General features: G+C 38.3%; 10 protein-coding genes across 10 annotated transcripts; 4 read left to right on the forward strand and 6 right to left on the reverse strand.

Annotated features, from left to right (window-relative positions):
• Positions 1 to 521: 521 nt before the first annotated feature.
• Positions 522 to 1,114, reverse strand: GCK72_009074 (uncharacterized protein; the record flags this gene model as incomplete). The annotated part of the gene is made up of 2 exons (XM_053727198.1): positions 522 to 645; positions 693 to 1,114. The coding sequence occupies 2 exons, from the start codon at positions 1,112 to 1,114 to the stop codon at positions 522 to 524; spliced, it is 546 nt and encodes a 181-aa protein (XP_053586775.1).
• A 7,616-nt stretch (positions 1,115 to 8,730) lies between these two features.
• On the forward strand, positions 8,731 to 9,383 carry GCK72_009075 (uncharacterized protein; the record flags this gene model as incomplete). Its single annotated transcript, XM_053727199.1, has 2 exons — positions 8,731 to 9,215; positions 9,260 to 9,383. The coding sequence occupies 2 exons, from the start codon at positions 8,731 to 8,733 to the stop codon at positions 9,381 to 9,383; spliced, it is 609 nt and encodes a 202-aa protein (XP_053586776.1).
• A 1,877-nt stretch (positions 9,384 to 11,260) lies between these two features.
• On the reverse strand, positions 11,261 to 11,912 carry GCK72_009076 (uncharacterized protein; the record flags this gene model as incomplete). The annotated part of the gene is made up of 2 exons (XM_053727200.1): positions 11,261 to 11,384; positions 11,428 to 11,912. The coding sequence occupies 2 exons, from the start codon at positions 11,910 to 11,912 to the stop codon at positions 11,261 to 11,263; spliced, it is 609 nt and encodes a 202-aa protein (XP_053586777.1).
• A 7,616-nt stretch (positions 11,913 to 19,528) lies between these two features.
• GCK72_009077 (uncharacterized protein) lies at positions 19,529 to 20,121 on the forward strand (the record flags this gene model as incomplete). Its single annotated transcript, XM_053727201.1, has 2 exons — positions 19,529 to 19,950; positions 19,998 to 20,121. The coding sequence occupies 2 exons, from the start codon at positions 19,529 to 19,531 to the stop codon at positions 20,119 to 20,121; spliced, it is 546 nt and encodes a 181-aa protein (XP_053586778.1).
• Positions 20,122 to 21,187: 1,066 nt separating this feature from the next.
• GCK72_009078 (uncharacterized protein) lies at positions 21,188 to 21,568 on the reverse strand (the record flags this gene model as incomplete). Its single annotated transcript, XM_053727202.1, has 1 exon — positions 21,188 to 21,568. One exon carries the CDS (start codon positions 21,566 to 21,568, stop codon positions 21,188 to 21,190), a length of 381 nt encoding a protein of 126 aa, XP_053586779.1.
• A 1,941-nt stretch (positions 21,569 to 23,509) lies between these two features.
• GCK72_009079 (uncharacterized protein) lies at positions 23,510 to 25,279 on the reverse strand (the record flags this gene model as incomplete). The annotated part of the gene is made up of 4 exons (XM_003092847.2): positions 23,510 to 23,773; positions 23,823 to 23,948; positions 24,526 to 24,757; positions 25,209 to 25,279. 4 exons carry the CDS (start codon positions 25,277 to 25,279, stop codon positions 23,510 to 23,512), a joined length of 693 nt encoding a protein of 230 aa, XP_003092895.2.
• Positions 25,280 to 25,815: 536 nt separating this feature from the next.
• On the forward strand, positions 25,816 to 26,394 carry GCK72_009080 (uncharacterized protein; the record flags this gene model as incomplete). The annotated part of the gene is made up of 2 exons (XM_053727203.1): positions 25,816 to 25,932; positions 26,125 to 26,394. 2 exons carry the CDS (start codon positions 25,816 to 25,818, stop codon positions 26,392 to 26,394), a joined length of 387 nt encoding a protein of 128 aa, XP_053586780.1.
• GCK72_009081 (uncharacterized protein) lies at positions 25,840 to 33,436 on the reverse strand (the record flags this gene model as incomplete). The annotated part of the gene is made up of 18 exons (XM_053727204.1): positions 25,840 to 25,930; positions 26,128 to 26,390; positions 26,457 to 26,650; positions 26,697 to 26,775; positions 26,828 to 27,006; positions 27,110 to 27,656; positions 27,816 to 28,099; positions 28,153 to 28,456; positions 28,823 to 29,805; positions 29,894 to 30,484; positions 30,564 to 30,768; positions 31,251 to 31,313; positions 31,363 to 31,476; positions 31,522 to 31,749; positions 32,069 to 32,512; positions 32,679 to 32,978; positions 33,100 to 33,288; positions 33,335 to 33,436. The coding sequence occupies 18 exons, from the start codon at positions 33,434 to 33,436 to the stop codon at positions 25,840 to 25,842; spliced, it is 5,160 nt and encodes a 1,719-aa protein (XP_053586781.1).
• Positions 33,437 to 43,393: 9,957 nt separating this feature from the next.
• GCK72_009082 (uncharacterized protein) lies at positions 43,394 to 46,299 on the reverse strand (the record flags this gene model as incomplete). The annotated part of the gene is made up of 3 exons (XM_003092862.2): positions 43,394 to 43,509; positions 45,923 to 46,046; positions 46,099 to 46,299. 3 exons carry the CDS (start codon positions 46,297 to 46,299, stop codon positions 43,394 to 43,396), a joined length of 441 nt encoding a protein of 146 aa, XP_003092910.2.
• Positions 46,300 to 51,400: 5,101 nt separating this feature from the next.
• On the forward strand, positions 51,401 to 51,836 carry GCK72_009083 (uncharacterized protein; the record flags this gene model as incomplete). Its single annotated transcript, XM_003092850.2, has 3 exons — positions 51,401 to 51,526; positions 51,588 to 51,711; positions 51,760 to 51,836. 3 exons carry the CDS (start codon positions 51,401 to 51,403, stop codon positions 51,834 to 51,836), a joined length of 327 nt encoding a protein of 108 aa, XP_003092898.2.
• Positions 51,837 to 62,954: the final 11,118 nt, after the last annotated feature.

Consider the following 62,954-nt stretch of genomic DNA (forward strand, 5'->3'; position numbering starts at 1 on the left):
AATGTGAGGCCCACAGAGTCCATTTTTTTTGGGAGGTTCTCGCGCGTTCTAGGCACATAGGACAGATCTCCAAATTTACACGTTTTGTCAAGTTCATGGCCAGGCTTTTTTATCAATTTTCACTCAATGTTTGATCTGATGATGATGATTGTAGGAAAGGCACAATCATGTAAAACCTGATGGGTAAAAAAATTTTTGTTTTATCTTCTATGTTGTTAAAATTGTGAGAGACTCCTCACCTCACACAACCAGGCAAGGATTGTGCGAGTCGAGGGCATAAGTAAGTGTTGTTTATTCTCTTACAAGGGGATCTTTTTCATACACCGGTTGAAAATTTTCATTTGACATATGTATGACGCATCCACAGAGAAGACGCTTTCATGTTTGTGAGTCACATTCAAATGCTAGTGATTAAAATTTTATTGTTTTTTCATTAATTCTCAACATTTTACCGTTTTAAAATAATTTACATCAAAAAAAAAAAAATATATATAGACATTGGAGACGAACATAGAATATTATTATTTAGACTTTCCGGGTATCCGCGGCTTCATTCGATCTGGGAAAAGATAGTTTTGGAAAAATAGTCTTGGAAAGATGGTTGTTGTGGAGTGTGGAAAGTTTTTACAGGAGGAGCACGGTGTTCTGAAAGATTTGAAGAAATGTTAACAAATATATCGATGATTACTTACGGAACTTTGGCAATAAACAGTTCAGAAATAGGATAGTATATCCTTTGCTTATCCATCACAACAAATTGTTCATCAGTAATATTCTCCTTGAGCCTGCTGTTGTAAAATTCAAGCAAGTTAACACCGTCTTGGATCGAGGGGACTTCACTTGGACATTTTGTAATCACTTCACAGTATTCAAGAATTCGACCGTCCTTATAGTAGAAAATTGCTTCATCTTTTGCCAATTGGTCAGCAATTCTGTACCGTAAAGTTTCCGAATCCTGCAGGAGTCCACATTCTATGCCCAAACCACCACGATATCTTATTTCACGAAAAGTACGAAACATCTTACATTGACTTGTATATTTTGATCGAATATTACGAAGAGGGTCCATACAGTTACATCGTTTGCCACGGTTACCGGATAGTTTTGGAGGCATTAGAAATTCTGAAAAAAAAAAAAAATTATAGAAAAGACAGAACTCAGAAACAGGTCACCTACCACTATCACGTAATAAATCACGAATGATTTTGCGTGACGGTTAAAACCATAGAACGAGAGAGTATGAAAAGGAGAGACGAAGAAAACAAAATAAAAGTCAGTGATGACGTCATCAACCAAAAAGTAACAGCTGACGTTTGCAGAGAGTGATTTGAGATATTCATAATCTGTGGCTCATTTTCATCTTTTTACCGCATGGTAAATGGTGACCTATTTTAAGCTCTCATTTCTCATTTCTTTTCTCGTTTCGTATCGTCCGTTTATTCATCCTTCTTCATCCTTTCTTTTTCAGTTATGAAACGCAAAACGCTAAACACTCACAATTCACCAGGAGGAGCCCCTCCACCAACTAGTCTTGAACCAAAGACGAAAAAGAAAAAACCAGAAAGTATATTTCTTGGAGAAGAAGTGACCAAAGACCACACAAGAACGGACAAGAAGAGAAAATATCAACCATCAACTAGTTCAGTTCAGAATCAAGGAGGATTTTTAGAAGAAAAGAAAAGACAATCTAAGCCAGCCAGAATAGTTTCGACACAAAGACGTGAGTGATAATGAGAAACATAAAGAATTTCAATTATTCATTTTAGATGGCAAAGGACCGCAGCGAAAAATGCAATTACGAGACTTTGAAAGAAGCGAGACCTTTCCAACACCCGAGGAAGAAGAGTTCTTCACAGAAAATGTTATAACTTCTAATGAACCACATTTTCGAAGACACAACAGCCAGTTTCTGATTGCGGACACTGTCAGAATGAAATTCATCAATCTTGATAAAGTAAAAAACAACAAAATACTCCATCAGCATGTGGCCAAGCTCTTGGACATTTTTATTCGTAGAATGCTCAAAAAATCAGGAGGAAATCTGAAAACATCCAAATATTGGCTTCAGTAAGTTTTATCATAATTTCAAATCATAAGAAGAACGTTTACAGATTGAACCATGATGGGTATACCGATAGAGATGGTTTCTTTGTAACCCACAAAACGTATGCAGTGGCTGATGGAGGAGTGATAATGAATGAAATTGCTAAGCAGATGCAATCTAATAAAGAACTCCGTTTAGATGAGAGTTTTACTGTTGCTATGAACGTTTTCAAGGATAAACAATCACAACTACGAGGCAGGGGAACACATGCCACACGGAAAACTGAGAAAATAGAAAAAATAAGAAGAGTACTATTGGTAAGGCATACTTTCTTTTGTCAAACTATAATTTATTTCATAACAGAAACAACATTTTGGTGTTAGCCTCAGCAGGGTCACAGGGATGAGCCACTGTCTACCAAAAGCACTTGCACTAGGAAAACTGGAAAGTGATATAGAAACTACGGCCAACGGAGACGAAAGGCAGAAAATGGAAAAATTTTATCGAAGCCTCGTAAGACCAGAGGTACTTTTAGACTCTTTGATTGTCCGTAATATGTGCTTTTTACAGATAACCCCAAAATTCAAAAGTGAATCACAAGGAAAGCTTGCCAAGCAGCTTTTGGCCGATGCAGGGATGGATGTGAACAAAGAGGAGCATGGCCGAAAAGATCTTATAGAGCTTGCAAATTATCTTTCAAACTATCAAATAATATTGTGGGCTGCAAACAAACATCAGGTCGTCCCAACTGAAGAAAAGCGATTCAATCCCGATGGCAAAGGGTTTATTGGATTATTTTATTATGAGGGACATTATGAACATGTGAATCACACCAAAGGAAAACATGCATCAAGGTAAGTTACCAATTTATTGTAATCAACTATTTTTATTTTCAGGTTTTGTTATCAATGCTCTACTTTTGACGACAATCAACATTATCGAAAATGTAAAGCCAAATGCAAGAGATGTGGTGCCACAGGATGCAAACAAGAAGATGAGAACATTTATTGCAGCTTTTGTAATATTTACTTTCGAAGTAAAATGTGTTTTGACGCACATCTCACTGCAAAATCAAAGAAGGGATTGCCACATTGCAAGAAATATAGCAGGTAGCTAATCAATTAGACAAACATTAGTAATGTCTTACAGATGCGAAAAGTGCAATTTGATTGATAGATCAGAGAGGATTCGTGGAGAAACACACGTATGTGACGCAAAAGCATACTGTCCTATATGCAGGGAGAAAGCGTTGAAGGGGCATACTTGTGCTCACCACGTCCCTGACGAGAAGGAAAAGTTGAGGAAGCAAGAAAACCAAAAACAATGGGCTATTATCGTGTATGATATGGAATGTATTGTGGCAGAGTCGGGATTATTCGAAGGTAAGGATGTAAACATTCAAAGTATAAACCTTTTTTTCCAGGACATATTGAAAGAGGTCCCAAGCACAAACCTAACCTGATTTGTGTAAGGATGATATGCAGTGATTGCCGAGGAGAGGAAGGATGTCAATTATGTGTCCAACCATGGACCTACAGCTACAAAGATTTTCCACCATTCAAAAATAACAAACACGATTCTCCATTAGCCAGTTTTGCAGATTTCTTGCTACATAACCCACGAGCAGCTGGTGCATATGTGATCGCACACAATGGTGGAAGGTATGTTTCAGTAATAAAACATTTTCAACTTCCAAGATATTTTCAGGTATGACCATGTTATGTTGTTAGCAGAGCTCGATAGACAAGGAGGCACAAAGGCAAAAGAGCCAAAAATTTTATTAAATGGGATGACAATCATAACGGCAGAGTTTGAATATGAGAAAAGAAAGCTGCATTTTCGTGATTCTTTCCAATACTTGCAAATGGGACTAGCCAAAATGCCTGGAGCTTTTGGCCTGGAGGGCGAGGCAAAAGGTTTCTTTCCCCACTTATACAATCATCCGGACAATTACGATAAAGAGTTGAAAACGTTGCCATCGAAGGAGTACTACAGCCCACAGTTCATGGCCCCTTCTACAAAGAAAGAATTTGATGACTGGTATGAAAAGTGTTACCATGATGGTTTCAAGTTACATGATGAGCTGCTAAAGTATTGCCAATCGGATGTTCGCATTCTCACGTTAACATTGATGTCTTTCATTGAGGTGAGTAAATTGTTTCAACCTGTTAGTATTTTTGTTTTTACAGATGTGCGAATCGACTTTCAATGGCTGGAACCCAATTGTCAATGGATGTACTATAGCTTCCTATGTCATGTTCGTATTGAAGCACGAATACATCAAGAAGGGAGATGTAGGATATATTCCCGAGAATGGCTATGGAGGAGGAAATAATTCAATGTTAGCGTTAAAGTATATCCAATGGCTTGAGAAAATAGATCCAACACTACATTTGAAGTACAAATTACGTGGAGGAGAAGTTAAAATTGAAGCTAATGGACATTCTTACTTTGCTGATGCTTTCAATGAGGCCACAAACGATGTTTTTGAGGTATATTTTCATTTTTGATACAAACCCATTCCATTTACACACACACACACACACAGACCCCAAGGAAGACTGACCCTCACAGCAAGTGAGGTGAAGGAAACCTTTATCTCTGTATCAAATAATAATAATTTTATATAACTTTTCAGATTTATGGATGTGTATGGCACGGGTGCCCAAAGTGTTATCCGGATCGGGACAAGAAATGTCCAATGAGACCCGACAAGACAATGGAAGCTTTGTATAAAGAAACAATGAAGAGAGAAGAAGATATTCTAAATGAGGGATTCAATCTAAATTCTGTTTGGGAATGTGAAATATACGAACAGATGGAAAAAGATAGAGAGATGCAACAATTCTTTGAGCTAGTAAGTTTTCAAACAAATAGGCTAAACATAAAGTTTTCTTCAGAACAAGTACGATCAAAGACTCAAACCACGCGAAGCATTATATGGAGGAAGAACACAGGTATTTCGATCAATGGCAGTTGCGATTGAAGACATACTTCTAAATTATTACGATTTCAATAGTTTATACCCATATCTCAATGCAGGAGGTACAGCTTACCCTCGAGGAAACCCAATTGTGGTCGATAAGGACTTTCCCAATACTGATGAACCGTTAAAACTTAAAGGTATGCATATTTTTCCTATTCTTACTAATATATATTTTTAGGAATTGTGTTTTGTGATGTACTACCCACACAAGACGCAGCCATGGGGTATTTACCGCAGAAAATAATGAAGAAGCTCATGTTTGTTCTCTGTAGAACTTGCGCGAATAATCAGAATATTGAAGGAAAATGTACACATACCAAGGTCTCTGAAAGATTTTTGACTGGAGTATGGTGCACAGATGAGCTGAATAAGGCCGTTTCTAAAGGGTACAAGGTGCTCAAGTACCATGAAATCTGGCATTGGCCAGAAGAGGCTTGGGTCAAAGGAGGATTCTTTGCCGATTACATCAAGCCTCTATTGAAATTGAAACATGAAAGTAGTGGATGGCCAAAGGAAAATATGACGGATGAGGAAAAGAAAGCATACATCGCAAGAATATGGGAGATGGATGGAGTCAAACTGGATCCCTTGAAGATCATAAAAAACAAAGCACTGCGAAGCCTGTGCAAAATATTCCTCAATTCCGCCTGGGGTAAGTAGAAATCTATTGTCTTCTAATGTTGTTCCTTTTTCAGGAAAATTTGCACAAAACCCAATGAAAGTTGAGACAAGACTCATCTACAACAGTGATGGACTTGCAATGGCCAATTTTTTCAACGATCCCAACTTTGAACCAACTGGACTGCTTCCTTATGGCGAACACAAGCATTTCATCTCAAGAAGACCCAAGAAAGACTTTCTCAAAACATCACCATTCACAAATCTTGCTATCGCGGCGATCACAACATGTGCGGCCAGGTTAAGACTCACTGAAGCTATAGAGAGAGTTGGAATAGAGAATATGATTTATTGCGGTATGTGAGTAAATGTAACACAAATACAACTATTATTTTTAGACACTGACTCTGTGATTTTCAAACAGAAGAAAGACAGTGATCCTCTTGGGGACCTCAAGGGAGATAATTTAGGCTACTTAACAAACGAAATTCCACCAGGGAATGAGTTGGTTGAAGCCGTAGCAATGGCTCCAAAGGTTTATGCATTGAAGATAAGAGACAAGGACGGCAACTACAGCTATACAGTAAAAGCAAAAGGAATGTGTTTGAACAGTGGCAATACTGGAAGTATCAACTTTGACACTATGAAAGAAAGTGTAGGTATCAGTTCTGTTATGCTTTGGCCAACGTATTCTTTTCAGATGAATGCATTCATTCGAGATGGTGTAGCAACCCCCATGGAAGGCGAGATGTTAACGTTCAAAAGAGGAGATAATGCATTAGATGGCCTTTGGACCTTCAGATTGAAGAAGAGCCTCAATCCTCGAATGGACAAGGGACACTACGTTGATGGTGTTGTAGCACCATTCGGACAAATATCAGGAGATATACAATTAATTAATGATTATCCTTTCTAACATTGTAAATAAATATTGTAGAGACAAAACATTTGTACACATTTCATACACAATCTGCACAATCTTTGCACAAAAAATTTATTGAAAAACAATCTATGCACAATCTCAAAACCAAAATTTTGCAGAGACACAATCTATGCACAATCTCAAAATATACAGAAATCAGTGTGAAATCTTACAAAAATTGAGAAAAAACAACACTTTTATCAGATTTTCAAAGGTTTTTAGTCAGTTTTTCATGTGAGCATGTCTGATTTCACGACATATGTATGCATATATCAACGTTTTTAGTAATTTAACCTGAACATATACCCATTTTAAAGGCATAGCCATACATACAGGTCTATATTTTGATCCATATACATGCACTTTTACAATATTTCGGTGTATATGCACACGTTTTTGATATATTTCGGTGTATACGCACACGTTTTCACAATATTTCAGTGCATATGCAGACATTTTCACAATTGTTTAATGTATATGCGTACATTGCTTGCATTATTTTAGTGTATATACACCCATTTTCACAATATTTTGATACATACGCACAGATTTTTAAAATATTTTGATCCATATGCGTAGATTTTCGCAATACTTTGGTGTATATGCACCCATTTTCACAATATTTTAGTTGTATATACATACATTTCAACATTATTCTGGGGTATACGCACAGATTTTTGCAATATTTCTGTGTATATACACATGTTTTCAAGATATTTTGGTGTAAATGCACACACTATCACAATGTTTTAGGTGTATATGCACACTTTCTACATTATTTTTGGTGTATGCACACACATTTTCACGATATTTTGATGTATATGCGCAGATTTTCACGATATTTTGATACAAATCTAAACATTTTATTTTATTTTCATACGTGGACATACTACTTTTCACGTATGTCTACACATTTTTGCCTACAAGTCTACATTTTTTCGTGCACGTGCACACATTTATTAGTTATTTTTCAATTTTAATGTAAGATTGCCTGATTTCGCGACATTTGTATGCATACATACCAACGTTTTAGTAATTTATTCTGAACATATACCCATTTTTACGGTGTTTCCATACATACACACCCACTTTTTGTGTATATGCCCACACTTTCTCAGTTTTTATCCATTCTGATATAGTCATTTCACGATATTTTGATACAAAGCTAACCATTTTATTCTATTTTCATACGTTGGCACACGTTTTAGGCTATTTTCCGTGAACATACACACATTTTTTCGTGCACGTACATACATTTTACGTGTATATCTACCCTTTTTTCCGTGTATTTCTACATATTTTCGTGCATTTCCACAGATTTTTCGTAAATGCCCACAGATTTTTCGTGTATTCCTACACTTGTTTCGTATATGCACATATATTTTTCGTGCGGATACACACATTTTTATGTATGAATACAACTTTTTGTGTATGTCTTCTAGTTTTTACATATACGCCTACAAATTTTTCGTGTATTCCTATATATTTTCGTACATTTCCACATATTCTTCGGGTATGCCTACATATTCTTCGGGTATGCCTACATATTCTTCGGGTATGCCTACATATTCTTCGGGTATGCCTACAGATTTTTCTCCAAAATGATAGACTTTTCAATGTTTTGTGATGATACTTGATGAAAGTACCATACATTTTGCACAAACACCTTATAGATTCAATAGTTAATGGACTTATTTTACATAAGCATGGGAGTTTTCACCAATTTAATGATAAATCCATCATATTGTCTTTGAAGATGGCGTGTAGCTTTAATAAGAATGATGATACGGACGCGCATTTTTACATCTAGAGATGCATTCCAAGAAAGATTTCTAGATTTTGTTCAGAAATATACCCATTTCATCTACAAATGACTAAGTTCAGACTTATAAGCTTTATATTTGCTACCGTTTTTATCTATATGCATCTTTTCTTTACACTAGGAGGTCACGGTATACTACATTTTTATGGAGATATTTTCAAGGATCAGCATACTACATTCTTCTATTCTATCGACAAAAACACTCTTTTTATGACCTATGCACTTTCTCTGCGTCTCCCACTCTCACATACAGATACTCAATGACTATTTTGTGCCATTCCGTATTTTTAACGTCATTGTGATTGGTGATCTATTTTTTACGCTCTCGGCGTGCCATTATGGATTCCTGTGAAGATTTTGATATGTGTGAGGACTTGGACAGAGCAGATATGTACTTGCCAACAAAGAAAGAGGATAACTCAAAACCATGCAATCATCAAGAGATTGAAGACCGTTTTCGCGAATTCAAGCAATCAACATACAAAGAAATTCACCAGATGTCGTGTGCTTTGAAGAAAGTTGGATATTCTCCTTTGTGTCCGGACGTCAAACGACGAACAGATTTGGATTATATTCGCGAATGTTTGGATCGAATGACTGCTGACCAAGCTGTGTTTTACAGCCGAGCTGGTGAAGTATTGGTAGGGTGCTACGTCACTCCATTACGTCCGACTGAAGTTCAATGTGGCCAAGGAAATCTTAACCTTTGTCAGTATTTTGCTGCTAAATGGTGTTATAACATTGATGACAACCAGTATGTAGTGATCAACGGATGTGGGGCTGCTTATCCTGTGTCAGAGCTGTTCATTGTCAGAGTTCCAAGGTAACTACACTTATTTTAATCAGAAAATATATTGGTTTTTACAGACCTGAAGCTATGCAAAACGATAGAGAGGTTCGTGCTCAGAAGAAACGAGACAGCGGCATGAGATGGTCCATACCTTCATCGGATATTTCTGGTGCTCGAGGAATTCTACGTCCTAACAAGTGATATGATATTGTCAAATTGATGAATAATTGATCTTTATGTATATGTTTTGTGTGCTTACTCTTACTTGTTAATAATGTATCAATTGTACACGAAAAATGCAACAATTTCAGTTATATAACTTTTCTATAATGCCTAAAACTGTGTTGAATAAAGAACTATACATAATGTGAAGTTGAAAGAAACAATTATAAACATGCGGTCTTTACCACAAAGTCATGAAAAATAAAAGAACTGACAGGTGTTTAAATCAAATGGGTTTGAAACATATACATACTTTATCAAAAGACAGTGGAGGTCTTCTAACCCATATGCATTATTCGTCGACATAATTATAACATATAACCCCAATAAATAATCATAGCCAGAATTTGTGTGCACTTTCGGAGATTGTTAAAGACAAAAAAGGGTAATTTTTGAAGAAAGTACAAGGAACAGTAACTCAAATAGGTGCAAAGTCAAATAGCTGCATTGCGATATAATAAGCTCTGGAGAACACACGAAACCTATGTTTCAATATAAATTTAGCAAAATATTAGTATTTAGAAAAAACTTTCATTGAAAAAAGTCATTCAATTTATGAGTTTTTGTCATGAATACTCATTTTTGCAACTCAAAACAGCACGCAAAAAGACATAGACCCCCGATATTCTTCCGCAATTGTAAGGGTGAGGAGAAGGGGTCCTGTTTTTTGGCACTGGGTGAGATAGAGTGTGTAAAGACGATGTGCCCCGGTTTTTTTGACAACGCGAATAGCGGTGAGTAGTATGGAGATATGGATATCGGGGGGGGACACCTCCCAACAGCTGTTCACGGCGCTCCCCCACCCCCCAACCCAGCGGAAGAATATCGGGCCACCCTCCTCTTTTTACACACTCTCTCGTCACCCCAGCGGAAGAATATCGGGCCACCCTCCTCCTCACCCTTACACCAAAAAATCGGACACCAACCAGCGGAAAAATATCGGGCCATTTTCCGAAAAAAGAAGACCCGCTGGGAGTTGTCCGATTTTTTGGTGTAAGGGTGAGGAGGAGGGTGGCCCGGTATGCTTCCGCTTTGGTGGATGAGAGAGTGTGAAAAAAGAGGAGGGCGTCCCCCTTCCATCCATATCTCCATACTACTCACCGCTATTCGCGTTGTCAAAAAAACCGGGGCACATCGTCTTTACACACTCTATCTCACCCAGTGCCAAAAAACAGGACCCCTTCTCCTCACCCTTACAATTGCGGAAGAATATCGGGGGTCTATGTCTTTTTGCGTGCTGTTTTGAGTTGCAAAAATGAGTATTCATGACAAAAACTCATAAATTGAATGACTTTTTTCAATGAAAGTTTTTTCTAAATACTAATATTTTGCTAAATTTATATTGAAACATAGGTTTCGTGTGTTCTCCAGAGCTTATTATATCGCAATGCAGCTATTTGACTTTGCACCTATTTGAGTTACTGTTCCTTGTACTTTCTTCAAAAATTACCCTTTTTTGTCTTTAACAATCTCCGAAAGTGCACACAAATTCTGGCTATGATTATTTATTGGGGTTATATGTTATAATTATGTCGACGAATAATGCATATGGGTTAGAAGACCTCCACTGTCTTTTGATAAAGTATGTATATGTTTCAAACCCATTTGATTTAAACACCTGTCAGTTCTTTTATTTTTCATGACTTTGTGGTAAAGACCGCATGTTTATAGTTGTTTCTTTCAACTTCACATTATGTATAGTTCTTTATTCAACACAGTTTTAGGCATTATAGAGAAGTTGTATAACTGAAATTGTTGCATTTTTCGTGTACAATTGATACATTATTAACAAGTAGGAGTAAGCACACAAAGCATATACATAAAGAACAATTATTCATCAATTTGACAATATCATATCACTTGGTAGGACGTAGAATTCCTCGAGCACCAGAAGTATCCGATGAAGGTATGGACCATCTCATGCCGCTGTCTCGTTTCTTCTGAGCACGAACCTCTCTATCGTTTTGCATAGCTTCAGGTCTGTAAAACTATTATATTTTCTAATTAAAAGAAGTGTAGTTACCTTGGAACTCTGACAATGAACAGTTCTGACACAGGATAAGCAGCCCCACATCCGTTGATCACTACATACTGGTTGTCATCAATGTTATAGCACCATTTAGCAGTAAAATACTGACAAAGGTTAAGATTTCCTTGGCCACATTGAACTTCAGTCGGACGTAATGGAGTGACGTAGCACCCTACCAATACTTCACCAGCTCGGCTGTAAAACACAGCTTGGTCAGCAGTCATTCGATCCAAACATTCGCGAATATAATCCAAATCTGTTCGTCGTTTGACGTCCGGACACAAAGGAGAATATCCAACTTTCTTCAAAGCACACGACATCTGGTGAATTTCTTTGTATGTTGATTGCTTGAATTCGCGAAAACGGTCTTCAATCTCTTGATGATTGCATGGTTTTGAGTTATCCTCTTTCTTTGTTGGCAAGTACATATCTGCTCTGTCCAAGTCCTCACACATATCAAAATCTTCACAGGAATCCATAATGGCACGCCGAGAGCGTAAAAAATAGATCACCAATCACAATGACGTTAAAAATACGGAATGGCACAAAATAGTCATTGAGTATCTGTATGTGAGAGTGGGAGACGCAGAGAAAGTGCATAGGTCATAAAAAGAGTGTTTTTGTCGATAGAATAGAAGAATGTAGTATGCTGATCCTTGAAAATATCTCCATAAAAATGTAGTATACCGTGACCTCCTAGTGTAAAGAAAAGATGCATATAGATAAAAACGGTAGCAAATATAAAGCTTATAAGTCTGAACTTAGTCATTTGTAGATGAAATGGGTATATTTCTGAACAAAATCTAGAAATCTTTCTTGGAATGCATCTCTAGATGTAAAAATGCGCGTCCGTATCATCATTCTTATTAAAGCTACACGCCATCTTCAAAGACAATATGATGGATTTATCATTAAATTGGTGAAAACTCCCATGCTTATGTAAAATAAGTCCATTAACTATTGAATCTATAAGGTGTTTGTGCAAAATGTATGGTACTTTCATCAAGTATCATCACAAAACATTGAAAAGTCTATCATTTTGGAGAAAAATCTGTAGGCATACCCGAAGAATATGTAGGCATACCCGAAGAATATGTAGGCATACCCGAAGAATATGTAGGCATACCCGAAGAATATGTGGAAATGTACGAAAATATATAGGAATACACGAAAAATTTGTAGGCGTATATGTAAAAACTAGAAGACATACACAAAAAGTTGTATTCATACATAAAAATGTGTGTATCCGCACGAAAAATATATGTGCATATACGAAACAAGTGTAGGAATACACGAAAAATCTGTGGGCATTTACGAAAAATCTGTGGAAATGCACGAAAATATGTAGAAATACACGGAAAAAAGGGTAGATATACACGTAAAATGTATGTACGTGCACGAAAAAATGTGTGTATGTTCACGGAAAATAGCCTAAAACGTGTGCCAACGTATGAAAATAGAATAAAATGGTTAGCTTTGTATCAAAATATCGTGAAATGACTATATCAGAATGGATAAAAACTGAGAAAGTGTGGGCATATACACAAAAAGTGGGTGTGTATGTATGGAAACACCGTAAAAATGGGTATATGTTCAGAATAAATTACTAAAACGTTGGTATGTATGCATACAAATGTCGCGAAATCAGGCAATCTTACATTAAAATTGAAAAATAACTAATAAATGTGTGCACGTGCACGAAAAAATGTAGACTTGTAGGCAAAAATGTGTAGACATACGTGAAAAGTAGTATGTCCACGTATGAAAATAAAATAAAATGTTTAGATTTGTATCAAAATATCGTGAAAATCTGCGCATATACATCAAAATATCGTGAAAATGTGTGTGCATACACCAAAAATAATGTAGAAAGTGTGCATATACACCTAAAACATTGTGATAGTGTGTGCATTTACACCAAAATATCTTGAAAACATGTGTATATACACAGAAATATTGCAAAAATCTGTGCGTATACCCCAGAATAATGTTGAAATGTATGTATATACAACTAAAATATTGTGAAAATGGGTGCATATACACCAAAGTATTGCGAAAATCTACGCATATGGATCAAAATATTTTAAAAATCTGTGCGTATGTATCAAAATATTGTGAAAATGGGTGTATATACACTAAAATAATGCAAGCAATGTACGCATATACATTAAACAATTGTGAAAATGTCTGCATATGCACTGAAATATTGTGAAAACGTGTGCGTATACACCGAAATATATCAAAAACGTGTGCATATACACCGAAATATTGTAAAAGTGCATGTATATGGATCAAAATATAGACCTGTATGTATGGCTATGCCTTTAAAATGGGTATATGTTCAGGTTAAATTACTAAAAACGTTGATATATGCATACATATGTCGTGAAATCAGACATGCTCACATGAAAAACTGACTAAAAACCTTTGAAAATCTGATAAAAGTGTTGTTTTTTCTCAATTTTTGTAAGATTTCACACTGATTTCTGTATATTTTGAGATTGTGCATAGATTGTGTCTCTGCAAAATTTTGGTTTTGAGATTGTGCATAGATTGTTTTTCAATAAATTTTTTGTGCAAAGATTGTGCAGATTGTGTATGAAATGTGTACAAATGTTTTGTCTCTACAATATTTATTTACAATGTTAGAAAGGATAATCATTAATTAATTGTATATCTCCTGATATTTGTCCGAATGGTGCTACAACACCATCAACGTAGTGTCCCTTGTCCATTCGAGGATTGAGGCTCTTCTTCAATCTGAAGGTCCAAAGGCCATCTAATGCATTATCTCCTCTTTTGAACGTTAACATCTCGCCTTCCATGGGGGTTGCTACACCATCTCGAATGAATGCATTCATCTGAAAAGAATACGTTGGCCAAAGCATAACAGAACTGATACCTACACTTTCTTTCATAGTGTCAAAGTTGATACTTCCAGTATTGCCACTGTTCAAACACATTCCTTTTGCTTTTACTGTATAGCTGTAGTTGCCGTCCTTGTCTCTTATCTTCAATGCATAAACCTTTGGAGCCATTGCTACGGCTTCAACCAACTCATTCCCTGGTGGAATTTCGTTTGTTAAGTAGCCTAAATTATCTCCCTTGAGGTCCCCAAGAGGATCACTGTCTTTCTTCTGTTTGAAAATCACAGAGTCAGTGTCTAAAAATAATAGTTGTATTTGTGTTACATTTACTCACATACCGCAATAAATCATATTCTCTATTCCAACTCTCTCTATAGCTTCAGTGAGTCTTAACCTGGCCGCACATGTTGTGATCGCCGCGATAGCAAGATTTGTGAATGGTGATGTTTTGAGAAAGTCTTTCTTGGGTCTTCTTGAGATGAAATGCTTGTGTTCGCCATAAGGAAGCAGTCCAGTTGGTTCAAAGTTGGGATCGTTGAAAAAATTGGCCATTGCAAGTCCATCACTGTTGTAGATGAGTCTTGTCTCAACTTTCATTGGGTTTTGTGCAAATTTTCCTGAAAAAGGAACAACATTAGAAGACAATAGATTTCTACTTACCCCAGGCGGAATTGAGGAATATTTTGCACAGGCTTCGCAGTGCTTTGTTTTTTATGATCTTCAAGGGATCCAGTTTGACTCCATCCATCTCCCATATTCTTGCGATGTATGCTTTCTTTTCCTCATCCGTCATATTTTCCTTTGGCCATCCACTACTTTCATGTTTCAATTTCAATAGAGGCTTGATGTAATCGGCAAAGAATCCTCCTTTGACCCAAGCCTCTTCTGGCCAATGCCAGATTTCATGGTACTTGAGCACCTTGTACCCTTTAGAAACGGCCTTATTCAGCTCATCTGTGCACCATACTCCAGTCAAAAATCTTTCAGAGACCTTGGTATGTGTACATTTTCCTTCAATATTCTGATTATTCGCGCAAGTTCTACAGAGAACAAACATGAGCTTCTTCATTATTTTCTGCGGTAAATACCCCATGGCTGCGTCTTGTGTGGGTAGTACATCACAAAACACAATTCCTAAAAATATATATTAGTAAGAATAGGAAAAATATGCATACCTTTAAGTTTTAACGGTTCATCAGTATTGGGAAAGTCCTTATCGACCACAATTGGGTTTCCTCGAGGGTAAGCTGTACCTCCTGCATTGAGATATGGGTATAAACTATTGAAATCGTAATAATTTAGAAGTATGTCTTCAATCGCAACTGCCATTGATCGAAATACCTGTGTTCTTCCTCCATATAATGCTTCGCGTGGTTTGAGTCTTTGATCGTACTTGTTCTGAAGAAAACTTTATGTTTAGCCTATTTGTTTGAAAACTTACTAGCTCAAAGAATTGTTGCATCTCTCTATCTTTTTCCATCTGTTCGTATATTTCACATTCCCAAACAGAATTTAGATTGAATCCCTCATTTAGAATATCTTCTTCTCTCTTCATTGTTTCTTTATACAAAGCTTCCATTGTCTTGTCGGGTCTCATTGGACATTTCTTGTCCCGATCCGGATAACACTTTGGGCACCCGTGCCATACACATCCATAAATCTGAAAAGTTATATAAAATTATTATTATTTGATACAGAGATAAAGGTTTCCTTCACCTCACTTGCTGTGAGGGTCAGTCTTCCTTGGGGTCTGTGTGTGTGTGTGTGTGTAAATGGAATGGGTTTGTATCAAAAATGAAAATATACCTCAAAAACATCGTTTGTGGCCTCATTGAAAGCATCAGCAAAGTAAGAATGTCCATTAGCTTCAATTTTAACTTCTCCTCCACGTAATTTGTACTTCAAATGTAGTGTTGGATCTATTTTCTCAAGCCATTGGATATACTTTAACGCTAACATTGAATTATTTCCTCCTCCATAGCCATTCTCGGGAATATATCCTACATCTCCCTTCTTGATGTATTCGTGCTTCAATACGAACATGACATAGGAAGCTATAGTACATCCATTGACAATTGGGTTCCAGCCATTGAAAGTCGATTCGCACATCTGTAAAAACAAAAATACTAACAGGTTGAAACAATTTACTCACCTCAATGAAAGACATCAATGTTAACGTGAGAATGCGAACATCCGATTGGCAATACTTTAGCAGCTCATCATGTAACTTGAAACCATCATGGTAACACTTTTCATACCAGTCATCAAATTCTTTCTTTGTAGAAGGGGCCATGAACTGTGGGCTGTAGTACTCCTTCGATGGCAACGTTTTCAACTCTTTATCGTAATTGTCCGGATGATTGTATAAGTGGGGAAAGAAACCTTTTGCCTCGCCCTCCAGGCCAAAAGCTCCAGGCATTTTGGCTAGTCCCATTTGCAAGTATTGGAAAGAATCACGAAAATGCAGCTTTCTTTTCTCATATTCAAACTCTGCCGTTATGATTGTCATCCCATTTAATAAAATTTTTGGCTCTTTTGCCTTTGTGCCTCCTTGTCTATCGAGCTCTGCTAACAACATAACATGGTCATACCTGAAAATATCTTGGAAGTTGAAAATGTTTTATTACTGAAACATACCTTCCACCATTGTGTGCGATCACATATGCACCAGCTGCTCGTGGGTTATGTAGCAAGAAATCTGCAAAACTGGCTAATGGAGAATCGTGTTTGTTATTTTTGAATGGTGGAAAATCTTTGTAGCTGTAGGTCCATGGTTGGACACATAATTGACATCCTTCCTCTCCTCGGCAATCACTGCATATCATCCTTACACAAATCAGGTTAGGTTTGTGCTTGGGACCTCTTTCAATATGTCCTGGAAAAAAAGGTTTATACTTTGAATGTTTACATCCTTACCTTCGAATAATCCCGACTCTGCCACAATACATTCCATATCATACACGATAATAGCCCATTGTTTTTGGTTTTCTTGCTTCCTCAACTTTTCCTTCTCGTCAGGGACGTGGTGAGCACAAGTATGCCCCTTCAACGCTTTCTCCCTGCATATAGGACAGTATGCTTTTGCGTCACATACGTGTGTTTCTCCACGAATCCTCTCTGATCTATCAATCAAATTGCACTTTTCGCATCTGTAAGACATTACTAATGTTTGTCTAATTGATTAGCTACCTGCTATATTTCTTGCAATGTGGCAATCCCTTCTTTGATTTTGCAGTGAGATGTGCGTCAAAACACATTTTACTTCGAAAGTAAATATTACAAAAGCTGCAATAAATGTTCTCATCTTCTTGTTTGCATCCTGTGGCACCACATCTCTTGCATTTGGCTTTACATTTTCGATAATGTTGATTGTCGTCAAAAGTAGAGCATTGATAACAAAACCTGAAAATAAAAATAGTTGATTACAATAAATTGGTAACTTACCTTGATGCATGTTTTCCTTTGGTGTGATTCACATGTTCATAATGTCCCTCATAATAAAATAATCCAATAAACCCTTTGCCATCGGGATTGAATCGCTTTTCTTCAGTTGGGACGACCTGATGTTTGTTTGCAGCCCACAATATTATTTGATAGTTTGAAAGATAATTTGCAAGCTCTATAAGATCTTTTCGGCCATGCTCCTCTTTGTTCACATCCATCCCTGCATCGGCCAAAAGCTGCTTGGCAAGCTTTCCTTGTGATTCACTTTTGAATTTTGGGGTTATCTGTAAAAAGCACATATTACGGACAATCAAAGAGTCTAAAAGTACCTCTGGTCTTACGAGGCTTCGATAAAATTTTTCCATTTTCTGCCTTTCGTCTCCGTTGGCCGTAGTTTCTATATCACTTTCCAGTTTTCCTAGTGCAAGTGCTTTTGGTAGACAGTGGCTCATCCCTGTGACCCTGCTGAGGCTAACACCAAAATGTTGTTTCTGTTATGAAATAAATTATAGTTTGACAAAAGAAAGTATGCCTTACCAATAGTACTCTTCTTATTTTTTCTATTTTCTCAGTTTTCCGTGTGGCATGTGTTCCCCTGCCTCGTAGTTGTGATTGTTTATCCTTGAAAACGTTCATAGCAACAGTAAAACTCTCATCTAAACGGAGTTCTTTATTAGATTGCATCTGCTTAGCAATTTCATTCATTATCACTCCTCCATCAGCCACTGCATACGTTTTGTGGGTTACAAAGAAACCATCTCTATCGGTATACCCATCATGGTTCAATCTGTAAACGTTCTTCTTATGATTTGAAATTATGATAAAACTTACTGAAGCCAATATTTGGATGTTTTCAGATTTCCTCCTGATTTTTTGAGCATTCTACGAATAAAAATGTCCAAGAGCTTGGCCACATGCTGATGGAGTATTTTGTTGTTTTTTACTTTATCAAGATTGATGAATTTCATTCTGACAGTGTCCGCAATCAGAAACTGGCTGTTGTGTCTTCGAAAATGTGGTTCATTAGAAGTTATAACATTTTCTGTGAAGAACTCTTCTTCCTCGGGTGTTGGAAAGGTCTCGCTTCTTTCAAAGTCTCGTAATTGCATTTTTCGCTGCGGTCCTTTGCCATCTAAAATGAATAATTGAAATTCTTTATGTTTCTCATTATCACTCACGTCTTTGTGTCGAAACTATTCTGGCTGGCTTAGATTGTCTTTTCTTTTCTTCTAAAAATCCTCCTTGATTCTGAACTGAACTAGTTGATGGTTGATATTTTCTCTTCTTGTCCGTTCTTGTGTGGTCTTTGGTCACTTCTTCTCCAAGAAATATACTTTCTGGTTTTTTCTTTTTCGTCTTTGGTTCAAGACTAGTTGGTGGAGGGGCTCCTCCTGGTGAATTGTGAGTGTTTAGCGTTTTGCGTTTCATAACTGAAAAAGAAAGGATGAAGAAGGATGAATAAACGGACGATACGAAACGAGAAAAGAAATGAGAAATGAGAGCTTAAAATAGGTCACCATTTACCATGCGGTAAAAAGATGAAAATGAGCCACAGATTATGAATATCTCAAATCACTCTCTGCAAACGTCAGCTGTTACTTTTTGGTTGATGACGTCATCACTGACTTTTATTTTGTTTTCTTCGTCTCTCCTTTTCATACTCTCTCGTTCTATGGTTTTAACCGTCACGCAAAATCATTCGTGATTTATTACGTGATAGTGGTAGGTGACCTGTTTCTGAGTTCTGTCTTTTCTATAATTTTTTTTTTTTTTCAGAATTTCTAATGCCTCCAAAACTATCCGGTAACCGTGGCAAACGATGTAACTGTATGGACCCTCTTCGTAATATTCGATCAAAATATACAAGTCAATGTAAGATGTTTCGTACTTTTCGTGAAATAAGATATCGTGGTGGTTTGGGCATAGAATGTGGACTCCTGCAGGATTCGGAAACTTTACGGTACAGAATTGCTGACCAATTGGCAAAAGATGAAGCAATTTTCTACTATAAGGACGGTCGAATTCTTGAATACTGTGAAGTGATTACAAAATGTCCAAGTGAAGTCCCCTCGATCCAAGACGGTGTTAACTTGCTTGAATTTTACAACAGCAGGCTCAAGGAGAATATTACTGATGAACAATTTGTTGTGATGGATAAGCAAAGGATATACTATCCTATTTCTGAACTGTTTATTGCCAAAGTTCCGTAAGTAATCATCGATATATTTGTTAACATTTCTTCAAATCTTTCAGAACACCGTGCTCCTCCTGTAAAAACTTTCCACACTCCACAACAACCATCTTTCCAAGACTATTTTTCCAAAACTATCTTTTCCCAGATCGAATGAAGCCGCGGATACCCGGAAAGTCTAAATAATAATATTCTATGTTCGTCTCCAATGTCTATATATATTTTTTTTTTTTTTGATGTAAATTATTTTAAAACGGTAAAATGTTGAGAATTAATGAAAAAACAATAAAATTTTAATCACTAGCATTTGAATGTGACTCACAAACATGAAAGCGTCTTCTCTGTGGATGCGTCATACATATGTCAAATGAAAATTTTCAACCGGTGTATGAAAAAGATCCCCTTGTAAGAGAATAAACAACACTTACTTATGCCCTCGACTCGCACAATCCTTGCCTGGTTGTGTGAGGTGAGGAGTCTCTCACAATTTTAACAACATAGAAGATAAAACAAAAATTTTTTTACCCATCAGGTTTTACATGATTGTGCCTTTCCTACAATCATCATCATCAGATCAAACATTGAGTGAAAATTGATAAAAAAGCCTGGCCATGAACTTGACAAAACGTGTAAATTTGGAGATCTGTCCTATGTGCCTAGAACGCGCGAGAACCTCCCAAAAAAAATGGACTCTGTGGGCCTCACATTACCCACACTTGATGTTCACATGACGGAAAGTCAGGTCTACGGGTCACGGATCAAAGTTTAATGATAGTGGGTGGTTTCGTTTATCTAAGCAACCTTGAATCTGGCCCCAGATCTCACAGAAGAGAACCCCATGGTGAAATTAACTACATCTGAGGATAGGTTGGGTGGTGTGAATTTAACCATATGACCCAATAGCTAGAGCCAGCTGGCGCACCTTCGACGTCTTTTTGAGCTCCTATTCTGAGCCAGTGAGCGTGTGAGAATCTACTGAGCCTAGTATTTGATTGTAGGTGACTGGTCAACTCACAACATAATATCTCGTGGTAAAATTATCACCATTAGGAGTGTGGTTCAAATGCGGTTAATTTACCCATATGACCCTATAGTTTAGGTCCCCTGGAGCATCTTCGACACATTTTTGAGCTCTTTTTGCTCAAGCTCTGGTCAGCTCTCTGGCCAGTCTTCAATCTTGAGTCATACGCTAATGCCATCAGTCACAAAATCTCATGGTAAATTTGACGACATGGTGGTAAATTTCCCCTACCTATCTACTCTCCATCACTGGTTTCGGAGTCTCAATGAAAAATCCATTCTTATCCAATTTCGGGTAATCTTCAGATGGTCCGAACTCGGTTAGAAGTTGCATTTGGATAGTGTATGGAATCAAGTTGAGCAATGGACACTCGTAGTTTAGAGCGACTTCTTTCGCCTTAAGAGCATTGAATCCCTTCGCAAAAAAGATTGGAAGACGTGGGCGGACTGGATTCTCGTTGTCGTCCTGAACATCAACTTGTTGCTCAAGGAATCGAGATACTTCTTGCTGGAGTAATCTCGCTGATTCGAAGATTTGTTGCTTCTCGGCTGCTTTCTCGTCGAGTGGAGCAGAAGATCCAGAGAATGGAATAGGGAAGGAGAAGAAAGCCATTTTTTGATGAGCAACGGTGAGAGAGAGAGAGAGAGAAAATAAGTAAAGGACTAGTCAAGTGAGAAGTAGACGAGTAGTCAAGTGAGAAGACTGAATGGGTAAATGACTTCTCGTTAGGACAGCACTCGCACTAACTCCGCCCCTTTTTATATTGAGCGTGAGAAGAAAGGAGGTTTAAATTCGATGATTACTTAATTGTGTGAATGTTTTGTTTGACAATACATATTGAGCGTTCTCACGAAAAGAGTCGTAAACGTGATGATTATCTGAGTAAAGGGGTGAGAAAGTGAGAAGAAATGAGTTAATGATCGATCAGAACAAAGTCAAATAGGGGTTTTTGGGAATCTAAGGAAAAGATTGAGGTTGCAATTACAGTACCGGTCAATAGGATTTGAACTTTGCCGGTTTTCAGTTGAAATTGTCCAACTTTGAGAGTATGTCATGGTCATTCTGATTGACCCATCAAGTAGGTTTTTAATGAATAATATCGATTGAAAATAGACCTCTATTTTTGTAATTGGCAACTTTTTTGCTCCGACACTCCCTAGTAAGTTACGTATCCCCTCAAATCGACCTATTTCAGTTTAAAATAGTGCGATTTTTGAGCTGTCGTCTTAAATTGACCATAACTCTTTAGAGAGTGTCCGTACAAAAAAGTTGTCAACTACAAAAATAAAGGTCTACGTTCAATCTATATGATCCATTAAAAATTTTCATGGTGTGACATTCAGAATTTCTATGGCACACTCTCAAAGTTGGTCATTTTCCACTGAAAACAGCCAAAGTTTATATCCTATTGACCTGTACTATTCAAGAAAAGTATAAGATACCGTACTGTGCAAAAAGATACGAATTTTGGCCTTTTTCAGTTGAAGTATCACTGATTGCCTCACAAAGTAATATTTTGATGGCTCATACAGATCAAGAGTAGATCTTCATTCTATTAGTTGACATCTTTTTTGTAGGAGCACTCCCTAGCAAGTTACGTAGCGACAAAGTAGTTATCTACAGTACTGGCCCAAAAAAATGCGACACTTGCAGTTTTTAGTTGAAAATGGTCAACTTTGTGAGTGTGACACGACCTACCTGATAGTCTTATAATGTTGATTGTTTATGGAGTGTATAGATAACAAATAGAGCTTCATTTTTGTAGTTGACGACTTTTTTGTACGAGCAAATCCTAAGAAGTTATCAATCGTCAAACAATTTTCTCGAAAATTTTGTCCTTTTTCAGTTCTAAAAGGAGACATTTTAAGCTGTTTACATTGCTGTAACTTCTCAGGATGTGCCTGTGCAAAAAGTTGTCAACTACAAAAATGAAGCTCTATTTGTGATCTATACACTCCATAAACAATCAATATTGTGAGACTCTCAGGGAGGCCGTGCCAGACTTTCAAAGTTGACCATTTTCAACTGAAAACTGCAAGTGTCGCGTTGTTTATGACCAGTACTGTAAAAAATCGTCCAATTTCAGTGCGAAATAGTGCGATTTTTGAGCTGTGCCCTCAAAATGACCATAACTCTCTAGTGAGTGTCCGTACAAAAAAGTTGTCAACTACAAAAATAAAGGTCTATTACTGATCTATATGATCCAATAAAAAATTTACTTGGTGGGACGAATCAGTGTAACCACGAAACCTTCTCAATGTTGGACATTTTCATCTGAAACCGGCACCTTCCGCTTTCGCCGAAAAGTTTTCATTCCGCCTCCCGCCGTTTCAAAAACCGCATTCCGCTGGACCTCCTCCTCTCTAAAAATAAACCACGCCCTCTTTTCAGCTGTCTCTCAAAGGGGCGTGGCTTATTATCAGATGCGGGATGAAAAGGTTCCAAAAAATTAACTGAAACTGGAAATATCGGACTACCGGCCGCGGGATTCTGAGTCCCAGGGAAAAAATCGGAAACTCCTCCCACCAGTTACTGTAGATTACTGTATCCCACTTACCCCATCTCATCGACCATTTTCACCACAATATCCTCATCATTCCATTTGAATTCGTCATCTCCTTCTGAATACTTGTTCTCCTCCACATCAATATCCGCCATTACAGTACTCCACTCCCAATCCTGTCCGTTTCTCAAGTCTAAACTCGTCTGATACGACGGACGTCTCGCCGGAAAATGCTTCTTCGGCGGCGGAATTCCGTTGTTCGGTGCAACGTGTCGGATGACGAGAAGTTGCGTTTCAGACATTCCACGAAGATTCTGAAAACTTGGGAAATAGGGTTTTTTTTTAAACAAAAAGTTTGATTACCTCAATATTTTTCTTGACTTCCATCAATTGTTGAGCCTGCCAAAACGCGTCAACTGTCACCACGAATTTCGGTTTTTCCGTTAGGACGACAGACTCCAGAATCTCGTTTTTTATGGTGAGTGGGTCCTGGAACAAATACAACAGTAATCCAGAAAGAGTACTATAAATCTACAGTATCCCATTAAAAAGATACAGTAGGTTGAAAGACTACGGCAGTTTATAAACATACAGTAATTCATACGGAAACTACCTGTTTTCCGGTGAAACCTTTAAATTTCAAATCAAATTTTCAGGCTCAAAATATTTTTCATAGCTAGAACGGTCATTTCAAGCTAAAATTTATCAAAATCGGTTCAGAAATCAAAAAGTTTGAGACTTTCGAAAAATGCGAAAATCTGAAAATCATTGAAAACGCTGTAAGTCGAAGGTTTTTGATCCAAATCGATTTCTGACAAGATTTTCGGATTCTACTCGCGAATACCTTTCAAATGAGTATAATCAAGGCTACATTCAAAATTTTGAAAATTTTGGGTCTCGTCACGAAAATCACGGAAACTTACAGTACCTAATTTGAGTCCACAGTAACCTTCCGGTCTACAGTACCACCATCAACCTACAGTAATTCAAGTAGGCTACAGTATTCTAGAAGGACCTCACTCATAAAGCAGCTACAGTAACCTCTCTACAGTACCCTTTCTCTTACCATAACAATAGCCACTAAACCAGCTCGATATGCAGCCAAAATAGTCAACGGAAGCTGCATAAGCCTCGGCATAAAAATCAATACTTTCTGTCCCTCCTCCACATTTTCAGAAGACGTCGGAGCAGTCGGAAGACTCAGAGCTTTCGAAATCTTTCGAACAAGAATCTCGCACGTCTCCCAATCCACGTCACAACAATCATGCACATCCTGGTCGTCCCAGTAGTTGCCTTCCCTACAAGAATACGGAAATGTCTATCTGTGTGTCGGCTGTAGGTGTGTCCGGATGTCCGGATGTCTGTCTGTCTGTGTGTCGGCTGTAGGTGTGTCCGGATGTCCGGATGTCCGGGTCTTGACACGAAAGCACATGTACGAGTAATGTAGTAAAGCAAATTCGCTCCGTCGAAGAGAAATTACAAAATTCAAATTTCTGTCTGTGTGTCTGTTCGTCCAAATTTGAGAAAATGCAAGTTCGCTCTACTGTACAGTTACACATATTTCGGTTTTTGTCTGTCTGTGTGAAGGAAAATCCGGATGTCCAACAAAAATTGAAATTTCATATATTGAATTTGCTCTGTCGCATTCTATACACAAATCAGTATGTCTGTCTGTGTGTCTCGATGTCCAGATGCCTGTCTGTGTGTCTGTCCCCATATCCGGATGTCCCTCCCCCCCCCAGTACTCACCAAATCAAAGCAACATCCAAAGGCTTTCGGAAATTCGGATCCAAACCAACACACTTTTTCAGAAGAGACATGGCAGGAAAAGAGAATAATGTCGAAAATGAGAAATGGGAAAATAGGGAAGAAGAGATGGTGTCGAGATAATTGGCTCATATTTGTAATTTGAGAAACATCCGAGAAGTCAATTCTAGGAATGATTTCGGCCAATTTCCTGTATACTTTCGAGAAACAAAACGTGTAAACAATGGGATACTGTAGATGAATGCGGAAGAAGACATTGGAGGCGTCGTTGTCTGGAAATCTGGAATTCTGAAAACAAAAAAGAATAAAAGTTATACAATAAACTGGCGACCCTACAAATTTATTCAACAGTTTTCATGGGGATGAGATAAGGGAGGCAAGATAATGAGAGTGGGGGCGTGCGGGGGCTTCAACAACGGTATGTATTATTACTAAAAGATTCATAAAACGATTAAAATTGGGGGAGTGAAAGAGAAAGAGAAATAAAACTACAAACTACTTCTATTACTATTTCCTAGATTTCCAAAGGGGGGAACAATTAAATTTTTGACAGAAATAAAACAAAATGAGATGATCAAGAATGATGATTATGAATAGGCGGAGTGTCCTGGTTTCAGATGGGTCCACGGATGACGTCGAGTGTTTGATTGAGTGTGAAGAGCCATTGGGAGAGCATGTCGGACGAGTCGGCGGAGAGGAGCACTCTGTAAATATGAGAGTGATGAAGTGAATATCAGGATTTGGAAAGAGGAATACAGAATTCAGAATCGAAGATTCTGGATTCAGATACGAAATCAAAACATTTGGATTCCATATCCTTCATTCCAATTATGGGAACCAGAACAGAGATCTCCGATTCCGGTTTCAGAATTCAAGACACTGATTTCCCAACTTTCAGTACCTCTTCTTCTCGACAACACTTCCTATAGTTCCATCCTCCGCATCGACAAGAATCTCAATGACGAATGAATCCGGTCTCGGACACAAATCCGCCGAGCATTTCTCAATCGAGTTGTTTGTACACTTTGTCAAATCGATCTGCATCTTCGGCTCACGTCCCATCTGTTCATCATCCGGATATTTCCAGAAGAAGACGACTCCACGACGAAGGACAGCCCAGTATCGTTCCCAGCTCGCCATGTTGCTTATTGTGTGGAACATTGTCTAAAAATATAATATATCAGAGTTCACTTTTAGTTTTGAGGGCATCTCCCCGAGCTTCAAACTCACCAGAAATCCTCTGAAATCAATCTCGAATGATTCCGGGAGACGGCTACATTGAGTTGTGATCATGACAGTCCCTTCGAGTGGATAGGTGACGTCATCCAAATAGAGACAACGCTCTCCAGAAGCGTCACGATCCAAAACCAAACGACCGCGGAACTTGAATGCAGTCTCCACTGGAACAGTAGTTTTCTTCTGTGCTGAAAATTCAATAATTAATTGTGAAAATTAATTGAAATGACTAACGCGGACCCATCAGACTCTTACACTTGTTGGCCAACGATGACCCAATGGAGAGCTCGGCCGGCTTGGCGGATGGAACACGCTGCAACTTTATTGGGATGATTATAGCATAAAACTGTCTAAAATTGCAATACCATCGCATAGATCTCAATGGAAACAACGAAGTCAACGGGAACATCAGAGAACTGAATCTGTTTCACAAAGAAGAGCTTATCGCAGGTCTCTTCTCCAGGGAAAACTCTCAACGGAACGAGTTCGGTGGCCTCGACTTGGTGTCCAAACTTGAAAAGAGCGACGAATGAGTACGAGTTGTCTAGAAAAATAAAATTTGTTTAGGGTATCATGATGGCCTAGGAAACCTAGACTAAAAAGGAATTAGAAGGCCCCTCAAACTGAATATTACTCGCAATACTCACCATCCTTGATAGTCAATCTCGACACGAAAAGTTTGTTCAAATGAACGATGAGATTCTTGAAAATGACAGCTCCTCGAAGTTCCTTCGCAACCGGTGGTGGAGGACGTCTAACCGCCGAGAACGCGTGAAGACGACGAAGTTCTTGTCGTTGAAGACGTAGAGTTTCACGAGAGATCAGAATCGACCGATGAGATGCAATCTCCTGAGAACGACGTCCTCTCTTCACCGCATCCACAAGTGCCGCCTCATTCATGCTCATTTGTTTCTGCGTATTCTCTATCATATACGATAGACGATTGATTTTTCTCATTACATCCGCATGCTTATCGACTGCTGAAACTCCGCTAATCGATGAGACGAATGTTTCATTTGGTCGATGGAGGTGATTGGTGCTATTTGTGTTGTTATTCAATTCCAGATGTGAATAATTCTCTTTGATTGAGTAAGATGATGTTTGATGACGCCCAGAAGGCGATTCGACGGGAGTGGATGTGGCGAGAGCGACCGGTGGAAGTTTGAAGTTGCTCGATGAAGATGGGAATCGAAACTGGAAGAAATTTTTACACTCGTGAAAAAAATGCCCATTTTAAATTAATGGAAACATAGGCGGAGTTTTGCATCTAGCTCCGCCCACTCAAAAGCACAAAATTAAGTGAAAAAGCTCCACCCCATTCGCAATTTCGCCGCACTGCTTCTTCTCACTCACCTTCTCTCCAGCTGTCGGTGTTCCCATCAAATCTTTCGTACGATACGCGTGCATCGACTGCCCAGCATGCGGAGCCGACAGCATTGGCGAGCGGAAGAATTGTGGCTCGTCGGCTGATGGAAGACGTCGACGAAGTTGCTCTCGTTGTATTTCACGATATTGGGACAGCGAGTACTCCAACTCGTTGTCGAAATGCTCTAATTCTGGCACAGTTACCGTATTTCGACGCTCTGGTGACTTCATTTTTGGTGACTCGGTTCGTGCTTTGAGTGCTTGTGGCATTTCTGGAACTTGTGAGGTTAGTAGGCTAATTGATCTGGAATTTCAGAATTCTCACCTGCCGCCTTATTAACTCCTCCCAGCAATTTGGTCGTCGAGTCGCTCCAATTCTGGCGAGGAGTATAAAACTTTTCCTCTCTAAACTTGCTGTTACTCTGATTATGATTAATTCCGTTAGTTCCGATTGTGTCAGTTGACGCGTGTGATTCGTGAGCTTGAAGGGTTTTACGCGAATCATCACTCTCCACAAAATCGAACATTCGATCGATTTTTCCGCGAATACTGCTGTTTTCAGTGGTGGCGAACAAGTCATCGGATTGAAGTGTTTGAGATGTGTGATGAGTGATGCGACTTCCAGCGTCCTGGAATAGTGAAATATGTATATTGAGAGAAGAGGTGGGATTCAGAAGTGGAATTTCGGGCTAAAAAAGAAAAAAAAGCGTTCATTACGCAAGAATTCGGAGTATTTTCGGATGAAAATTCGTCAAGAAAGCGCCAAACATGTTTTTTCATCATTTTCCGAAGAAAATAAAGTAATTTGAGAAATATGTGAATCTAAAAAGGCTCTGAATGCTAAAATGTCATTTTTCATCTTAAAGTATTCAACACTTTTTTGAAATTTGGAAAATTTCTATAATTTTTTTCTGGGAATCTCTGGAACATCGAACAATCTGGAGCGAAAATTGTCGACTTCACTGTTCATTCACTCCAGAATCATATTTTCTAACCTCAGTCGCCGGTGGTGAATACGGATGTCTCGACATCGAGTGTCTTGTAGATGGGATCGACGTCGTCTTGTTTCTCGACACCTCCGACGTCTTGTGCTCATTTCTATATGGCATTGGCGGAGTGATACTATTAGTCTGATAATGTTGATGATAGATTGGCGACGTCACCGAATTCGTATTCTTCGATTCGCTCATCTGAAAATCCGACGTCCACTGATGCTGTCGCTGCCAGCTCTCGAGTTTTCCGCCTCGCAAATCCTCTGCAGTATCTCTTCCGAACGCTTCTCGACTCGCTGCAAACAACGGTTTCTGCATTCCGAACACATTCGGCTCATTCAAATCTCCACTGACTGCACGTGACTCGTATCTTGACTCGAATTCAAAAGTTCTTCCAGTCGGCGGGATTTCCTGAGTCTTCGCTCGTGTATTCGCCGTCAATCTCTGCTTTCTCATCTTCTCATTTCGACCACCAATCGGCACTTCTAGACGTACTGGCACCTCGACTTTTCTCGAGTATTCTGAAAATGTCGTGTCTTTTGTCGGTGACGCTCTCTCCAGAGTCTTATATGAAAGTGCTGTCTTCACAGATCTCGGCGACGTAGTATAACGACTCTCCCGGTCATTTTCATCGGAATGCAGGTGAGTTGAGGAAGTTTGAAGTGGAATCTTCTCGAAAGCAGACACAAATCCATCTCCTTTCGCAACATTATCCTGAGAATAGTTCGAAGTCATCGCCACATTCGTCGGGAGATTCGATTTGTCCCCCGGCTTCATAACTGATGACGTGAGGAAAGTGTTTCTGGTGAAGACAAGTGGCTGGTGATGGAGAGATGAAGATGTACTTCTTCTACGATCCTCCTGTGATCGAATAGTTTGAGTTGAACTTCTGAAGGCGCTTGACGACGATCCGGTTAGAGGGCCACTCAATGGTCCGCTCAGTGGGATGGATGGTGTCGAGACACGTACGTCGTTGTTCGATTCACCTGGAAAAACAACTTTTATTAAAGAAAATTCGCTTTTTTAAGAGCTTTCATTCAGATTTCAGCAATAAGTTGATAATTTCGCAATTACCTGCTCCTCCAACCGGTTTCTTCATATTCCAAAAGTTCTCCTCTCTCGCCGACGGAATATGAACTTGACTCTTGAATTCCAACGGACGAACTGGCGCGCCATCATTCATCTTATCAAAAGCAGAAGCCAAATCACGGATTCTCCCTCTTGGAATGTGTTTTCTGATCGTATCACCACTTTTTTCCTCTTTTTTCTTCTCCAAATCCGTAGATTTCGGGATTTCAACAGTACGCTGTGGTTGTTGGATGTTCTTGGTCGGCATAGTGATCGGCACAACAATTTCTTCCGTTGATTTCTTGTAAGTCGGTTTAATTTGCTTTAATGGTTGAGCCTTTGGAATATGAACGAATCCAGAATTCTGATTTACAGAAGACGTCAAAATCGGAGTTTCGACTCTTCCCGTATATCCTTCACCGTCATTCGAATAGATATCAGATATATGACGAAGACGTGCACGAATCGAATTCTCTGGAACTTCTGGAGCACTATTCTTCGGGATGATAACTTCTTCTTGTGGTATATAACTAGCAGTCTTCGCTGGCGACATTCCGAATCGATTTGGCTCCGGAAGGTACGCACATTCACTGAGAACTGGAATAATAGCTGATTTGGTTAGTAAGAGTAAAAGCTCTCCAATGAGAATTTCAGTGGAGCGCATATGCTAACTTACCATCTCCGAAATGTTGATTTTGTCGGAGACGTATCGAATTCCCAGTCTGCACAGCGATTTCCACAGTTTTTCGAATATTTTCACCGATATTCGAGCGAATATGTTTCTGTTCGTGAGCTCGTTGAACTGTTTGTGGTGTCTTCATGACGAGCGATTCCTCAGATTGACTGGCGGATCGATGTGGCTGGCGTTTCGGGATTACTGGCTGAAAATGGACAGAAATTAAATGGAAAACCTAGAAATTCGGTGTTTTATTCAAAAAATGCAACACTCGCGAGAAAATTGAATGAAAGTACTTCAAAATCCGTCGATAATTAGTCATTTTATGAGATTTGAATCGACCTACACATAAATTAGTGGTAATCACAATTCAAAATGTCAAAATGCAGATAATAATTAACTCATTGAGTTTCTAATTACCCAATCATTACTAATACTGCTCATTGAACTTCATAAAACAATTCCTATATAATACCAGGTAATTATCGATAACCTTCGAAGAAATTCGTAGAAAACGTGTTATTTTTCAACTTTGTTTGCAAAGTAATATGAAAATGAACTCAATTTGATAGTTTGAAACCAAATCGGAACCCGATGCTCAAATATAAACAAAACTACTAGCAACAACTCCATACACACCCGCTTCGCGCATTGAATAACTCTCTAAATTGTTTATAAATTACCAACCGTGAGCGCCGAAGTAACAATAAGCGCTTTCTGTGGCTGATTCTCGTCATCGTGTCTGGAGAGCTGAAAAAATTGAACGAAAATGATTAAAACATTCCATTCCAAGGCGTACGCTTGAGGAAGACGATGAGAAACCACCGTCCTGAGCATCACTTCGGAGCAAAGTGGAACGAGTTCTCGTAGTGCTGGTTGGTGTGCAACTGTGCTCGGAAGTCGGGCGAAACGGCTGAAGAAATTCCTTAATTCGCTGGAAAAACTGAGAAAAAACTACCTCTCCTGGTTCATTATCGTCGAATTTCTCATCTGGATGACTGTAAAGTGTTGGAATCTCCACGAAACCGACTCCTTTATCACTGGCAATCGATCTGGATACAGAACTTTGACGACTTCTTGGGAGTTTGAAACCAGAACGATCGTCTGAACTGAGACCTTCGGCTTCTGGCGATTGACTGTATCGGGCGGCAAGTATGAGACGATCGTCAGTGTTTGAGTTGGTTCCCTGGAAAATTGATTGAATTGGGTTGGTTTTTTTGCTGAAAATTTTGCGAGAAAGCATGTTGAACGTGTTTTCAGGTAAATAATTCGGAAAATTGATCGAAAATCAAGATTTGAAGCTAATTTTCTAATTTTTGCGCCAGCTACTAGCAGTTTTTTCTCGCGCCGACACAGATTTTCACAGTTTTTGACATATTTTCGCTGTTTTTCATAATTGTTTCGGTAAATTATCATGAAAGCGAAAATAGGTCAACAACAGTGAAAATCTGTCGGCGCGAGAGCTGTTGTAATTAAAAATTCTGGGCTAATATGTAATTATGTACCATTGAGAATCTAGAAGACGCTCTCGACACATGTCCATTATCAATTTCAGTCAGACTCTGTTGAGATATCGATCTTCCGAGATCATCTTGAGAAGTTGTGATCGATGGAATCTTCTCGAATCCATTCTCAACATTCTCCGAATAACTGGAAATTCTGGATCGAGGACGTGGAACCGGTGCAGAATGGATGCGATTCAAGCTGTTCGTAGACGAGGAAAGTGGTGGTGGATGTCCTCCAATCAACACGAATTCGTCGTTATTCGAGTGAAGTGACAACTTGCTCAGATGATTCTGAAGGTATTCTGAACCGGCATGATACGTACGAACGTCTTCATTCATTGCATCGATTTCACGGTGACTGGTGCTCATTGGTGGGAGGAGATTGTTGTTTTGACGGTTGGAGCCGCCCGAACTGACGGTTCGACTGCGAACGAATGGTCTTCTCTGGAATAATGGCTAGATTGAATGTGTTTGATGTGACCCCACTTATTCTAACACAATTTTACACTATTCCAGAAGTGATAAAGCGATAATTTATCAAAAAACAACGAAAATAGCGAGAAATGTGAGTTTTCAACAGAAAATGGTTCACAAAAACCATCCGCCTCACCGTCGCCTCATCATAACCGTTTTCCATTAAATCTCTGTTCGACGATTTTCTTGAAATATGCACTTGTCCATTATCTCCCATATCATCCCACTCAATGCTGACTTTCGATCCAGCTAGACTAGTTTTCGATGGGTTTTTGGAGTTTCTGAACGATCTATCATCGTTGAACAGACTTCTATGAGAAATCGAACGACTTCCAGCCATTACACGATCGCCGGCGCTTTCAAAATCAATTTTCGAACGATTGAGGCTTTGGCGGGAGTGACGGAACTGGTTGTAAGCGCCGCCGTCGATCAGGTTCTGAAAATTTTGATTTTTTTTTAGGAAAAATAGCTCGGAAAAGGTAATAAAGCACCACAGTAGTAAAAATTGTATTTTACTGGGAGAAAATCAGTTAACTGAGCTCAGATCGTCTACTAACATGATAACTCGAAGAATTGGAGCCTCGCGACCCAAATTTCTTCTCTGAGTGTGCTGGTCCAATGCTCAAATCCTCTCCGCTCAAGTAAACCGTCTTATAAGCATTTTTTGGCTGATTTCTTGTATCGAATGACGTTTCGTTAGCCGGAATCACCACCTCGTCACCGAAATTCGAGTTTTTAACTTCGACCTGAAAAAAATTATTCATTTTTCCATCGCAAGTCAATAAAACCTACCAAATTTGGGCTTCCAAGGTCTTCGAAACCCGTCGGCGCCTTCATTGGACTCTGATTCTGGCGGTTTTGATTCTGACGGCTCTTTCCCTTCTTTCTCCCCATTTTTGGACGAGTTTTCGGTGTATTTCTGGCTGAAAATTGCAATAAAATACGTATTTTTGCTATTTTTTAGGAAAAAATCTTTAAAAATCGACGAATTTTGAGAAATTTTAAGAGAGAAAAAATTTGAAGAATTATTTTTAGCGCGAGTTTAAAGGCGCACAGATGACAAGCGGGCGCGGGTCTCGCAACGATTACAAACGAAAAATGGAGGGAATTTTGAATTTTTAAAGCTCTTCTTTTTCTTTTCCGGATTTTTTCTTTTTCGCATTCTGAAAAAGGAGAAAAAATAGAGATGAAAAGTTTATTACAACAGAAAAAAGGGGGAAACAGTTAAAAATGATTATTACAATTCGAACATATGTAATGTTTCTCAATAAATTTCTGTGGGCGGTATCCTTCAACCGATTTATAAGGGGAACGACGGAATAAACTATATTCCAAATATTGTGGCAGCCAACATAGTACAGCCAGAAATGTCAAAAATGTAAAAACTCGTTTTCCGTCGTCATCTTCGTAGTAGATTCGAAACAAGCAATAACATATGATAGGAATGAAGTTGATAACGACCTGAAAGAGAAACAATTAAAAATTGAAATAAATCAAAAAACTTAAAATTCTCAATATATGAAATGAAGCAGTCAAATATCGCTTTCTGAAGGCCTCCATATTTTCAGAATGAGTTCTGATTAGTTCCATTTGTCGGCGGATGAATTCGGATGGAGTGGTTGAATTCGTTGAAATATCGGTTTTTTGGAAAATTATTCTAGCTCGATCAATTTTTTTCTCTACGTAGACGATTACCCACGTGACGACCCTAAAACGTTCCAAATTTTCTAGAATTCCTGGAAAACGAAATCTTACCAGACACAAAGAAAAACGAATGATAGAAATATAGTTTCTCCACTCAATAAATATTCCATAAACCATGGCATTCTCTGATCGATAAAAATATAATATCGGATATAGGCAGCCATCAGAAACAGTACGAAATTGAGAATTTTGTTGCCAGTTTTCTGAAATTAATAGATTATTGATTCATCTCTTGACAATAGATCTGATACCGCGGATCTTAGATGCGCCTCGTTCGCCTCACTCATTCTTTCATAATCGATCCATTGATTTTTGACAGAATTCTCTAGGAAATTCAGCTGGTTACTGTCATTTTCAGTTATCTCTATTTTCTCCAAAAACTTCTCAAATTTACGCTGGAGACTAGAAAATGACAATTGATCGTCATCATTTTTAGTTGTATTCAATAAAAGATTTTGAGTGATTGAGAGACTCGGATGAAAGACTTTTGAAGACAAATTACATGACATTTCTGAAAAATTATTGATTTTTGGTGAAATGAGGTCTTTTGAGAAGTGACAAGACAAACAACGGTATCCACACAGCATGGCGAGACGTAAGGTCTTGAAAACGCGCTCCATCGCACAACGGTTGGCGTGGTGGCAAGTTTGAATTTGCCAAGGATTATCTTTTAGGTACAGCCAACACAGGGTCTCGGGATGAGTTGTGAAAATAAACGCGCTCCGCTGAAATCAGCTAAAATTTTAGCGCGAAATTCAAAATAATTTTTTTATTTTAAAACTTTATTTCTTTATTTAATAGAATTGATCTTGAAAATATGCGAGGTAGTCGAAAAACTGGCCAACAATGCGGGAAAACGGACATAAATCGGCTCAAAAAAAGATCGATTAAGCTGCGTATCAAAGTGCCACAGTGAAACAGCGAATTGAAAAAATTAAAATTTGAATTTACCGCCAATGTCTAGTGGAGCGCATACGATTTCACTACTCACCCCTAGACCCTGTGAGCCAATAACAATATAAATCCTGTAATAGAAACGCACCTAGCGGGACCTGCTCGCAGCGGTATATCTCGGTTCCCAAAGGGTATATCAAAAAGCTGTTAACTGACAAAATATAGATTAATATTCATACAATATTTCTTCAGTTGAAAACATTTTCATGTCTTTAAAGACAGCCGAGTTAGGATGCTCCACAGGTTTTTACGGTGGACGCGCACGCACCGCGACTCAAAAATATTTTCTCAAATCTGTACGTTGAAGATCTTACTCCTCGCTATGCTGAGTATCCACAATGACCTCGATGATTAAGATGAGAATACCTTATTTTATTAGAGCTACGAAAAAGGAAAAGTAAACACAAGTTCATTCGAAGAAAAAGTGTGAAAACAATTACAAATGATTTGTACATTTTGTACAAATAAATAATAAACACCTTTTTCCTTTCAACATTGAAAAGTTTGCCGTCGTACTTCCACTTTTACAAAAACTGTTATAGATAAAAGAGAAGACGACAACGTAGAATTTAATTTAAGGAGCAACATTGATTGTCAGTTTCTCTATATCATCCCGATTGCCAGCCGGTGCATAAAATTTATTTTCGAAGTGGTTCTGTTCATCATTCTTCAATTTGTTCATCACGTATTTGATCACTGAAAAAAACAGGCTTGCGTTTAGATGACGTCCGGAAAACATAGCATTTTTTTGTTCTGACTAATTTAGTGTGGTAAATGTTAGTTCATGTACAGTACCGGACAAAAAGCTATCAATTTTTGCCGTTTTCAGTTGAAATTGCCCAACTTTGAGGGTGTGTCATGGTAATTCTGACTGACCTATCAAGTAGATTACTGATAAATCATAGAGATCAAAAGTAGAGCTCCAATTTTGTAGTTGACAAATTTTGTGTGCAGACACTCCCTAGAGAGTTATAGTAAGTCGACAGCTCAAAAATCGCACTATTTTGCACTGAAATGGGTCAATTTGATGAAGAAATTGCTTTGTCGATATGTACCTTGCTAGTGAGTGTCCGTACAGAAAAGTAGTCAACTACAAAGTTGGAGTTCTACTCTTGGTCTGTTTGATCCCATAAAAAGTTATTTTGTGGGACAGTTAGTTTTACCATGACACACTCTCAAAGTTGGACTTTTTCAACTAAAAAAGGCAAAACTTAATATACTTTTGAGCGGTACTGTAGATAATCTATGTATTTTTTCTGATTTTTGTTTGGTGCTAGTACTAAAGTTGCACGGAATTCAAAAAACCCTTACATTTACACATCCCAAAGGTAGCAATCAATGAAATCGAATAAATGATAAGAAGGAAAGTTTTGGAATTCCAGAAAGCATTGAACATCAGAATAGCTGAGAGTCCGAAAAGTACCAAGTGCAAAATCTGAAATTACGTTAGGATTCAAAAAAAAGAGAACATAAACTCACAAGTGCAGTTATAAAATCCAAGCCATGAATTCTGTTGGAACAATCGACTATTTTTAGAATCAGAAATATGATGATAATAAAGAGACAAGTGGCAATGGCAAAGTGGAAGTAGAAGTGATCCATGAATTCGAGAAATGTGGTGAGTATCATCATCTGAATATTTGATTTTTGTTTTGATTATCTACAAAAATTGTATTGTATAGAAAGATCGAGATCGGGGCGATGGTAAACAAGAAGCACGGGACCTCAGAATAATATTTTTCAGCATCTCGTCTGGAAAAATCATTTTGGTTTTGCAATCATGACGTTGACAAACCTCTATATTCACTCAATAATATCAAATACCCTATTTTCTCTAATAGACCGGCATATCTATTTCCAATTTCTCCAGTCTATTTTTTCGGTTTAAAATCATGTATTTTTATGAAAAAACAATTTTTAGCCTCATAGTTCTTCTTTAAAAGTGTATACCAAAAAAATGAGATGGTATAATTAGAGACAGACGGACTGTTTCCTTATTTTTCAAGCTCCCTTTTTATTGCCAGTCTATTATAGAAAATACGGTACGTACCTTTAGAATCCCTTGGCCTACACGATGCTTCAAGACGTCATAGCTTTGAAACGAAATGACTTCAAATGCTATTCAACAAAAAAGAGCGTTCCGAAAAAGAACAACATTTTAAAGATCGTTAGAGAGCGCTCAATAGTGGAAAATGAGTGAAATGACATTTAGAATACATTCGGAACCCATGATGTTGGGGGAAATAGAATGATGTTGTTACATCCTAGGCTCGCATGCATAAGTATTTAGGTTTGATCTATCCCAAGTAAGAGCGCGCACGTTGGTCTCTATGCGCGTCTCTCTTTCACATTGTTTGTAGTTTAGTCAGACTTCCCTATATAAGGGACTGACATCCCTCATTCTAGTTCTTCCTTCTTCCCCAACTTATCAGTGACTTCTATTCTGTTATAGTTTATCTCCCTTGAATAAACCCTCTATCTATTCATCCCATTGTTCTTTGGACTACAACCCGGCTACAGTATGCCGGATCCCAAGGACACAACAACTGGCGATCAGGCAATGGCAATGGCGGATCTCACCAGGCAGATATCTTCACTGCTCGAAGCGTTCAGTAAGATGGCTCAATCTACTGGTACGTCTACAGGATCTTCATCAGTCTCCAACACAAGTAGCCAACTGGTGGAATCACTCTCAACCCGGATTCCGATGTTCGCATATGAACCAGATGAGGACAAGACGTTTGACTCATGGTACAGCCGCTACGAGGACATCATCACTAAGGACGGATCATCTCTCACAGATGACGCCAAAGCACGGTTAGTTCTAGCTAAACTCAACGCTAAAGAGTATTCTCATTTTGCAAATCGTATTCTCCCAACGCTTCCAAATGCACTCGGGTTCACCGATCTCATTCAAAAGCTCAAGGAGACGTTCAAGTCGACAAGCTCCATCTTCCGGAAACGACAAGATTTTCTCCGAACGGAATACAATGGGTCAGCAATTGAAGAATACACAGGCCTCGTGCTCCGTCGTTTCACATCATCAGAGTTCAAAAAAATGTCGGATGACCAGATCTGCTGCATGGTCTGGATAAATGGGCTCCGAGACAACTCATACTCGGACATCCGCACCAAAGCCCTACAAGTGATGGAAGCAAAACCAAATTGCACACTTCTCGAATTGGAGCAGGACATCAAGCGCCTTCTTGACGTCCGAGCTGACTCCAAAAGTGTGTCAAAAGTGGAAGCAGTGTCAAACGAGATCAATGCCATACACAACGCAATCAAAAGGGACAAGTCACAGAAAGCTCCACCTTCACCATGCTACAAGTGTGGAGGTAGTCATTGGGCTAAGGAATGTAGTAAAAAGGTCACATGCTCTAACTGTAATAAGAACGGGCATATTGCAAAATTTTGCAGATCCAAGCAGCGAGACTCTTCTAAAGTCAACAAGAAGGTCAGATCAGTAGTCATCTCCACCGCGTCAACTTCTGGATCCAGTCGAATCTACCGTATCATCTCCATCAACGGAAAGAAGATTCAAATGCAACTGGATACCGGAGCCGACGTAACGTTGATCAGCGTAAAGGACTGGAATCGTTTGGGTCGTCCTCAACTTCAGGCACCATCGATCAAGGTCAAATCGGCTAATCATCAACCGATTGCTGTTAAAGGATCATTCCAGTGCAATTTCATCATCAATGGAAATTCAGCAACTGGACATGCACAAGTAGCTGAGACGGGTACTCTTTTGGGAACCGATTGGATTTCAAAGGATACAAAGCTCTGGCAACTCCTCAACAACAACCAAGTCAATGCAGTACGTTCTGATGTCGGATCAGCATGCGACTACCTGGACGGCAGTCGGGAACAACTGAAAATTGATTTGAAGAAGGAATTCGATCCCGTTTTCCAGCCAGGACTCGGTCTTTGTACCAAAACTAAAGCATCTCTTCTACCTAAGCCGGATGCACACCCAGTGTTCCGGAAAGCTCGACCTGTGCCATACGCTGCACTAACTACAGTATCCGATGAACTAGAACGTCTACAGCAAGCAGGCGTCATCTCACCAGTCGATCATTCGGAATGGGCAGCTCCGATTGTTCTGGTCAAAAAGAAGAATGGATCACTTCGCATGTGTGCAGATTTCTCCACTGGATTGAATGATGCCATCCAGCAGCATCAGCACCCACTACCAACGGCAGACGATATTTTTTCAACTCTAAACGGTGGGAAATACTTTTCGCAGATTGATCTGGCCGAAGCATATTTACAGATAGAAATTGATGAGCAAGCCAAGCAGATGCTCTGCATCAACACACATCGTGGATTGTATCGCTACAATCGACTTCCATTTGGTGTCAAGTCAGCTCCAGGATCCTTCCAACAAATTATGGATTCTATGACTTCTGGGTTAGATGGAGTTGCGGCCTATCTCGACGACATCATAATCACTGGCTCATCAGTGGCAGAGCACAATCAACGACTCAAAACGGTGATGAGTCGAATTCAAGACTTTGGATTACGCGTAAGAATAGAGAAATGCACTTTTCTAAGTCCGAAAATAACTTTTCTTGGGTTCATCATTGATAAAGATGGACGCCGACCGGATCCGGAAAAAGTCTCTGCAATTCGACACATGCCAGTACCACAAAATGAAAGTCAAGTCCGATCTTTCCTAGGACTCATTCAGTTTTATGGCTCATTCGTCAAGGAACTCTTCAAACTTCGTCCGCCACTGGATGCTCTCACCAAAAAGGATGTCGAGTTCAAATGGACATCTGAATGTCAAAAGGCTTTTGACCACATCAAGCAGATTCTCCACTCGGATCTGTTGCTCACACACTACGATCCGAAACTGCCAATCATCGTCGCAGCGGACGCTTCTCAATACGGAATCGGTGCTGTCATATCACATCGATTTCCGGATGGCTCCGAGAAGGCCATCTACCACATCAGCAAGGCTCTCACTGCTCCGCAGCGAAACTACAGCCAGATTGAGAAGGAGGCTTTTGGCCTCATCACTGCCGTCACCAAGTTCCATCGATTCATTCATGGTCGACACTTCACACTGCGAACTGATCACAAACCTCTTCTTTCCATCTTCGGTGAAAAGAAAGGTATACCTGTCTACAGCGCAAATCGTCTCCAACGTTGGGCCATCATCTTGCTCAACTACGACTTCAATATTGAGTACATCAACACTCACGATTTTGGACAAGCCGACGCTCTCTCAAGGCTAATTTCCGAGCAAATTCAGCAAAAGGAATGTGAGGATCGTGTCATTGCTCAAATCGAATCGGAAGTCGTGACAAATTTGGTCAGCACGTGTGAGCAACTACCAGTGACAGCAGATATGGTGCGATCCTACTCCAGAAAGGACAAACTCTTAGCCGACGTGTTCCAATACACGATCTCAGGTTCGTGGCCAAAAATCATTGAAAAAAAATCACAAATTTATCTTTTTCACAATCGACGTGACCAACTATCGATCGTCTCGGACTGTCTCATGTTCAACGATCGTATTGTCATCCCCACTTCGCTCCGACCACGTGTGCTCAAAATTCTCCATCGGGCTCACCCAGGAATCGTAAGGATGAAACAGTTGGCTCGCACTCTCGTATACTGACCATCCATTGACAAGGATATCGAGAAGATTGTGAGAAGTTGTGATCAATGTGCCGCAGTGGCAAAGGATCCTGTCAAGAACACGCTCTGCTCCTGGCCGATCTCGACTGCTCCATGGCAACGCGTACACATAGACTACGCTGGTCCCATTGATGGCACATATTTTCTGGTTATAGTTGACGCCTATTCCAAATGGCCGGAAGTGATTCCAACCTCATCAATCACTGCCACAGCTACTATCAACATTATGCGCAAACTCTTTGCACAATTTGGAGATCCAGAAACTTTGGTTTCGGACAACGGAACTCAATTTACATCCACACAGTTCGCCGAATTCTGCATTCAACGAGGAATTCGTCACACTCGATCTCCACCATTCCACCCTCAGTCGAATGGTCAGGCGGAACGATTTGTGGATACCCTGAAAAGGGCCTTAGGCAAGTTAAAAGGGGAGGGAACTACAGATACCGCCTTGTATTTGTTCCTTCAGAGTTATCGCTCTACTCCTTGCACAGCCAGTCTGAATGGCTCAACACCGGCTGAGAACTTCATTGGTCGAAAGATCCGCACCTACTTGGATCAACTACTCCCCAACGACCAACTCACCGTCTCGCACGATACAGAGATGGAAGAGCAGTTCAAAAAGCAACATGGTGCTCGTCCTCGCAACTTCCAGAAGGAGGAAAAGGTTTATGTTAAAGACTATCGAAACATAAATACTGCCTCGTGGATTCCAGGTACTATCCAAAGTCGCATCGGAAAGACACTCTACAAAGTCTTCGTCAACGACACCACTTGGATCCGCCACTCAAATCAACTGCGCCGACGTGATGATCCAATTAAGGATGTTCCACTGGATACGTTGGACCTCATGGATTTTATGCCAAGTTCAACTACACGCCCGGACGGCTTCAACAATGCACCGCCTAAAGTGAAAACTCCTGTCAAACCGAGGACGCCATCGCCACCACCACTTCGTAAATCGACTCGAAATGTAAAATCACCATCAAAATTTATTGTCAAACCATCTTTGAAATCTTACCGTTAGCTATGTTCTCTTCTTTCCCACTAGTTAAGCTAGTTCTAGGTTCTCCCATTTGTTTTATATTGTATTCATCTTAAAAGGGGAGGTGTTACATCCTAGGCTCGCATGCATAAGTATTTAGGTTTGATCTATCCCAAGTAAGAGCGCGCACGTTGGTCTCTATGCGCGTCTCTCTTTCACATTGTTTGTAGTTTAGTCAGACTTCCCTATATAAGGGACTGACATCCCTCATTCTAGTTCTTCCTTCTTCCCCAACTTATCAGTGACTTCTATTCTGTTATAGTTTATCTCCCTTGAATAAACCCTCTATCTATTCATCCCATTGTTCTTTGGACTACAACCCGGCTACAGTATGCCGGATCCCAAGGACACAACAGATGTCATTTTAGTTAGATGTTTATAGTTACAGTATCCCGGCGAGCCTGCTACAGCGGCGGGAGTCTACCTCACGGTAGGTCCGCTAGCTGTGATGTAAGAAATTATTAAACTCTTCATCAGTTTGGTTCATTTGTACAAAGTGGGTTTGTGCAGATGGGTCAAGTTCAGGGAACCCCAGGGTCTATGTGTTCATCACTACTATGCTGGTCAGTACCTGATTTGATGGTTTCGGACTCTGGGTATTTACCATCCCCCTCTCTTATATGAACAATGATTTATGCGATCAGGATTCCTCCAACTATGTCATAGTCGTAGGGTGTTGGCACACCACTGACTATGACGGAGTTTCCCGCCAGGAGCCTCACGGCCTTCAACTTTCTCTTTCAGGTTTGCACCCTCCAGGTCAAGTCGGCATCCAACCGGTCCGCGCGTGTGCTCTTCAGGACAGAGCTCTATTTCAGATCTAAAGACGGAGACCATCTGAAACACATTGCCAGATAAGAATGCGGTGGTTGGGCATCCATACTTCCGGGTCGCTACCCAACTCCTCCCTACCGCCCACACGGAGAGCACCGGAATGATACTCTCCCCCCAAACCACATACATAGACATTTACGATGTGAGTTTTTGGTACTTACCGTAATCCACACTCACTACTCCACGCTTTCCGTAATCTCTGCGGTTACCACGTTATTGTACCCAATTTTCAAACGACGATCACTTCTTCAATATTCAGTATTTTGGATTTAGTTTTTACCACATTTGAATACCCTCACGTCGATGACTGCATTTTTGATTCTCACACAACTATTCTGTATTACAATCTGCTGAAAACAACATAATTCTTCTTTTTTATCAACAAGCAAAAATTTATTCGTCACTCAGCAGAACACGGTGGTATTTCAGTAGGTTTCAGTTTGTGAGAGGTTTTGGTGGTATAGTGTAGAAGAGATAAGAGAAGACTAAGCTTTTTGAGAAATTATCAAAGCAAAGAGCAATTTAGAGACACCAAATCAGTCAATGAGGCCAGCTCATTGAAAGTGTAGAAAAGCTTGGATTTCGGGATCAGGCAATTCAGAGTCATTCAGAAAAAAACGGAAAGCGGAATGTGCGAGCGGAAGTGGAGGAAGCAGAGAGAGTATTTAGAAAGTAATATCGATTGTCAATTTTTCGATGAAGTCCGGGGTGTTATTGGCACGTTTGGCACGAAGACGCTGCAGTTGCTTCTCCTGGAGGTCATACATAACGGTTGCGACCCCTGCAAAAATAATTGGTTGTGTTGGGTTGTCTAAAATGGGCTGAGCGGGAAAAAGCTAAAACTTAACACGATTTTGTGTAATTTTTGGATATCAAAGTTACCTATCAGGGCAATACGCACGATGAGCCAGGGCTACCAATACAGCCACGCTCTATTGACAAGAATGGAACATTTTTTGCGTCAAGGTGAACATGTTAACTTATATAACCGGTATAGTATGCACAGAAGTTAGAATATTCACCGTGACGCAAAAAAAAAGATTTTTCTCAATAGAGCACGGATGCGTTGGTAGCCCTTGCCTCATTGTGAATACGTTCTTCGTGTCCGAAAAAACCAGTTAGAAACCAGCAAGGTTACTGTAAGCGAAGATTACGGTAAGATGGAGATCTACGAGATTATCGAAAATATTGTAAAAGGCATGAATGCGCCTGCTCATCCTTTTAACATTTCCGTCTGTTTTAGGTACACATTTAGTTTATGATTGCAATCATTTATTATTCCGGTATAGCAAGGAGAAGGACTTGCCGTCCTTGCTCCAGCACCAGCGAGTATAAACTGAATGTAAAAAGGAGAGAAGGGACTCTCGGCCGGCCGGGTGGTTGTTTACGCCCCGCTGAGCCGAGAGCAATACGTAATCTCAGACGAGAGAGAACCCGAGGAAAAGAGGGAAGAGACAGGACAGAGTTTGGCCTGTGACATCCTCCCCTCTTTGGAAAGAAGGTTTCGTCCTCGAAACTCTATAGAAGAGATCAAGTTAGAGACCACTTTCCGCAGGGTTTCCCTAAGGCTCTCCCCTTCTCTCGAGAACTGCTTCGCCCCGAAGCTTCAACCGACTTAGAATTTAAAAAGTGGTTGAGAACTTTCGGTTAAAACAGTTCAAAAGAGCCTAAAACAGTGAAACAGACTATAAAACAACATAAAATACACAATAATAAACAATCGTCATCGGGGTCTCAAATACAAAAATCAGATTCTCATAGCGTCTTATTGCCCTAATCTTATCTAGTGACCGAAGTTTTGTCAAACTGGCGGCGTTAGGAAGTTGCGGTAACATACAATAATAAACTATGATGTTTTGAGGCGAGTATCTACAAGAAGAAAATCAAACATTCTAAAAATAAAAATTTTAAGCTGTGTCAAACAATTCAATTAAAATTTGGGGACAATCTTCTCAATTATTGGTTCTATTCAAATCAGACTCATTTTAGCTGTTGAATTTTTGAACAGTCAATTACTTAATAACCATGCGCTTCCGCGCATGTGCTCATCCGCTCATTATCCTACACTCACTCTAGTGACTTTTTGTCTCAACTAGGGGTGGGAAATTTCTCAAAATGGTATTAAAAAAATTATAATTATATTGACTTTCCTTTCCGGCATTGAAGATCCCTTGACAGCTTTTCACATCAGGCCAATCCTTTTCCAGCGATTGAAACCAAAACAATCCAAATCAAAATCCGCGATCGATTGAAATCGAGAACATCGCAACTGCATTGCACTGAGACTGACGACGATGAATATTAGAGTAATATAATAGAAGTTATAGAATGAATAGTAGAAATGGGGTGGGTAGTGGGGTTCAAATGAGGGTGGTTGGTTCCATGGTGTAGGGTGTAGCGGTTAGCACTTCAGGACGGGTTTGAATCCTGCGAGCACCAAGAGTTCGCAGATGATAAAGTTGAATAATAGGCGCCAACTTTATCACCCTACTCGAGGTGGGACTTCCATGTAAAAGGCATGAATGCGCCTGCTCATCCTTTTAACATTTCCGTCTGTTTTAGATACACATTTAGTTTATGATTGCAATCATTTATTATTCCGGTATAGCAAGGAGAAGGACTTGCCGTCCTTGCTCCAGCACCAGCGAGTATAAACTGAATGTAAAAAGGAGAGAAGGGACTCTCGGCCGGCCGGGTGGTTGTTTACGCCCCGCTGAGCCGAGAGCAATACGTAATCTCAGACGAGAGAGAACCCGAGGAAAAGAGGGAAGAGACAGGACAGAGTTTGGCCTGTGACAATATCGTGGTTACGGTAACCGAAGAGATTAAGCGTGCGGTAGTGAGTGTGGATTACGATAGTGCACATCGTCTCACTTCTGGAGTTTTCTCATTCGGAACTTTAACTAAACTCTACTCCAGTTTTACCATTCACGAATAAATGTCAATGTATGTGGGGGTGGGCATACTGTAAATGTCAGCATTCACATAAAATGAAATCATGCTTCCTTCCTCCCACAATATTTTGGGCTCTCAATGTATTCCAAATGTCATTTCACTCATTTTCCACGACTGAGCGCTCTCTAACGACCTGTTAAATGTGGTTCTTTTCTCACAAAAGCGGTCTTCTTTTTTCAACTATTTTTGACGAGGCGAATAGGCAGTTTTGACTTTTAAGATTTCTAGAATTAACACACATTCACACATAAGAATCGAAATACATGAAGCCAATCCGTATCCGAGAGAGATGAAGAATTCGGAGACCCACGCGGAATGGATCATCAGAACGGTTGAGACACAGAACAGGATGCTATGCATCATCTGAAAAATTTGAAATTATTCAAGACAATCAACAATTAGAGAATCGACGTACGTAAACGGTGCTCAGAGCTGCTTCATGGAGTCTCTCCGAATACCGAATTCCGGCGAGAATCAGGAACATGATGCAGATGAAGAGGCAGGTGACGATAGACAAGTAGAGGTAAAAGAGCTCGAGGATTTCGATTAGCAAGTTAAGGAGTTTTAGAAGATCTCTTTTCTCTCCGGAAAGCCAACACAATTTTCCGGTAAGCATCTTTTTCTGAAATTATATGTATGAATAGAACACCTATAGTAAGCAAATGTGTGTGACACGTGTCGTGCGCTCCTTGTGATTTGAATATGAATTGTCATCACCCCGTGTGTGAACATAGCTGTTTTATACAGTGGTTGCGACCCAATATATTTTCCTAATGAAAAGAAAAGAAACTAACCAAAAACGAGACCATTCGAAGAAAAAGAGGAGCTGCTCAAAATGAAGAAAGAAGAATGAGTGAATGGGCGGGCCACAACCCAAGATGAGATTTAGCACCTCATTTTTCCAGAGGGCCGCCCATCTACCAGTGGATTGGTTAGGTCCGTGTAGTACTGTAGGTATAGGAGGGAAGAGAACTGCAAAAACTTGAAAAGACTAGTTTGAAGAGATGACGTAGAAAACATATTGATGTCATTTCAAGACGTTTCAGAAAAAATACGGTACGCCTGCAGGGATGGAGGATCTAGGGGCCAGAGTTGCATGGAATTCCGACTTCCGGGCATTTTTTCCATGCCGACTTCCGACTTCCGGGCATTTTTTCCATGCCGACTTCCGACTTCCGACTTCCGGGCATTTTTTCCATGCCGACTTCCGACTTCCGACTTCCGGATAACAAAATTCACTTCCGACTTCCGACCTCCGACTTCCGGATAAGGAATTTTACTTCCGACTTCAAAATGGTCTAAAAGGACGGAAAATAGGCTTTTCTTAAGCCAAAAACTGATTCTCCACTGTTTTTCGCGAATTTCATAATTTTTCTCTTGGAGTTTCGGAAAGTTTGAGAAAAAATCTAATTCCGACTTCCGACTTCCGAGTTCCGACTTCCGGATAAGGAAAATTGCTTCCGACTTCCGACTTCCGGATAAGAAATTTTCACTTCCATGCAACTCTGCTAGGGGCATCTGACAAGGGAAGTATTTGGAGACGCGGCTTTCAAACGATCTATAAATTTGATTATAGGTACTTTCGACTACGGGGAGTTAATTTCTGTAATCAAACTCTGCTAAATGTCTCTGCGAGCTGAGTTATGAGCTCTCAAACGTTTCATATACTGGCACAGATGAAAGGGACTGCCCGTCGTATGTATGCATACCGCAGACATTTCTAGAGTACATGTCTAGACAGGGAGGTAACACATCTGGTTTTGTGACGTATCATTTTTAGAAGTTGTTGCCGAGTGCAGTATGCCTATAGGGAAGCATATTGGAATCCATAAAATCAGAAGACCCTGGGAATAGACATGAAAAAGGAAGGACGCCTGGTGTTGTGTTCGTTCGGACTCACCAGAGTGATGCTATTTTCAGGCATTTTCAGAAATTTAGGTTTATTAAGGCGCACTGTAGAAAATACAATTATTTGAATTATTGAAAGAAAAAATTAGAAGCTTGCATCAATGCATATAAGGAGAAACAGAGGAAAAAAAGTAGATAAAAAGGATGATCCAATTCTAAGAGACAATCAAATGATTGAGAGAAAAAGGGTTTAGACATGGAGACATGAATTAGTGATAATGCAAGATACAGAAATCATTAGACCGAGTAGTCTTGGCAGGATGCAAAAACGTATGAAGACAAGTTTGTATAGAGTCTAAACTTCTGGTAAGATTGGTATAATTATTCGAACACCTCTGCATCATATCAAATATTTTTTGGCTTTCAGGGTTGCAGTATGTTCCACTAGAAGTTTGATGAAAGCTGAAAGAACACAAAATTTTCTTAAAGGAGGACTGAAGTCATATTTTAAAGGAGGACTGAAGTATTTTTTTTTAATAAATAATTTTATCCGAGAGGACTACACTAGGGCAAAAATCGCTTGGGAAAACTCTTCCACCTAGGCTCCTTTTGAGCCAGGAAAACGTGAATTTAGGGCGTTTAGAGCGATTTTTAGCACATGCTCCAATGATGAACGTTGTTCAGAATTTTCTGAAGTATCAGAATCTGAATCTGAAAAAAAGACTTCAGTCTTCCTTTAAAAACTGAACTAGGTATCATAATAACAACAACCACATACCAAAGACGGAGGGGATATTTTTGCTTGGGTACTCGGTACTCGCAGCTTATTTCGACCCTCCAAAGATATCAAACTGCCAACGCTTTCTTTTTTGCCTCATTAGATCATAGGCCGTTGTGAACGTCATGGTTGTTCTGTCTGGAGTCTCTCTCACATTTTCAATTTTAACTATATTTTAACAATAAACTAACCGACGCGGGCCCAATTCGCTTTAAACTCAATATATAAGCTGAAAAATAAACCAAAATGTAGACCTCGATGAGTTCCATTTCTCTTATATACTACATATTGAGTTTGACGCAATTTACGAGCCGGCCTGGTTTGCAAGTATAGTTTTCACACCCATCATCTTGTGAAATTCACAAATTTCGTAATCTCCTTTAACCTCCTCACTAACAACTGCTAAAACTGACATCATTCTGTTTTCCATTCCCTCTATCTAAAACAGAACACCACCCAGATGTTCAACCTATCCCACGCCCTTTATTGTAGCAAGCTCCATCCAACGACCGCAGATATTTGCCACGAATAAAAAGAATCGAACAAAAAGGGGCGGACCAAAAGAAAAAATTTCTAAATGCCATGTAGGGATGAACATCTGCACAATAGAGCAGTTATTTTACCCATTTCCTTTCATTGCAAGTGGTGAGCGCGGCTCCTAACGATCTGCGAAATGAGCCTCTTTTTGGTGAGTGTAATTGGTTGCATTGAACAGAGATTTTGAAAATAAAAAAGTGTAGATATGTGGTGAAAGGAAAAGAATTAGAAGTGACTGTGCGATGGGAATTTTCAGGTCAAAAGTTTTGAACCCAAAGAAATACAAGGGATTGAATTCAGAGCCGTGGCTAAACGTGTGGGCAGTTCCACCCAGCCCCGCAACATTGAGTAAACTGTCTACTCGCGGTGTTAAAGTATTAAATTTGTAGTAAGTGTGCTCCATCGCAATACTAGGAGACATAATGGTGAACACAGAGACACCGACATCAGATCACCGTTGTTGAGTTCCGGTAAAGAAAGCGACCTGTAACTGCTGACTGATCAGGTACCGTGCATGCGATTACTCCAAAGTACAGTGATCCTTAGAAAGCAGCTTGAAATGACATCATATCTCCTCATTCTTCCAAAACATCTCCAGTGGTAACTGCCGTAGTCTTACTGTAGCTTGCAGATGTTACTCCAATCTCCCTTCCTCAACAACTGCACAGAACAAAAACATTATGTTTTTCATTCCCCTATTTTGCAACAAACCACCCGCCAGATGTGTGACCTACTCGATGCCGGGCACCACGACCTGTAAACATAAATTGGGCGGTCCGAAAGAAAGAGGTTCGAGATATTATGAAAGAGTATACAGCTGCACGATAGAACAGCTATTTCCCTCATTTACCACTTTTTCCATTCATCGAGAGCACAGAGCGCTGCGCCACGATCTGCGAAATGAATCTGTTTTTGGTGAGTGGGGTTGAGACGGGATCTCGAAATAGAATCTAGAGAAAAATACATAGGCTATACATAGTTGCCAAGGCCCGGCACGGTCCGGATTTGAAATAAAGTACCAACTTTTAAAAAAGTTCTTCAATTACTCTCTACAAAAGTGTGAACATTTTTATTTCTTTTTTAGAATTTCTTCTAATTCTGAATCATAATCGAAAATTTTATTTTTTCGTGAAAAAATTCAAAAAATACTCAAAAAAATTTGAATTTCGAATTTTGGCACTCATTCTCCTTTGATAACTATTCATAGACCGAGCATTTTCATGACTCTGAAAATCGACATTATGCAGTTAGCTAGACAATAAGCGGGGGCTGTTATTATATAAATAGATCAAGGGTATCTGTACTACAATAAAGGCTCCCCAGCTCAGCTAACATCGATTTCGGCTCAACAGAGCTCATCAAACGGATGAAATCAAAGAATAAGAGTCCGAATGTGATCCGTGTGAATTTTTTTCCAAACCGTCGCCTACTGACGATCGCGCAAGTAACATAGCGAAACAATGCAAGTGCGCTCTAACGGAACCAATGAAAAAACAAGAAAGAAGCATACTTGTCAAGGGCCGGGCCGGGCTTTTTTTTCAAAACTTTCGCCCAGCCCGGCCCGGCCCATCAGGCCCGTCTTTTTGGAGGGAATTTTTTTTCCTAATTTTTTTCAAATTTTTCTCAATTTTTTTCCAAATTTGATTGAAGGTGTACTAAGATAAACTCTTATCATGAAGAAAGTATGAAAAAACGAGTAAATTAGAAAATTTTTCCGAATAAAAATTGAAAATGAAAATTTGAAAATTTTTCTCAAAAATCCCATATCCCTGACAAGACGGGCCTGGCGGGCCGGGCCCGTCCGGGCTTTTTACGGGCCGGGACGGGCCGGGCCGGCCCGTCATTTGACAAGTATGGAAAGAAGCTTATGAGATGAACTACGGTTTTCAGTGTAAGCTCTCCATTCTTGTCACTTCTACAGTTAGATCATCTTTTAAAGAAATTTTTACGTGTCTCGGCTTGTTCACTTCAGCCCTCTGGGCAGAGATTACTGTAGTTTGATACTTCTTCAACCACACTTTTTCAACAGCTGCCTAAAACAACAACATTTTATTTTCCATTTCCCTTTTTTCATTCGAATTAAAACACTGACAGATATGTAACCCTTAAACTCGATATGACGAAATATCTGCGCTTGGGCACCAAAATCTGTTAAGAAAAGAAGAAAGGGTGCACACGCAGTGATGGGGTTTCTAAATGTCATCTAGGAGTGTACAGAGCAGTTATTTCACTCATTTTCCACCATTTTCATTCAATCGAAAGAAATGAGCGCGCGCTAGCATACTATCTGCATAATGGGATTCTTTTTGGTGAGGTTTTGAAGTCGTTTTGACATTTCTAGAGCCATTTTGAGTGGGAGGATGACATGCTACTTCAAGAATAGGTTTCAACCATTTCTAGATTAGGAGGCGGGGCTTAAAGTTCAAAATTTCGAGATCGAAAACACCGAGTATTACTTCATATGAACGTTCCGCCCGTACTTCTTCAACCACCATCTAGTTCTCATTTTCAAACAAATTTTCATTTCCAGATCGTTCTCATCGCAGCATTCCATATGCTTCCACTCATCTACTGCCCACTGTTCATTCTCTTCATTATTCTCGTTTGCACCATCTCTCTGGCTCTCACTGGCTTCCGTTATTCAAGACAAACACGTTGGAATGCATTCGAAACTGCATGGGTGAGTAACTACATTGTATCTAACTGTCTCCTCTTTTATTCCTGAAATTCACTAATTTCAGACCGTCAACTGTATCCTCCTTGGAGTCTTCGTCACCATTGTGATCTATTCCTCCTACAAACGCAATGACGCCGTCCTTGCGATCTACACCGGCGCCATTTTGGTCTCGATTGGGCTCTGGATGTGTAAGTGTTCATGTGTCTCAAGATGTCTTTATAATAATAGTTTTGCAGTTCTCAACTACACTCTCAACAATTTGGACGAGGAGCAACCAGTTGGTCAAACTCACGTGGCGGAGAGCGAATTGTAATATGCAGATTGGAAAATTGATATTTGATGATGTGCTTGATTCCTTCAGAATATTCTTTGTAATCTATTGCTCATTTCTTCTTTAAGAACCCCTTCCTCTGTATCTTCCCTAAGAAAACAAAACAAATCATGTTCGAATTCTCTTGTTGACAATACTGAACCTCCAGTTTTACGGCAGTATTACGGTGTTCCTCCACTTCTCAAGATTCCATAATCTTCCACCTAAATTCACTTTCCCTCCTCATCTCCCATCAAAAAACACAGCTGAGAATATTTGTCTATGTTTCCTGTTTCCACTTATTTCTGTCATTCATAATTCCTCTTTCATTCCCCCTTTTCCGTAATAAATCTGTAAATGTAAAGAACTAGAAGAAGAATTTTTGTGGCAGAATGTGAAGAACAGACAAACATAAAACTGAATTAGTGAACGCAAGGGTGGCGTGGAAATCGAAAAGAAAGAGATCATAATGTTATGTAGAAATGGTGAAGTCGAGCAAAATAGGACAAGCGATATCAGTCAATAATTTCTTAGCCCCTCTTTTCTTCATCTTCCATACTAACATACTTATTCACTATTTATCTGAAACTGGAATTCAAAAACAAGGAAAATTAGGAAAATACGGAAAATGACACGTTTTTGACACTTTTTCAGTTATAACACTTGAACAGAACGAAAAATGAAAAAAGTAACCGTAGAAAAAGATTTCTTTAGGAACTTTAGGATTTTCAATCATAATTTTAATGATCTCTAGATTAAAAAATGTCCTGTTTTAAGGAATTTCAATCATAATTTTATTGATTTCTAACCCGGGAGGATTCAAACCCGCGTCTACTGAAGTAATCTTCAGCCCGGATAAGTATAGACTATTACAGCGCCATGCTCGATCAGTCTAACCGGAACCGACACAGATAAGAATGGTTGGGGAAGTTAATTTCATAAAAAGTACCCAGTTTTTAAGAATTTCAATCATAATCATATTGATCTCTAGATTAAAAAAATGTCCAGTTTTTAAGAATTTCAATCATAATTTTAATGATCTCTAGATTAAAAAAATGTCCTGTTTTAAGGAATTTCAATCATAATTTTAATGATCTCTAGATTAAAAAAATGTCCAGTTTTTAAGAATTTCAATCATAATTTTAATGATCTCTAGATTAAAAAAATGTCCAGTTTTTAAGGAATTTCAATCATAATTTTAATGATCTCTAGATTAAAAAAATGTCCAGTTTTTAAGGAATTTCAATCATAATTTTAATGATCTCTAGATTAAAAAAATGTCCTGTTTTAAGGAATTTCAATCATAATTTTATTGATTTCTAACCCGGGAGGATTCAAACCCGCGTCTACTGAAGTAATCTTCAGCCCGGATAAGTATAGACTATTACAGCGCCATGCTCGATCAGTCTAACCGGAACCGACACAGATAAGAATGGTTGGGGAAGTTAATTTCATTAAAAAATACCCAGTTTTTAAGAATTTCAATCATAATTTTAATGATCTCTAGATTAAAAAAATGTCCAGTTTTTAAGAATTTCAATCACAATTTTAATGATCTCTAGATTAAAAAAATGTCCAGTTTTTAAGAATTTCAATCATAATTTTAATGATCTCTAGATTAAAAAAATGTCCAGTTTTTAAGGAATTTCAATCATAATTTTAATGATCTCTAGATTAAAAAAATGTCCAGTTTTTAAGAATTTCAATCATCATTTTAATGATCTCTAGATTAAAAAAATGTCCAGTTTTTAGGCATTTCAATCATAATTTTAATGATCTCTAGATTAAAAAATGTCCAGTTTTTTAGGAATTTCAATCATAATTTTATTGATTTCTAACCCGGGAGGATTCAAACCCGCGTCTACTGAAGTAAACCTCAGCCCGGATAAGTATAGACTATTACAGCGCCATGCTCGATCAGTCTAACCGGAACCGACACAGATAAGAATGGTTGGGGAAGTTAATTTCATTAAAAAATGTCCAGTTTTTAAGAATTTCAATCATAATCATATTGATCTCTAGATTAAAAAAATGTCCAGTTTTTAAGAATTTCAATCATAATTTTAATGATCTCTAGATTAAAAAAATGTCCTGTTTTTAGGCATTTCAATTATAATTTTATTGATTTCTAACCCGGGAGGATTCAAACCCGCGTCTACTGAAGTAAACCTCAGCCCGGATAAGTATAGACTATTACAGCGCCATGCTCGATCAGTCTAACCGGAACCGACACAGATAAGAATGGTTGGGGAAGTTAATTTCATTAAAAAATACCCAGTTTTTAAGAATTTCAATCATAATCATATTGATCTCTAGATTAAAAAAATGTCCAGTTTTTAAGAATTTCAATCATAATTTTAATGATCTCTAGATTAAAAAAATGTCCTGTTTTTAGGCATTTCAATTATAATTTTATTGATTTCTAACCCGGGAGGATTCAAACCCGCGTCTACTGAAGTAAACCTCAGCCCGGATAAGTATAGACTATTACAGCGCCATGCTCGATCAGTCTAACCGGAACCGACACAGATAAGAATGGTTGGGGAAGTTAATTTCATTAAAAAATGTCCAGTTTTTAAGAATTTCAATCATAATCATATTGATCTCTAGATTAAAAAAATGTCCAGTTTTTAAGAATTTCAATCATAATTTTAATGATCTCTAGATTAAAAAAATGTCCTGTTTTTAGGCATTTCAATTATAATTTTATTGATTTCTAACCCGGGAGGATTCAAACCCGCGTCTACTGAAGTAAACCTCAGCCCGGATAAGTATAGACTATTACAGCGCCATGCTCGATCAGTCTAACCGGAACCGACACAGATAAGAATGGTTGGGGAAGTTAATTTCATTAAAAAAATGTCCAGTTTTTAAGAATTTCAATCATAATTTTAATGATCTCTAGATTAAAAAAATGTCCTGTTTTTAGGCATTTCAATTATAATTTTATTGATTTCTAACCCGGGAGGATTCAAACCCGCGTCTACTGAAGTAAACCTCAGCCCGGATAAGTATAGACTATTACAGCGCCATGCTCGATCAGTCTAACCGGAACCGACACAGATAAGAATGGTTGGGGAAGTTAATTTCATTAAAAAATACCCAGTTTTTAAGAATTTCAATCATAATCATATTGATCTCTAGATTAAAAAAATGTCCAGTTTTTAAGAATTTCAATCATAATTTTAATGATCTCTAGATTAAAAAAATGTCCTGTTTTTAGGCATTTCAATTATAATTTTATTGATTTCTAACCCGGGAGGATTCAAACCCGCGTCTACTGAAGTAATCTTCAGCCCGGATAAGTATAAACTATTACAGCGCCATGCTCGATCAGTCTAACCGGAACCGACACAGATAAGAATGGTTGGGGAAGTTAATTTCATTAAAAAATACCCAGTTTTTAAGAATTTCAATCATAATTTTAATGATCTCTAGATTAAAAAAATGTCCAGTTTTTAAGAATTTCAATCATAATTTTAATGATCTCTAGATTAAAAAAATGTCCTGTTTTTAGGCATTTCAATTATAATTTTATTGATTTCTAACCCGGGAGGATTCAAACCCGCGTCTACTGAAGTAAACCTCAGCCCGGATAAGTATAGACTATTACAGCGCCATGCTCGATCAGTCTAACCGGAACCGACACAGATAAGAATGGTTGGGGAAGTTAATTTCATTAAAAAATACCCAGTTTTTAAGAATTTCAATCATAATCATATTGATCTCTAGATTAAAAAAATGTCCAGTTTTTAAGAATTTCAATCATAATTTTAATGATCTCTAGATTAAAAAAATGTCCTGTTTTTAGGCATTTCAATTATAATTTTATTGATTTCTAACCCGGGAGGATTCAAACCCGCGTCTACTGAAGTAAACCTCAGCCCGGATAAGTATAGACTATTACAGCGCCATGCTCGATCAGTCTAACCGGAACCGACACAGATAAGAATGGTTGGGGAAGTTAATTTCATTAAAAAAATGTCCAGTTTTTAAGAATTTCAATCATAATCATATTGATCTCTAGATTAAAAAAATGTCCAGTTTTTAAGAATTTCAATCATAATTTTAATGATCTCTAGATTAAAAAAATGTCCTGTTTTTAGGCATTTCAATTATAATTTTATTGATTTCTAACCCGGGAGGATTCAAACCCGCGTCTACTGAAGTAAACCTCAGCCCGGATAAGTATAGACTATTACAGCGCCATGCTCGATCAGTCTAACCGGAACCGACACAGATAAGAATGGTTGGGGAAGTTAATTTCATTAAAAAATGTCCAGTTTTTAAGAATTTCAATCATAATCATATTGATCTCTAGATTAAAAAAATGTCCAGTTTTTAAGAATTTCAATCATAATTTTAATGATCTCTAGATTAAAAAAATGTCCTGTTTTTAGGCATTTCGATTATAATTTTATTGATTTCTAACCCGGGAGGATTCAAACCCGCGTCTACTGAAGTAAACCTCAGCCCGGATAAGTATAGACTATTACAGCGCCATGCTCGATCAGTCTAACCGGAACCGACACAGATAAGAATGGTTGGGGAAGTTAATTTCATTAAAAAAATGTCCAGTTTTTAAGAATTTCAATCATAATCATATTGATCTCTAGATTAAAAAAATGTCCAGTTTTTAAGAATTTCAATCATAATTTTAATGATCTCTAGATTAAAAAAATGTCCTGTTTTTAGGCATTTCAATTATAATTTTATTGATTTCTAACCCGGGAGGATTCAAACCCGCGTCTACTGAAGTAAACCTCAGCCCGGATAAGTATAGACTATTACAGCGCCATGCTCGATCAGTCTAACCGGAACCGACACAGATAAGAATGGTTGGGGAAGTTAATTTCATTAAAAAATACCCAGTTTTTAAGAATTTCAATCATAATCATATTGATCTCTAGATTAAAAAAATGTCCAGTTGTTAAGAATTTCAATCATAATTTTAATGATCTCTAGATTAAAAAAATGTCCTGTTTTTAGGCATTTCAATTATAATTTTATTGATTTCTAACCCGGGAGGATTCAAACCCGCGTCTACTGAAGTAAACCTCAGCCCGGATAAGTATAGACTATTACAGCGCCATGCTCGATCAGTCTAACCGGAACCGACACAGATAAGAATGGTTGGGGAAGTTAATTTCATTAAAAAAATGTCCAGTTTTTAAGAATTTCAATCATAATCATATTGATCTCTAGATTAAAAAAATGTCCAGTTGTTAAGAATTTCAATCATAATTTTAATGATCTCTAGATTAAAAAAATGTCCTGTTTTTAGGCATTTCAATTATAATTTTATTGATTTCTAACCCGGGAGGATTCAACCCCGCGTCTACTGAAGTAAACCTCAGCCCGGATAAGTATAGACTATTACAGCGCCATGCTCGATCAGTCTAACCGGAACCGACACAGATAAGAATGGTTGGGGAAGTTAATTTCATTAAAAAAATGTCCAGTTTTTAAGAATTTCAATCATAATCATATTGATCTCTAGATTAAAAAAATGTCCAGTTTTTAAGAATTTCAATCATAATTTTAATGATCTCTAGATTAAAAAAATGTCCTGTTTTTAGGCATTTCAATTATAATTTTATTGATTTCTAACCCGGGAGGATTCAAACCCGCGTCTACTGAAGTAAACCTCAGCCCGGATAAGTATAGACTATTACAGCGCCATGCTCGATCAGTCTAACCGGAACCGACACAGATAAGAATGGTTGGGGAAGTTAATTTCATTAAAAAATACCCAGTTTTTAAGAATTTCAATCATAATTTTAATGATCTCTAGATTAAAAAATGTCCTGTTTTTAGGCATTTCAATTATAATTTTATTGATTTCTAACCCGGGAGGATTCAAACCCGCGTCTACTGAAGTAAACCTCAGCCCGGATAAGTATAGACTATTACAGCGCCATGCTCGATCAGTCTAACCGGAACCGACACAGATAAGAATGGTTGGGGAAGTTAATTTCATTAAAAAAATGTCCAGTTTTTAAGAATTTCAATCATAATCATATTGATCTCTAGATTAAAAAAATGTCCAGTTTTTAAGAATTTCAATCATAATTTTAATGATCTCTAGATTAAAAAAATGTCCTGTTTTTAGGCATTTCAATTATAATTTTATTGATTTCTAACCCGGGAGGATTCAAACCCGCGTCTACTGAAGTAAACCTCAGCCCGGATAAGTATAGACTATTACAGCGCCATGCTCGATCAGTCTAACCGGAACCGACACAGATAAGAATGGTTGGGGAAGTTAATTTCATTAAAAAATACCCAGTTTTTAAGAATTTCAATCATAATCATATTGATCTCTAGATTAAAAAAATGTCCAGTTTTTAAGAATTTCAATCATAATTTTAATGATCTCTAGATTAAAAAAATGTCCTGTTTTTAGGCATTTCAATTATAATTTTATTGATTTCTAACCCGGGAGGATTCAAACCCGCGTCTACTGAAGTAAACCTCAGCCCGGATAAGTATAGACTATTACAGCGCCATGCTCGATCAGTCTAACCGGAACCGACACAGATAAGAATGGTTGGGGAAGTTAATTTCATTAAAAAATACCCAGTTTTTAAGAATTTCAATCATAATCATATTGATCTCTAGATTAAAAAAATGTCCAGTTGTTAAGAATTTCAATCATAATTTTAATGATCTCTAGATTAAAAAAATGTCCTGTTTTTAGGCATTTCAATTATAATTTTATTGATTTCTAACCCGGTAGGATTCAAACCCGCGTCTACTGAAGTAAACCTCAGCCCGGATAAGTATAGACTATTACAGCGCCATGCTCGATCAGTCTAACCGGAACCGACACAGATAAGAATGGTTGGGGAAGTTAATTTCATTAAAAAATACCCAGTTTTTAAGAATTTCAATCATAATTTTAATGATCTCTAGATTAAAAAATGTCCTGTTTTTAGGCATTTCAATTATAATTTTATTGATTTCTAACCCGGGAGGATTCAAACCCGCGTCTACTGAAGTAAACCTCAGCCCGGATAAGTATAGACTATTACAGCGCCATGCTCGATCAGTCTAACCGGAACCGACACAGATAAGAATGGTTGGGGAAGTTAATTTCATTAAAAAATACCCAGTTTTTAAGAATTTCAATCATAATTTTAATGATCTCTAGATTAAAAAATGTCCTGTTTTTAGGCATTTCAATTATAATTTTATTGATTTCTAACCCGGGAGGATTCAAACCCGCGTCTACTGAAGTAAACCTCAGCCCGGATAAGTATAGACTATTACAGCGCCATGCTCGATCAGTCTAACCGGAACCGACACAGATAAGAATGGTTGGGGAAGTTAATTTCATTAAAAAATACCCAGTTTTTAAGAATTTCAATCATAATCATATTGATCTCTAGATTAAAAAAATGTCCAGTTGTTAAGAATTTCAATCATAATTTTATTGATTTCTAACCCGGGAGGATTCAAACCCGCGTCTACTGAAGTAAACCTCAGCCCGGATAAGTATAGACTATTACAGCGCCATGCTCGATCAGTCTAACCGGAACCGACACAGATAAGAATGGTTGGGGAAGTTAATTTCATTAAAAAATACCCAGTTTTTAAGAATTTCAATCATAATCATATTGATCTCTAGATTAAAAAAATGTCCAGTTGTTAAGAATTTCAATCATAATTTTAATGATCTCTAGATTAAAAAAATGTCCTGTTTTTAGGCATTTCAATTATAATTTTATTGATTTCTAACCCGGGAGGATTCAAACCCGCGTCTACTGAAGTAAACCTCAGCCCGGATAAGTATAGACTATTACAGCGCCATGCTCGATCAGTCTAACCGGAACCGACACAGATAAGAATGGTTGGGGAAGTTAATTTCATTAAAAAATGTCCAGTTTTTAAGAATTTCAATCATAATCATATTGATCTCTAGATTAAAAAAAATGTCCAGTTGTTAAGAATTTCAATCATAATTTTAATGATCTCTAGATTAAAAAATGTCCTGTTTTTAGGCATTTCAATTATAATTTTATTGATTTCTAACCCGGGAGGATTCAAACCCGCGTCTACTGAAGTAAACCTCAACCCAGATAAGTATAGACTATTACAGCGCCATGCTCGATCAGTCTAACCGGAACCGACACAGATAAGAATGGTTGGGGAAGTTAATTTCATTAAAAAATACCCAGTTTTTAAGAATTTCAATCATAATTTTAATGATCTCTAGATTAAAAAATGTCCTGTTTTTAGGCATTTCAATTATAATTTTATTGATTTCTAACCCGGGAGGATTCAAACCCGCGTCTACTGAAGTAAACCTCAGCCCGGATAAGTATAGACTATTACAGCGCCATGCTCGATCAGTCTAACCGGAACCGACACAGATAAGAATGGTTGGGGAAGTTAATTTCATTAAAAAATACCCAGTTTTTAAGAATTTCAATCATAATCATATTGATCTCTAGATTAAAAAAATGTCCAGTTTTTAAGAATTTCAATCATAATCATATTGATCTCTAGATTAAAAAAATGTCCAGTTGTTAAGAATTTCAATCATAATTTTAATGATCTCTAGATTAAAAAATGTCCTGTTTTTAGGAATTTCAATTATAATTTTATTGATCTCTAGATTAAAAAATGTCCAGTTTTTAGGCATTTCAATCATAATTTTAATGATCTCTAGATTAAAAAATGTCCAGTTTTTAGGCATTTCAATCATAATTTTAATGATCTCTAGATTAAAAAATGTCCAGTTTTTAGGCATTTCAATCATCATTTTAATGATCTCTAGATTAAAAAAATGTCCAGTTTTTAAGAATTTCAATCATCATTTTAATGATCTCTAGATTAAAAAAATGTCCAGTTTTTAGGCATTTCAATCATAATTTTAATGATCTCTAGATTAAAAAAATGTCCAGTTTTTAAGAATTTCAATCATCATTTTAATGATCTCTAGATTAAAAAAATGTCCAGTTTTTAAGAATTTCAATCATAATTTTATTGATCTCTAGATTAAAAAATGTCCAGTTTTTAGGCATTTCAATCATAATTTTATTGATCTCTAGATTAAAAAATGTCCAGTTTTTAGGCATTTCAATCATAATTTTAATGATCTCTAGATTAAAAAAATGTCCAGTTTTTAGGCATTTCAATCATCATTTTAATGATCTCTAGATTAAAAAATGTCCAGTTTTTAGGCATTTCAATCATAATTTTAATGATCTCTAGATTAAAAAAATGTCCAGTTTTTAAGAATTTCAATCATCATTTTAATGATCTCTAGATTAAAAAAATGTCCAGTTTTTAGGCATTTCAATCATAATTTTAATGATCTCTAGATTAAAAAATGTCCAGTTTTTTAGGAATTTCAATTATAATTTTATTGATTTCTAACCCGGGAGGATTCAACCCCGCGTCTACTGAAGTAAACCTCAGCCCGGATAAGTATAGACTATTACAGCGCCATGCTCGATCAGTCTAACCGGAACCGACACAGATAAGAATGGTTGGGGAAGTTAATTTCATTAAAAAATACCCAGTTTTTAAGAATTTCAATCATAATCATATTGATCTCTAGATTAAAAAAATGTCCAGTTTTTAAGAATTTCAATCATAATTTTAATGATCTCTAGATTAAAAAAATGTCCTGTTTTTAGGAATTTCAATTATAATTTTATTGATTTCTAACCCGGGAGGATTCAACCCCGCGTCTACTGAAGTAAACCTCAGCCCGGATAAGTATAGACTATTACAGCGCCATGCTCGATCAGTCTAACCGGAACCGACACAGATAAGAATGGTTGGGGAAGTTAATTTCATTAAAAAATACCCAGTTTTTAAGAATTTCAATCATAATTTTAATGATCTCTAGATTAAAAAAATGTCCAGTTTTTAAGAATTTCAATCATAATTTTAATGATCTCTAGATTAAAAAATGTCCTGTTTTTAGGCATTTCAATTATAATTTTATTGATTTCTAACCCGGGAGGATTCAAACCCGCGTCTACTGAAGTAAACCTCAGCCCGGATAAGTATAGACTATTACAGCGCCATGCTCGATCAGTCTAACCGGAACCGACACAGATAAGAATGGTTGGGGAAGTTAATTTCATTAAAAAATACCCAGTTTTTAAGAATTTCAATCATAATTTTAATGATCTCTAGATTAAAAAAATGTCCTATTTTTAGGCATTTCAATTATAATTTTATTGATTTCTAACCCGGGAGGATTCAAACCCGCGTCTACTGAAGTAAACCTCAGCCCGGATAAGTATAGACTATTACAGCGCCATGCTCGATCAGTCTAACCGGAACCGACACAGATAAGAATGGTTGGGGAAGTTAATTTCATTAAAAAATACCCAGTTTTTAAGAATTTCAATCATAATTTTAATGATCTCTAGATTAAAAAAATGTCCAGTTTTTAAGAATTTCAATCATAATTTTAATGATCTCTAGATTAAAAAATGTCCTGTTTTTAGGCATTTCAATTATAATTTTATTGATTTCTAACCCGGGAGGATTCAAACCCGTGTCTACTGAAGTAAACCTCAGCCCGGATAAGTATAGACTATTACAGCGCCATGCTCGATCAGTCTAACCGGAACCGACACAGATAAGAATGGTTGGGGAAGTCAAAGTGAAAAGCGATAAAGTATCTCGATTCTGGGGTTTATAACTTACCTGTATAAAATTGATCGTCATTTGATTCGTCTCGATCCATCGTTTTCTTGTCCACCGTTTGTTGCACTCCACCGTTCCTCATCTATCACGACTGTTGGTTTGCTCTTCATGCGCTGTGCTTCAACACTGAAAAAGAATATATTAATTCATAAACGTACTGAGAAAATAGGGTATATAAGTACGAGATAAATCATGGTTATGTGGATATCTCAAAGATGGCCAGAAAAGAGAAGATAGAAGAGTCACCATCCAGTACGGGGAGATGGTGGACGACTGAGCCAAGATGATGAGATGAGGAGACTGGGGGCGGAGTCTAGTAGGAAACAGCCATCTGTTGGTCTAATTGGATAGGCCGTAAACAAGTGATTTCCCATGGAGATAAGTGAGCAGGTGGTTTTTGTTAACAGTAATGAGACAATAGGCAAGTGACTATCTATTTTATGTTGT

This window comes from Caenorhabditis remanei, chromosome III, assembly GCF_010183535.1.
Source record: "Caenorhabditis remanei strain PX506 chromosome III, whole genome shotgun sequence".
Classification (NCBI taxonomy): domain Eukaryota; kingdom Metazoa; phylum Nematoda; class Chromadorea; order Rhabditida; family Rhabditidae; genus Caenorhabditis; species Caenorhabditis remanei.